Genomic DNA, 54,111 nt, shown 5'->3' on the forward strand with positions numbered 1-54,111 from the left:
CAAGTCACTTAACTTCTCTGTGCCTCAGTTCCCTCATCTGTAAAATGGGGATTAATTGTGATCTTCACTTGGGACAAGTGATTGCCCTGTACCTACCCCAGCGCTTAGAACAGTGCTCTGCACAAGGTAAGCGCTTAACAAATACCAACATTATTATTATTATTATTACCAACTCTGTTATATTGTACTCTCCCAAGTGCATAGCATAATGCTCAGTAAGTGCTCACTAAGTACCACTGATGGTTTGATTGACTGCCTGAAGGGTAGGATGTTCTAGACAGAGGGAGGAGGAGGGAGTTGAGAGAGCAGGCCCCCGAGGGGCAGGAGAGGAGATGAGAGTTATGTAGGATGTGACCCCTTTTTCCCCAAGCTTGTGGGAAGGGCGACTTCTCCCCAGCTTCTTGGTTTGGGCTGAATTCAACTGGAGTAAGCGCTCCATCGATATGACAGACTGGCCCACTGATTGGGCTCTCCCAGGCGCTCCAGGGCATGGGGAGGGTTTGGGGGGTCTTGAGTAGCTTGGGGGCATCTCCCATTGCCCCACAGGCTGTGTGGCCTGCCCCGCAGCCCCCTCCAAGGCCCCGGGGTTGGAGAGGGGGACCTGTGCGCTTGTGTTTCCGGGGGCACCTCACCATAGCCGGTGTCCAGCAAATCTCCCCAGAGGAGGTGGGGAAGGGGGTGCTGAGAAATGTCGGGGAGGAAAGACCCGGGCCTAGAGACCCCTCTCCCTATTCCAGAGATGCCCCTGTAGTGGTGATGGGGGAGGGGAAGGGGGGCAGGAGGGAGGCTTGGAATATCCAGCGTCAATCAATCAATCTTATTTATTGAGCACTTACTGTGTGCGGAGCGCTATACTAGGCGCTTGGGAAAATACAATACAGCAAGAAAGGGAGGCAATCCCTGCCCCCAGGGAGCTCACGGTCTAATAATGACAATTAATAATTACGGTATTTGTCAAGCCCTTACTATGTGCCAAACACTGTTCTAAGCATTGGGGTAGGTATAGGGTAATCAAGTTGTCCCATGTGGGGCTCACAGACTCCATCCCCATTTTACAGATGAGGTAACCGAGGCACAGAGAGGTTAAATGGCTTCCCCAAGGTCCCACAGCAGACACAGCAGTCTAGGGGCCGGGGGAGCCAGACATTAGTACAAGTAAACAGGCATCGATATAAATAAATGAAAATATAAATAAATGAAATGACGGCTTTATACAGATATATACGATATACAGATATATATTGTACTTCTCAAGATTGTGGGCCCCAGGTGGGACAGGGACTGTGTCCAACTCCATCTGCTTGCATCCACCGCAGCACATAGTACAGTGCATGGCAGATGGTAAGCACTAAACAAATACCATTATTATTTTGTTTCCACCCCAGCGCTTAGTACAGTGCATGACACATAGTAAGCACTGAACAAATACCATTATCATCATTATTCTCTCGTATCCACCCCAGCGCTTAATACAGTACGTGGCACACATAAGCGCTGAACAAATACCATAATTATGATTATCTTGCATTCACCCCAGAGCTTAGTACTGTGCGTGGCACATAGTAAGTGCTGAACAAATACCATTATTGTTATTATTATAAGTGGTATGGGGCGGGGAGAGGGGGGAAGAACAAAGGTGGTGTGGGGGTGGGGGGGGAGTGAGGTCCCCCTGCCTTCTGCAGAGTTTGTCCGGAACCTTTGGCACAAAGTTACATGTAGTTTTCCCTGGGGCATGACGGGTTCATGACAGAGAGCTCTCCATCCTCTTGCCCCCTCTTACCTCTCCTCCCTTCTCTCCTTCTCCAGACCAAACCGCACACTCCGCTCCTCTGATGCTATTAACATCCTCACTGGGCCTCATTCCCGCCTGTCCCGCTCGACCCTTGGCCCACATCCTACCACTGACCTGGAATGCCCTCCCTCCTCACATCCACCAGACTAGCTCTCTTCCCCTCTTCAAAGGCCTACTGAGAGCTCACTTCCTCCAGGAGGCCTTCCCAGACTGCACCCTCCCTTTCCCTCTGCCTCTCCTCCCCTCCCCGTCGTCCCCCCTTGCTCCCTCTGCTCTAAGCAGTGTGACTTAGTAGAAGGAGTCCGGGTTTGGGATTCAAAGGACCTGGGTCCTAATCCCGGCTCCGCTACTTGTCAGCTGTGTGACTTTGGGGAAGTCACTTCGTTTCTCTGTGCCTCAGTTATCTCATCTGTAAATTGGGATTAAGATTGTGAGCCCCACAGGGGACAACCTGATTACCTTGTACCTACCCCAGCGCTTAGAACAGCGCTTGGCACATAGTAAGCGCTTAACAAATACCATCATTATTATTATTACCCCCTCCTCCCACAGCACTGGTGTATATATCTACATATCTATAATTCTATTTATTTATAATGATGCTATTGATGCCTGTTTACTTGTTTTGACGTCTGTCTCCCCCCCTTCTAGACTGTGAGCCTGTGGTGGGCAAGGAATGTCTCTCTTCGTTGCTGAATTGTACTTCTCAAGCGCTTAGTACAGTGCTCTGCGCACAGAGAGCACTCAGTAAATATGATCGAGTGAGTGAATGAAGGCTAAGCGCTTAGTACAGCGCTCTGCACCCAGTAAGCACTCCATTCATTCATTCAATCGTATTTATTGAGCGCTTACTGCGTGCAGAGCACTATACTAAGCGCTTGGAAATAAATACGATCGAGTGAATGAATGCAGTCCAAGCGCTTAGTACAGCGTTCTGCACGCAGTAAGCGCTCAATAAATTCGATCGAATAAATGATGGCTAAGCGCATAGTACATTGCTCTGCACAGGAAGCGCTCAATAAGTACGATCGAGTGAATTAATTCATTCAATAGTATTTATTGAGCGCTTACTATGTGCCGAGCACTGTACTAAGGGCTTGGAATATACAATTCGGCAACAGATAGAGACAGCCCCTGCCCAATGATGGGCTCACAGGAATGAGGGCTAAGTGCGTAGTACAGTCTTCTGCACACAGTAGGCGCTCAATAAATAAGATCGAATGAATGAATGAGGGCTAAGCGCTTAGTACAGTCTTCTGCACACAGTAGGCGCTCAATAAATACGATCGAATGAATGAATGAGGGTTGGGCGCTTAGTACAGTCTTCTGCACACAGTAGGCGCTCAATAAATACGATCGAATGAATGAATGAGGGTTGGGCGCTTAGTACAGTCTTCTGCACACAGTAAGCGCTCAATAAATACGATCGAATGAATGAATGAGCGCTTGGTACAGCGCTCTGCCCAGAGTAAGCGCTCAGTAAATATGATGGAATGAATGAATGGGGGCTAAGCGCGTAGTACAGCGCTCTGCCCAGAGTAAGCGCTGAAAAAAGACGATCCAATGAATGAGGGCTAAGCGTTTAGTAGTGTCGGGCACAGAGTGAGCGCTCAGTAAATACGATGGAGTGAATGAATGGGGGCTAAGCGCGTCGCCCAGCGCTGTGCACAGAGTAAGCACTCGGTAAATACGATGGAGTGAATGAATGGGGGCTAAGCGCGCAGCACAGCGCTCTGCACGGAGTGAGCGCTCAATAAATACGATCGAGGGCTAATACGAATGAGGGCTAAGCGATTAGTAGTGCTGTGCACAGAGTGAGCGCTCAATAAATACGATGGAGTGAATGAACGGGGGCAAAGCGCGTCGCCCAGCGCTGTGCACAGAGTGAGCGCTCGGTAAAGACGATGGAGTGAATGAATGGGGGCTAAGCGCGTCGTCCGGTGCTGCGCACAGTGTAAGCGCTCAGTAAATACGATGGCAAGAAGGAAGGACTGGATGAATGCAGGTCTCCCCGGGGCTGGGTATTCCCCTCCCTCCCTTCCTCCCTCCCGGTCAGCTCCTGACATCAGCGGCCGGGGGGCGGGGGCTCCGGGCCTCAGGGAGGAGGAGGAGGAGGAGGAGGGCGAGGGGGAGGAGGAGGAGGAGGAGGAGGAGGAGGAGGAGGAGGAGGGAGTCCCGGCCCCAGAGCTTCAAAACAGTCCCGCGGCCTCTCCTGCCCGCCCGCCCGCCCTCCGGTCCTGCCCGTCCCGCCCGTGTCCGGCCCCTGTCCAGCCGCCGCCGTGAGTGTCGCCCCGGCATCGGGGCTGGGGGATCCTCCGGGGGGCGGGGGGCGGCCTGGGGAGGCCGCAGAGGGGCCGGGGGGGGGGTCGCTCCACGGCTCCCCCGGACCCCCCCCCCTTTGGCTCCGGCCTCCCCCTCACCGGACGGCCAGGGGCCCCGACTTGGGACGGTTGGCCCTGCAAGGAGCGGATGGGCCGGGGGGAGGGGGGGGGCCCGGGGATGATCCCCTCCCCGCCTGATGCTCGGACCCCTCCTCACAAAAAGTGCCCGCGTGACTCTCAGTGTGTGTGCGTGAGTGCATGAGGGGGGTGGGTGCATGGTGGAAGGGGCAGGGAGCTTCTGCAGAGACCCCCCTCTCTGGGTCCCTCGTCTGTGAAAAGGGGATGAAGACAGGGAGCCCCGTGTAGGACCTGGATCGAGTCCGACCCGATTAGTTTGTATCTATCCCAGCGCTCAGTACGGTGCCTGGAGCACCGTGAGCGCTTAACGGATCCCTTTTAAAAAACAACCACCACCCAGGGGAACCTCGGGGGTCTGCCCCGACACATCCACGGAAGGGCCCCGGGGAGGTCGCGGGGGGGCTCTGGTTGCCGGTCTGCCATGGTGTCTCGGTTTGGGGGAGCCGCCGGCAGCCGTGCGTGCTCCCGGATCTAGCTGAGGCCGAGACTCCACCCTGCCCTGCCTCCCTGCTGCTGGGAGTGGCGGAGGAGCGTGCAGTACTGAGCGCCCCGCAGCCGGGGGGAATTTGGGAAGTGAAGCCGAGGCACCCCCAGTACCTCCTATCCCGGCTTGGTGGAGCCGGAGTCGGCCGTGCGGCACGCAGGGGTCTGGACGTCCTCCTCTGCTGTACGGGAGCCAGATTAGTGCCCCGCTGGGCGAAGCCCCCTTCTAATAATAACAATAATAATAATGGTATCTGTTAAGCGCTCACTATGGGCCAGGCGCCGTACTAAGCACCGGGAAGGATAGAAGCGGATCAGGTTGGACGACGCGGTCCCTCCCCGCCTGGGCCTCGAAGTTTTTCATCCCCGTTTTACGGATGAAGGAACCGAGGCCCAGAGAAGTAAAGCGATTTGCCCAAGGTCACAGCAAACAGGTGGCGGAGCCGGGATCGGAACCCAGATCCTTCTGGGCTCCCAGGCCCGCGCTCCAGCCACTAGGCCACGCTTCTAGCCCCGCCGTACCCGGTTGTTGGACAACGGTGTCTGGGAGCAGGGGCCAGCAGTTGCCCGTGAACTGGAAATTCATTGGTTCGATAGTATTTATTGAGCACTTACTATGTGCAGAGCACTGTACTAAGCGCTTGGAATGTACAGATCGGTAACAGATAGAGACGGTCCCTGCCCTTTGACGGGCTTACGGTCCGATATCCTTGGAAGAGAACGGGACGCTCCGCCCGCTTCTGGGAGGGCAGTAAGGATTCAGCCGGCAAGGTCGGTCCTGGGGGCAAGGGGCAGAGAGTCGGATCAGAGGACTATGGGACTCTTACTCGGGGAGCTCTGGAGAGCTGTGGCGGCTGCCTCTTGGCTCCAGGGGCCGTGGAGCCCGGTTGGCGGGGCAGCGAGGGGGTTTGGGAGAAGCTGGTGGGGACGGGGTGGGGCACCGAGCCCAAGGGGACCTGGTTGGGGGGAGAGTGCGGGAGTCTCATTCCGGCAGGCCGGCCCGCCGCCCCACCCCGGTGAAGCGGTAGCAGTTCGAGGAGGGGGAGGGAAAGGGGGTGGCGGAAGGCCCAAACAAGCCGTCGGTGACTTCCAGGACTCGGTGTGGAGCTACCCCTCGGCGGGGACCTGGGGGAGGCTCTTGGGGACCCCGGCCTGCTCCCCGGGAGAACCGGCTCATCTTTGCAAACCCCCGAGACGGAGAGGGCCTCAGCGTGCCAGTGGCCCGGGTGTGGGGCGGGAGAGTCCGGAGCGGGAGGGAAGAGCCGAGAGGCGGAAATGAACACGTGAAGGCCGGGGCTGTGGGCAGATTGGGTTGTGGGCAGATGGGGCCGCAGCCGGACGGGGAGAACCGCTCCCCTGCCAGAACCCTTCCCCCTCAGCCCAGGAGAGAGATTGTCCCGCTTGATTTATTTATTCCCCTTTAAAACTCACCCTTTCCCGGCTAGGCCTCCGGGGCAGGCACGGATTAATGAGGCAGATCATCAAAGTGGCGCGGGGAAACTGAAAGAGATCCCTGGTGTGGGTTATGTGGGACTGCGTGGGCGCACGCACACACACACACACAGACACACACACTCACACACACACACACAGGTTCACGCCCTCCCACCCACATACATACACACACGTATACACGAGGCTATGCCCCGGTGAATCCACAGCCATGACGTGACTCATGGAGGCAAAAGTAGTACGCACGTACCCTTTCTGTCCGGGCCTTTCTTCCAGGAATTCAAAATGCTCCCTTGATATTTTCTTCTTTATCCTCTGAACTTACGTTTTGACTTTTAAAGGCACATAGGACCTTTATGATAGATTGTTTGAGAGGGGTGGGGTGGGGGGAGGAATGTGTGTGTGTGTGTGTGTGTGTGTGTGTACGTGAGCATACCTGGACTTGACTCGGGCTGCAGGAGGTGACCCCTCTAGTCTGTGAGCTCACTGTGGGCAGGGATTGTCACTGTTTATTGTACTTTCCCAAGCTGGGCTGAGGGATGGGGGGCAGGGAGAGCATCAGGGTAAACTTGGAGAGGTGGAGGCTGACGTCCTGGGGCGACATGGCCTAGACGCGACGGAGATGGTGCCCTGTCCCACAGCCCCCGCCTCTACCAAGGCGGCCGGTGACCCAGTGATGCTGGCTCCTGGAAACCGGGTGGGCCTGGGCTGGTTTCCTGAGGATCACGTGTCTGCCGGCCTGGGCTGGAGGCGGCCAGGACTTATCCAAACAGCCCCCGGAATCGCGGCCGGGAGATGCACCAATCAGGCCTTGGCGGGACTGTTGGGCTCGGTTTGGGGGGCAGCTGGCTCTCGTTAGGGGGAAGGAACAGGGAAAACCTGAAACACTTAAGGTTAAGCTACCTACCACCCAGGAGCTAGGTGGGGGGTGGGGGTAACCTGACACCTATGGGGCAGAGGGCGGGAACCTGCCCAACACATAGTGTTGTAGTTTCACATCTTTACACCTACCCAGCTCTTTGGGCTCCTTGGGCTCTAGTTCCTCCTGTCTTGGCTGACAGACTCTGAGGGCGGGCCCCCCAGACCCAAGCCGGAAGGTCTCCTGGAGTCCGGGGGGTTAGTAGTGTCCACCCTTAGGTTCGCGAGCCCTTAAGGGTGTTCTGCAGAATGAGGGATCCCAGGGCCATCAAGTTGCCAGCCCACTCTTCCTTCCCCAGGGACCACCAACTGTCCTTTGAGACAGATGCTCTTTTATAATTGTGGTACTTATATGCCAAGCGCTTTACTAAGCGCTGGGGTAGATACAAGATAACCAGGTCGCATATGGGGTTCACAGTCTAAGCAGGAGGGAGAATGGGCATTGAATTCCCATCTTGCAGATGAGAGAAGTGAGGAACAGCGAAGTAAAGTGATTTGCCCAAGGTCACACAGCAGGTATGTGGAGGAGCCAGGATTAGAACCCAGATCTTCTAACTCTCAGGCCCATGCTCTTTCCACTAGGCCCTGCTGCTTCTTTCCCCTCCATCCCCCAATTCCACCGCCTGTCTAACTCATAAAACTAGGGGCCTCATGCTTAATATTAATAGTAATAATAATAATGATAACTGGGGCATTAAGTGCTTACTATATGCCAGGCAATGTGCTAAATGCTATGGTCGGTACGGGACAATCAGATCGGTCCCTGTCCCACCTGGGTCTCACAGTGTAACGGGGAGGGAGAAGAGGTATTGAATCCCCATTTAGCAGATGGAGAAACTGATTTAAAGTGACTTGCCCAAGGTCACACAGGCGAGTGGCAGAGATGGGATTAGAACTCAGGTTTCCAGTCTCCCAGTCCTGTGCCCTCTCTGTTGGGTCAAACTGAGGTTTACTCTTTGGTCTCAAAGTGCGGTTTTCTCTGAAGCCCTAGAATGGGGAGGGAGCAAGAGAAGGGAATCGGAGAGAGAAATTGGGGGATGGAGAGGGAGAACGAGTGTAGATTCTCTCCGTGTGGCCCAGGCAAGTTTTGGCTGCCAGGAACCGTGGACCAGAGGAGGAAAGGACCTTCTGGAGTGTGAGTCCAGCCAGGCTTGGGGCATCAATCTCAGAGCGGGGCAGAGTCAATCATCTCGGTCTCCCCTCACCTTTCTCCCCGAGCTGGCTCTGCCAAGGGCCCTGCCTCTGCCCCATCCAGAGCGGGCAGCGTCAGGCCCGCGGGGATGTGGGGGCGGCGGTCGATGAGGAGATTACGCTAATGGCCCCGCACAGAGGCGGGCAAGACGTCAGCTCGCAGGCCCGCACTTCCGGGCGCTCCAGAACTGGGGGCCGCCCCTGCCCTCTAGGTACTCCTTGGCCGATGCTCACTTGGCTTTGAGTTGGCACCTCGACCCCCCCAAGGCAGGCCTGGACGCTGGGCATCTCGGGTCAGGACTCCCCTCAAAGTGGGGCTGGACTCGTGAGGGGTGGAGGGAGGCCACAGGCTGCCCTACCCCCGTATTGGTTCCTTTCCACTGGCCACCAGGGGAAGGGAATCAAGCCAGGGCTCTGGCCCAAAGGGCAGCCAGGCCCCGAGCCCCGGAGTGAGGGCACTCTCCTCTGAGTGACCCCTGAAACCTCTCTGTGGCTCCCCTCCATAGGTCCTCGCTCTCTTGGGGCAGGCTGGGCCTGAGAAAGATAAAAATAATAATAATAGGGAAGGAGCGTGGCGTAGTGGATAGAGCGCGGAGTCAGGAGGTCGTACGTTCGAATTCCGGCTCTACCACTTGTCTGCTAGGTGATCTGGGCAATGCACTTCACTTATCTTTGCCTCAGTTACTTTGTCTGTAAAATGGGGATTGAGACTGTGAGCCCCATGTGGGACAGGGACTGTGTCCAACCGGATTTAGTTTCTGACACATAGTAAGTGCTTAAAAATACCATAATAATAATAATGATAATGGCTATCATTATTAATAATAATATCTGTTAAGTACTTACTATATGCCCAGAATTGCACTAAGATCTAGGACTCCCTTTAACCTTCAAAGCCTTATTGAAGGCACACCTCCTCCAAGAGGCCTTCCCTAACTAAGCCCTCCTTTCCTCTTCTCCTGCTCCCTTCTTCATCACGCTGACTAGCTCCCTTTATTCATTCCCCTTCCCAACCCCCCAGGACTTATGTACATAGCTGTAATTTATTCATTTACATTAATATTTGTCTCCCCCTCTAGACTGTAAGTTCACTGTGGGCAGAGAACGTGTCTGTTATATTGTTATGTTGCACTCTCCGAAGCTTTTAGTACTATGCTCTGCACATAGTAAGCACTCAATAAATAAGATTGATGGAAGGCGATGAAGGGGCAGATGCACCGCTGGACACAGTGGAAAGCAAATTTCCTTTTGGACTCCTAGTGTTTAGTTCAATCAATTGTATTTATTGAGCACTTAGTGTGTGCAGAACATTGTACTAAGCTCTTGGGAGAGTAAAATATAACGGAACTAGTAGACATGTTTCCAGCCCGTAACGAGCTTACAACCTAGATGGGGAGATAGACATTAATATAAATCAATAAATAACGAATGCGGACATACGTGCTATAGGGTTGAAGGCGGGGTGAATAAAGGGTCAGAATCCAAGTGCAAGTTCAAATAGTGGAAGATGGACAGAAAAAGAAGAAATGGGCCTTAAACTTCAGGGTATTTAGGTTGGATGTATTTAGGTATTATATATTAGTAGTAGGTATTTAGGTTAGATGTAAGATAGAACCTGTCAACTTCCTTGACTCTGAAACTAGTGAGCAAGGGAGATAGCACCTCCCCTGAAGGAGAAGAGTTTCATCTGTTTGGGAAGGGCAGATTTGCTAGGAGCAGGGGGATGGATGAGATGACCTCTTTCTCCCTTCCAGGGTGAGGGTTTCGTGAGAAAGATTTACCAACCAGATTTACACACACTTATTCGGGCCTTTCCACCCAGTATCTGACCAAGTGCTTAGAAGGGTGGAGCCCAAGGAGGAATAGGAGAGTGGCTGGAATCTCCTCAGGCCCCCACCCCCGTCTGGCCCAGACCTCTGGAATCTGCCCCCTCTGAGTGCCGTGGGAAGGTCCAGTATGGGGTCGCCCATAACTCCGTCATCTGTAAAATAGGGATTAATTACCTGTTCTCCCTTCCCCTTAGACTGTGAGCCCGGGACTGTGTTGGACTGGATTATCTTGTCCCTCTCCCAGTGCTTTACCCTCTCAGGGTCGCACCTGGCGAGTTTCCAGTACTCTACCAGTCTCGACTCCAGGAGGGAAAGTCAAGCAGAGGCATATCCTTTCCATTCCTACCTTGGGCAGTGGCTAGTGAGTGGCAGGCAATCTGCTACAAGTCAAAACTCACCCGTGCTGGGCAGCAGCGGCATGGGAGAGAGTTGAGGGCAGATATTTATCACATGGAAGGAGGCAGTGGTAAACCAGTTCCGTATTATCACCGAGAAAACTCTTCAGATACGCTACCAGAAAGATTGCAAATGGAAGTGGGGCACTCTGGGAGAGATGCGTCCGTGGCGTCACTATGGGTCAGACACAACTCGACAACGACAACATCCCAGTGCTTAGAACAGTGCTTGGCACATAATATATTATGGCCCATGGCACATTATCTACTGAAGTTAGGGCAGCTGCTTCTGTGGGTCATCCCCATCGATGACTTATGACATACCCAGTCCCACTTAGGCCCTCGGCCAAGGACAGAGCTGTGAGGTGAGGGTTGGTCTCCCCCCGCTAGATGTGTAAGCTCATTGTGGGAAGGGAATGTAACTGTTTATTGTTCTATTGTACTCTCCCAACCGCTTAGTGCAGTGCTTTGCGCCCGGTAAACGCTCGATAAACACAATTGAATTAATGATGATCCTGGCCTTCAGGCGGTGAGCTGAGATGTGTTGGGCAAAAGGTAGCTTGAACCTCCCCCTGTGGGTGGTACTGAGGGTGGGAGGAGCTGCCCTGGAAGGAGGGGAAAGAGAAGAACTCAGGGCAGAGGTCTAGAATATCAAAGACAGCAACCATCCCCTCATCTAGAAGGTGGTTCCCCCCAAAATAAGAACTCTGGGTCACCAGGGTGACAATCCTCTCAATCTGGCCTTCCGGGACCTTGGTAGACTCCTTGACCCAACTGAGCAGTTGTTGTTTTTTTAATGGTATTTGTTTATGTGCTTATTATGTACCAGGCACTATTCTAAGAGCTGGGGTAGATTCATGCTAATCATGGTGGATGCCGTCCCTGACATTCATTTATTCATTTGTTCAATCATATTTATTGAGCACTTACTGTGTGCAGAGCACTGTAGTAGGGGCTTGGGAGAGTACAATACAAAAAATAGACAGATTCCCTGACTACAGTGAATTTACAGTCTTGGCGGGGAGTAGGGGGAGACAGACATTAATATAAATTAATAAATAAAATGACAGGCATGTACATAAGTGCTGTGGGGCTGGGAGGGGGCAAGAACAAAGAGATCGAGTCAGGGCAACGCAGAAGGGAGTGGGAGAAGAGGAAAGGGGGGCTCGGAGTCTTAATCCCCATTTTACGGTTGAGATGACTGAGGCCTAGAGAAGTGAAGTGTTGCCCAAGGTCACCCAGCAGATACGTGGCGGAGCCGAGACTATAACAGGTCCTTCTGACTCCCAGGCCCGTGCTGTAGCCTCTCCTCATCTAGACTGCAAGCTGGCTGTGGGAAGGGATTGTGTCTGTTATATTGTTCTATTGTACTCTCCCAAGCACTTAGTAAAGTGCTCCGCACACAGTAGGCGCTCGATAAGTATGATTGACTGTCTGACTCTAGGCCGTGCTGCTTCCGGCTGCTTCCAGATTCTGGCTGCAGCTGCGGCTAGAGGGTTGGGAGCCCCTCCCGGTGCTTCCCCACCAGGAAGGTTGGCTGAGTGGAAAGGAACCTGGAACACATGGGGAGGGAGGGGGAGGGACCCTTCCCTCCCTCCCCGGGTTTTGTGACGATGCCGGCAGAAGAGACGAAGAGAGAAATACCTGGGAAGAGGCCGGACTGTCCGATTTGGCAGCGGTCCACGGCCAGGGGCTCTGTCTTCGTGCCAGGGAGAGGCAGGAAGGAGGTGGAGCGTTGTAGTCAACTAGCGAGAGGCGGGTGTCGGACCAGCTGCCATCACCTCTGCCGCCCCAGAGAAAACTCGAATCAGGGTGGGATGGGCGGGGTCGGGAATTCGCAGCCAAGCCAAAGTCTTGTAGAGACATGGATCCCATTATTGCTCAGCCTTCCATATGGCCTCCGACTGCGGGCCGGGAGAAAAGAAGGGGAAATTCCCCTATTGCCCCGCCTTTTGGTTCCCGTGACTGAGAAGCAGCATGGCCTAGCAGAAAGAACTTGGGCCTGGGAGTCAGGCGATCTGGATTCTAATCCTGGCTCTGCCAAATGTCTGCTGTGTGACCTCAGACAAGTCACTTCACTTCTCTGAGCCTCAGTTACCTCATCTGTAAAATGAGGCTAGAGACTGTGAGCCCCCTGTGGGACAGGAACTGGGTCCAACCCGATTTCCTTGTATCCACCCCAGCGCTTAGAACAGTGCCTGGCACATAGTAAGCGCTTAACAAATACCATGATGATGATTATTATTAGAATGGTGTTTGACATGTAGTAAGCACTTAACAAATAAGGAGCTTTTTGGAGAAGCAGCTTGGCCTACTGGAAAGATCATGGGTCTTGGAGTTAGAGGATCTGGGTTCTAATCCCGGCTCTGCTACTTGTCTGCTGTGTGAGCTGGGGCAAGTCACTTCACTTTTCTGTGCCTTAGTTCCCTTATCGGCAAAATGGGGATTAAGACTGTGAGCTCTATTTGGGACAGGCACTGTGTCCAACCTCCATAACTTACCTCTACCCCAGTGCTTAGTACAGTGTGCGGCACCTGTTAAGTGTTAAGTGCTTAACAGATACTATTAAAAAAACATAAAACAAGTGCCATTTAAAAAAAATGGTTTGTGAGGTTGATGAGCTTCTGAAAGGATCTATAGGCTGGTAGATTCTTGGTCCTCATCTATAAGGGCGTTTGTTGTGGCTCCTAGAAGGGTAATGGAAACCAGGGTGTGGAGACAGATGCCTGAAGGGTTATTATCAAACAATCAATCAATTGCATTTATTGAGCTCTTACTCTGCAGAGAGCACTATATTAAATGCTTAGGTCAGGGCTGAGACCAGGAATTAGGTCAGGGGTGAGTACTTGTGTTTAGTTCAGTGCTCTGCACATAGTAAAAGCTCAATACATTGACTTAATGATTGCTAAAGACCTTGAGTCGAACTTTCGTTAAAATCACTAATGGTCCACTTTCCACTTTCTTTTCGGCTCACAGCCTGTGGTCTCGCGCTAGTCCACATGGCTGTTTTAAGTCATCACCGTTTAGCTTGTGTTCGCTCCACCCCCACTTCTGTTTTTTCACCTGCTTCCCACTTGTGGACCAGAGGCCAGGATGCAGCCTCTTTGGGTTGGGAGGGGAGTTTAAAAGATCCCTTCTAGGAGGGATAGGGTCTCTGTCCTCTGTCATCATCTGTCTGAGCTCAGCCAGCCCATTTCACACTTCAACTCATAGTAATGATAATAATGATAATGATAATAATGATAATGATAATAATGGTATTTTTAAGCACTTACTATGTGACAGAAGCCTTCTCTGACTAAGCCCTCCTCTCCTCTTCTCCGACTTCATTCATCCTCCTTCCCAGCCCCACAGCACATATGTATCCATCTAAAATTCATTTATTCATTCATTTGTTTTTTGTGCATGTAAATGTCTCTCTTCCCCTCTAGACCATGACCCTGATGCGGGCAGGGAATGGGTCTGTTTGTTGTTGTAGTGTACTCTCCCAGATGCTTAATACAGTGCTGTGCACCCAATGAGCTCTCAATAAATACTATGGATTGAATGAATGAATGAAAAACGCTATTCTAAGTGGTGGGGTCAAGAAGCAATGTTCCCAAGTGATTAGAGCATGGGCCTGGGAGTCAAAAAGACCAGGGTTCTCATCTTGATTCCACCACTTGTCTGCTGCGTGACCTTAAGTGCTTACTCTGTGCCAAGCACTGTACCAAGCTCTGGGGTGGTTACAAGCTCATCAGGTTGGATGCGGTCCATGTCCCATGTAGGGCTCACAATCTTAATCCCCTTCTTCCAGATGAGGGAACTGAAGCCCAGAGACGTGAAGTGATTTGCCCAAAGTCACACAGCAGAGAAGTGGAGGAGCAGGGATTAGAACCCAGGTCCTTCTGACTCCCAGCCCCAGGCTCTATCCACTAGGCCATGCTGCTTTCATTCATTCATTCAATCGTATTTATTGAGCGCTTACTGTGTGCAAAGTCCTTACGGTACTAAGCACTTGGGAGAGTACAGTTTAACAACCAACACATACACATTCCTGCCTACAACGAGCTCACAGTCTAGAAGGGGAGACAGATATGAATATAAATAAGTAAATTACAGATATATGCATATGTGCTTTGGGAATGGAAGGGAGGATGAATGAAGGACCAAGGAAAAGTGGTGCAGAAGGGAGCAGGAGGAGAGGAAGGCTTAGTCAGGGAAGGCTTCTTGGAGGAGATAGGCTTCTCATACTTGCACTTGCTTCGAGGACTATGATTCAGGGGGAGAAAAACATCTGGCTTAGGCGCTGCTAAGGATTCCAACAGAGGTGTATGTGTGTGTTTTTGGGAGTGAGTGCTTCAGTTCAGCCCTGCTTGGGGTGGAAAGACCCCCCCGGGAAGAGGTACATGAAGAGATACGTAAGATGAACGGTTCAAACGGGGGGCTTTGCCTGCTCAGCCCCTTCAGTGAGACCTCTTACACTTCTCACTTCCAGGCTGTCCACCTGCCACAGGCTCCCCTGTCAGGGAGGGGCACCCCTGGGTGAGGAAACAGGAAGCAGGACTTCAGCCTCAAGAACGGGTGATGGAGAAGCAGCGTGGCCGAATGGAAAGAGCCCAGGGCTGAGAGTCGGAGGACCCGGGTTCTAATCCCGGCTCTGCCCCCTGCCTGCTGTGTGATCAGGGGCAAGTCACTTTGCTTCTCTGTGCCACAGCCTTTTTATCTGTAAGATAGGGATTCCTGTTCTGCTATTCAGACTTGGAGCCCTGTGAGGGACAGGGACTGTGTCCGACCTGATTATCTTGTATCTATCCCAGGGCTTAGAACAGCACGTAGCACATAGTAAGCACTTTACAAATATCAAAGAAGAAACAAAAAATAACAGGACAGCTGGACAGAGGGGAGAGGAAGGGAGCATGGTGTGGTCAGCTCACATCAATAGTGGTCGTGGTCGTATAAGGTGCGGGGAGCAATCTGGGAGCCGTGAGCAAGTGAGGCGGAGAGGACGAACCGTCAGATCAGAGTGATGGGAAGATGGGGAAGGTCCGGCACATGGTGGGTGGCTCACCCATTGTGCTCACATCGTTTTCGATCTGCTGGCAGGGACGAGGGAAAGGAGAGTTCACTGGGTGATTGAATGTGAAATCCTCCGATAATAACTGCCTAGAGGAGTTGGTAGAGCCCGCAGCCAACTGTGGAAAATGGGAAGCCACCTCGATGGATCAGCTGTCCTCATTGACCACCCTGCTCCTTGGAAACCACGCCTACCCGGGCATCGCTGCCTTCTCTTGGCCCGAGGAGCCAGAAATACCAACGGGGAATCCGGACGGGCCGGGTATGGGCCAACTTCCTGTCCCACTGAACCAAGCACCTGGAAGTTTGGGATTTCTCGGAGACTCCGGGGGTAGAGAAGTCTCTGGCGAAGCAGGGAAAAGTGGGCACCGGATGTAATCCACTGGCTCTGTACCCCAAAAAGGAGACCTACTTTGCCCAAATGTACCTGGATTGGTTTCCCAGAGGCTGGGCTGGGAACCTGGACCTTGGCAATTGGTTTAGCTATAGATGGAGCGGTGTGGTATTTGCAGGGCTATGTTATGAAGTTTACATCACCCCCCCCCCCCGACACACGCTTCGCTCCTCTGTTGCTGACCTTCTCACTGTTCCTCGATCTTGTCTATCCCGCCGCCGACTCCTGGCCCACATCCTGCCTCTGCCCTGGAATGTCCTCCTTCCTCAAATCTGACAAATACTCTCCAGATTACTCTTCAAAGCCTTACTGAGGGCACATCTCCTCCAAGAGGCCTTCCCTGAGTAAGCCCCCCTTTCCTTTTCTCCCACTCCCTTCTGCATCGCCTTGACTTGCTCCCTTCATTCATCCCCCTTCCCAGCCCCATAGTACATATGTACATAACTGTAATTTATTTATCTCTATTAAAATTTGTCTCCCCCCATCTAGACTCTAAGATCATTGTGGGAATATGTCTGTTTATTGTTGTATTTTACTCTCCCAAGCGCTTAATACAGTGATCTGTACAAAGTAAGTGCTTAAAAAATATGCTTGATTGAATGAATGATATTGGAATCAATTGAGGAATCTCCAGCTCTCACATTTGTTAGAACTGGAAGGCTTCCAACAAGACATCTGTCCAGAAAACTGTTCCACTTGGCCTCGGTGTCCCCCAGAGGCAGGGCCGCCTCAGGGAAGAACCCAGAGGGTAATCATTCGATACTATTTATTGAGCACCTACTGCCTGCAGAGGACTGTATGTAGCACTTCAAAGAACACAGCTCAGAAGAATGGGTAGACATGATTCCTCTCCTCAGTTTTTTCAGCCTACAAACATCTTTCAAGTAGCTTCTTCCTTTCTCCCCACCATCCTTTCATTCCCCCGTTTTCTTGGTGAGATCAGCCGATACTCTGTTTTGGAGGGTAGAGCGAAGGTTTGGAGAGTCTGGGCGATCCACAGATGCAACCAGCGATCATCATTAGAAGCTCCTTGAGGGCAGGGGCCGTGTCTACTATCGTACTCCCCCAAGAACTTCGTACAGTGCTCTGCACTCAGGAAGGGCTCAGTAAAAACTGTTTATCGATTATCCTCTGGGTGGTTTTCTGAGCTGATCTTAGCAATGGGGAAATGCTGGAGTCTCCTGGGATAGTTCCGGTTCCAAAAAATGCCCATGCGGAGAAAGAGCACGGCCTAGTGGAAAGCACATGGGCCTGGGAGTCAGAGGACCTGGGCTAAGTGACTTACCTGCTCAGTGACCTTGAGTAAGTCACTTAACTTCTCTTCAGTTCCCTCATCTGCAAAATGGATATTCAGTACCTGCTCTCCCTCCCACTTTTTCTTTTAATGGTAGGTGTATGTCAATCATTTACTAAGTGCCAGACTCTGTACTAAGCACTTGGGTCCATACAAGCTAATCAGTTTGGACTAAGTCCGTGTCGCAGATGGAGCTCACAGTCTTCATCCCCATTTTACTTAGACTGGAAACCCCTTCGGGGACCCGATCATGAAGAGAAGCGGCATGGCATAGTGGATAGAGCACGGGCCTGGGAGTCAGAAGGTCATGGCTTCTAATCCCATCTCCGCTACTTGTCTGCTGTGTGACCTTGGCAAGTCACTTCACTTCTCTGTGCCTCAGATAACTCAACTATGAAATGGGGATTGAGATTGTGAGCCCCACGTGGGCCAAGGGTCTGTGTCCAACTCAGTTTTCTCATATCCACCCCAGTGCTTAGTACAGTGACTGACACAGAGTAAGCATTAACGAATGCCAAAATTATTATTATTATATTGTATTTACTCCAGCACTTAGTACAGTGCTTGACACATAGTAAGCACTTAACAAATACCACAGTTATTATTAAAATTATTCATCGTGAAGAGAGAGATGGAGAGGGGAAAGCTGGGCCTCTGGAAAAAAGCGCTACTGGCTGTGACAAAGAGGACTCCAGGCTGCAGAGACGCAGTTGACTTCTTGGAACTGGAATGAGCCAGACAGAATTGGGAGAAGGGGCCAGTTTGTTTGGGTGGGAAACTCCTCTGCCTCTGGACTCTCTTCCTGCAGGTGGACATTGAAGGTTTCTTGGGGACAGGTATTATGTTAGCCAATCACGTTTATTCAATAGTATTTATTGAGCGCTTACTATGTGCAGAACACTGTACTAAGCGCTGGGAATGAACAAGTCGGCAACAGATAGAGACAGTCCCTGCCGTTTGAAGGGCTTACGGTCTAATCGGGGGAGACGGACAGACGAGAACAGTGGCAATAAATAGAGTCAAGGGGAAGAACATCTCATAAAAACAATGGCAACTAAATAGAATCGAGGCGATGTACATTTCATTAACAAAATAAATAGGGTAATGAAAATATATACAGTCGAGCAGACGAGTACAGTGCCGAGGGGATGGGAAGGGAGAGGGGGAGGAGCAGAGGGACATGAGGGGAAAAGAGAGTTAAGCTGCGGAGAGGTGAAGGGGGGGTGGTAGAGGGAGTAGAGGGAGAGGAGGAGCTCAGTCTGGGAAGGCCTCTTGGAGGAGGTGAGTTTTAACTAGGGTTTTGAAGAGGGGAAGAGAATCAGTTTGGCGGAGGTGAGGAGGGAGGGCGTTCCGGGACCGCGGGAGGACGTGGCCCGAGGGTCGACGGCGGGATGGGTGAGTCCGAGGGACGGTGAGGAGGTGGGCGGCGGAGGAGCGGAGCGTGCGGGGTGGGCGGTAGAAAGAGAGAAGGGAGGAGAGGTAGGAATGGGCAAGGTGATGGACAGCCTCGAAGCCTAGAGTGAGGAGTTTTTGTTTGGAGCGGAGGTTGATAGACAACCACTGGAGTTGTTTAAGAAGGGGAGTGACATGCCCAGATCGTTTCTGCGGGAAGATGAGCCGGGCAGCGGAGTGAAGAATAGACCGGAGTGGGGCGAGAGAGGAGGAAGGGAGATCAGAGAGAAGGCTGACACAGTAGTCTAGCCGGGATATAACGAGAGCCCGTAGCAGTAAGGTAGCCGTTTGGGTGGAGCCGTTATTGAGCCCTCGCTGTGTGCAGAGCACTGTACTAAGTGCTTGCGAGACGACAATATAACAGACACATTCCCTGCCCACAACGAGCTTACAGTCCAGAGCGGGGGACAGACCCGTTTGCCTCATAATACTCTGACAATCACTTAATACAGAAAAGCAACATGGCCTAGTGGAGAGAGCATGGGCTGAGAGCTGGGAAAACTGAGTTCTAATCCCTGCTCTGCCACTTGCCGGCTGGGTGACCTCAGGCATCACAAAATAATAATAATAATAATTTTAAATGCTTACTATGTGCCAAGAACTGTTCTAAGCGCTGGGGTAGATAAAGGTAATCAGCTTGTCCCACATGGGGCTCACAGTCTTAATCCCCATTTTCCAGATGAGGTAACTAAGGCACAGAGAAGTTAAGTGATTTGCCCAAAGACACACAGCTGATAGGTGGCAGAGCTGGGATTAGAACCCACGACCTCTGACTCCCAAGACCGCGCTCTTTCAACTAACTTAACTTAGTGCCCCAGTTTCCTCATCTGGAAAATGGGGATTAAATGGCCTGTTCTCCCCCTAATTTAGATTGAGTCTTCTGTGGGACAGAGACAGTGTCCCACCTGATTATCTTGTGCTTGACGCATAGTAAGTGCAAACTAAATACCACAATTATTATTAGTATTACGGTTCTTCATTCATTCATTCAATAGTATTTATTGAGCGCTTACTATGTGCAGAGCACTGTACTAAGCGCTTGGGATGAACAAGTCGGCAACAGATAGAGACAGTCCCTGCCGTTTGACGGGCTTACAGTCTAATCGGGGGAGACGGACAGACAAGAACAATGGCACTAAACAGCGTCAAGGGGAAGAACATCTCGTAAAAACAATGGCAACTAAATAGAATCGAGGCGATGTACAATTCATTAACAAAATAAATAGGGTAACGAAAATATATACAGTTGAGCGGACGGGTACAGTGCTGTGGGGATGGGAAGGGAGAGGTGGAGGAGCAGAGGGAAAAGGGGAAAATGAGGCTTTAGCTGCGGAGAGGTAAAGGGGGGATGGCAGAGGGAGTAGAGGGGGAAGAGGAGCTCAGTCTGGGAAGGCCTCTTGGAGGAGGTGATTTTTAAGTAAGGTTTTGAAGAGGGAAAGAGAATCAGTTTGGCGGAGGTGAGGAGGGAGGGCGTTCCAGGACCGCGGGAGGACGTGACCCAGGGGTCGACGGCGGGATAGGCGAGACCGAGGGACGGCGAGGAGGTGGGCGGCAGAGGAGCGGAGCGTGCGGGGTGGGTGGTAGAAAGAGAGAAGGGAGGAGAGGTAGGAAGGGGCAAGGTGATGGAGAGCCTTGAAGCCTAGAGTGAGGAGTTTTTGTTTGGAGCGGAGGTCGATAGGCAACCACTGGAGTTGTTTAAGAAGGGGAGTGACATGCCCAGATCGTTTCTGCAGGAAGATGAGCCGGGCAGCGGAGTGAAGAATAGACCGGAGCGGGGCGAGAGAGGAGGAAGGGAGGTCATTGATGGATTGACTGAGGAAGGGGAGGGGTGTGGTACAAACAATGGTGACCTCTTGGCTCATTTCCAGCATGCCCCTTGTTGGCTGAATTCCCTGCTCTGTGAGGGTGGAGGCCCAAAGGGAGATAACTCAGAGTCAGTGGCTTTCAGGAAAGAAAAGCATTAGAGGCTGTAGGAGGTCCATCCGATGCATTCCCGTTGTGGGCAGGGATTGTCTCTATCTGTTGCCGAATTGTACTTTCCAAGCGCTTAGTACAGTGCTCTGCACACAGTAAGCGCTCACCAAATACGATCGAATGAATGTATTGAGTGTCGAACCCTGTACCAGGGTAATTGAGAAGCAGCGTGACGATTGAGAAGCAGCGTGGCTTTAGTTGATAGAGCACAACCCTGGGAGTCAGAAGGACCCGGTTTCTAATCCCGGCTCTGTCACATGTCTGCTGTGTCACCTTGGGCAAGTCATTTCACTTCTCTGGGCCTCAGTTACCTCATCTGTAAAATGGGGATTAAGAGCTTGAGCCCCATGTGGGACAGGAACTGTGTCCAGACTAACTTGTATCTACCCCAGCGCTTAGAATAGTGCTTGGCACATAGTAAGCCCTTAACAAGTTCCATTATTATTATTATTATTGTTAGAAGGAGACGCTTCAGAGTCTCTCTGACCCAATGCGACTGATACGTAACAAACACTAAAGAAGAAAGAAGATCTGACCACTAATAATAAACCTACTGCTTTGCTTGAAGCCTGCAGATAATGTGTAAATTGTGAGCTCTTTGCGTTCTAGATTGAGCCTTTCCACTTCACAGCTATCAGAACTGAGCCTCATTTGGATTTCTGACAGGACAAATAGAGAGTTAGGAGAAAGCGAACAAAATGGGCTTGGGAGTCATAGGATGTGCTTCTAATCCCGCCTCAGTCACTTGTCTGCTGAGTGGCCTTGGACAAGCCACTTAACTTCTCTATGCCTCAGTTACTCATCTGTAAAATGGGAATTAAGTGTGAGCCCCACGTGGGACAACGTGATTACCTTGTAATGATAATAATAATGTTGGTATTTGTTAAGCGCTTACTATGTGCGGAGCACTGCTCTAAGCGCTGGGGAAGATACAGGGTCAGCAGGTTGTCCCACGTGAGGCTCACAGTCTTAATCCCCATTTTGCAGATGAGGTAACTGAGTCACAGAGAAGTGAAGTGACTTGCCCACAGTCACACAGCTGACAAGTGGCAGTATCTACCCCAGTGCTCAGAACAGTGCTTGGCACATAGTAAACACTTAACAAATACCGTCATCATTATTATTATTAAAATGAGTCCCTGGCTGACCAGAGAACAGTTGCATCCGATGGTGTTCGCTTTTCTGGATCTAGGATCTATCAAAACAGACGTCAGGCCCGGAACATCAGTCAATCAACCAATCGGTTGTATTGCCGAGAAAAGTACTAGCATCTTGGAAGGGTAGAACGCAACAATCTAACAGACACATTCCCTGCCCACAATGAGTTTACAGTCCAGAGGACAGCTGGGTAATAGTCTTTCAGTTATTCATTCAATTGTATATTGAGTGCTTACTGGGTGCAGAGCACTGTACTAAGTGCTTGGGACATTCTGTTGAATCTCTCCCAGCTGTGGGGACACATGGGCATCGAGTAAACGCAGTAAGTGACCGAGCTGTGACCTCTGAGGAGGTCAGCCTGCTGCCCATTTCCTGTGGTGAAGCTGGACGTCGGGAAAGGAAGAGCAACAGATGAAAGGATCTAATTCAGACATCAGAAAGGGCCCCTCCTCCGCCCCAGCGCCACCCCGCCTCCTCAATCTGCCGCCTGAAGTCTTTTGGAGGCAGAACATCTGCTGGATGTTCCTGGTCCCTTCTGGGGCTGCCCCTGGGGAAAAGCTCATTCCCAATGATGCCAGGAACTAGACCTCTGCTTTGAGTTCAAAGTGTAAGACTGCCACATTCCACAGTTTGGCTCCCTGTAATTGTCTTTGGGGCCGACGCTTGACTGGTGAGGAGGAGGAGAGGGAAAAAGAGGAGGAGGAAGAGGCAGCATTGGGTTCCTGGTCCCAGAGAGACCTCTCTGTCTACGTGACTGGTGCTGGACTTCCTGGTCTGATGCTCAGGGTCCCTGGCCAACCTCCAGACATCCAGCCAGTAGCCTGCCCCGACGCCTCCGTCCTCTAGACCGTAAGCTCGTTGTGAGTGGGAAACAGCAGCTGAGTGAGGAGCAGTGTTAGAGCCCGGGCCTGAGAGTCAGAAGGAGCTGGTTTCTAATCCCCATTCTGCCACTTGTCTTCTGGGTGACCTTGGACAAGTCACTCCATTTCTCTGGGCCTCACTTACGTCATCTGTAAAATGGGGATGAAGACTGTGAGGCCCATCTGGGGCATGGACTGTGTCCAACCTGATTAGTTTGTATCTACCCCAGTGCTTAGTACAGTAAGTGCTTAACAAATGCTACTTAAACTAAAAAACTCTCTTACATTGTACTCTCCCAAGTGCTTAGAACAGTGCTTTGCACTCAGTAAGTATGATTGATTCATTTCTGAGCAGGGAGACAGGAGTCTCTTTGCTGCACTAGGGAAGCGGCCCTGGCCTACTGAATAGAGCCCGGGCCTAGGAATCAGAAGGAGCTGGGTTCTAATCCTGGCTCCGCCACTTGTCTGCTGTGTGACCTTAGGCAAGGCACTTCACTTCTCTGGACTTCAGTTACATCATCTGTAAAATGGGGATTAAGACTGTGAGCCCCATGTGGGACAGGGATTGTATCCAACCTGATTAACTTGTACCTACCCCAGCGCTTAGTACATTGCTTGGCACATAGTAAGCACTTACCCAGTACCATAATGATGAGGGGGCTTTGGAACCGGAGGAGTGGACTCCACTGCCCTGGACGTTCAGTCAGAAGAGAAGCAGCATGGCATAGTAGATAGAGCATGGGCCTGGGAGTCAGAAGGGCATGCGTTCTAATCCTAGCTCTGCCACTTGTCTGCTGTGTGGCCTTGGGCAAGTCACTTCACTTCTCTGTGCATCAGCTACCTCATCTGTAAAATGGAGATTGAGATTATAAACCTCACGTGGACAGTAGTCACTAACCCAGTTTTGCTTGTATCTGATTTACTCGTATCCACTCCAGTGCTTAGTACAGTGCCTGGCACATAGTAAGTGCTTAACAAATACCATAATAATAATAATTATTCTTATTCTTATTATTAAGTAGAGGGCAGGGAGCAGGGACCCCCTAGGCCCCTCAGTGTGACTCGTCACAGTAAGCGCTCAATAAATATGATTGAATGAATGAATGAATGAATGAAAGGTTTGAGCCTCTCCCTTGTGAGGTTCCTTCCCTCTCTGACCAGGTCTAGGGTCCGTAGAAATTTAAATCAAGTCTTCTCCTGGACTCTTAGGTGGAGAAATACCCCACTTGGAAGATTTTATGTTCATTTCTGTCATGGTATTTATGATCAGATTGCCCTTCTCGACCTGGCTGTAATTAGCCTGACTCAATGAAAGGAAGAGTAGGGTCACTACAAGAGTTTGCTAGGGTCAACTTGCATATACAGCTTGGATTCCTCTGGCAAGGAAGAAGTGTGGCCTAGAGGATAGAGCTCAGACAGGGGAGCGAGAAGGATCTGGGTTCTAATTCTGGCTCTGCCAACTGTTGCTTTGTGGCCTTGGGTAAGTCACTTCACTTCTCTGCACCTTGGTTTCCTCAACTGTAAAATGGGGATACCTGTTCTCCCTCCTACTTAGAATGTCCATGCAGGACAGGGACTGTGTTTGCCCTAATTAACTTGTACCTACACCAATCTTTGATACACAGAAAATGTTTAACAAATAACATAAAAACAAAAAACAAAACAAAAATGAAGCGTCCAATTCCCGGCTCCTTTTCTTGCGGTAAACACACTTGGGACAAGCTGTAGGGGAGGGAGCAATGTGATGTCAACGTGTGGTTGCTTTGCTTTCTGGATTGGAACCACAGTGAATTGCTGGAAATTTCAAGAGTAAAAGTGTCAGAGCAAGGACCCTTCCTCCTTTCCCTAGTAACAGTGGAAAGGGCAATATTGGGGGTTGGAAGACCTGCCTTCCCCTTGCTGGAGAATGATGGACCTGTAATTTAGCTTCTCTGGGCTTCAGTTTCCTCACCTGTAAAATGGGGATGATGATTATCCCTGCCCCTCCCTGTCTCACAGAGATGGAGGGAGGATAAAATGAGATCACCCAAGTGAAAGTCCTTTGGAAATAATTGATGTGAAAGTGCTTTGGGTAAAGAAGAGTGTCGTTCAAATCAAGATATCATTATTATTTCATTCACAAGGAAGAGTCCTGAAACGTAAATTGCTTAACGAAAGATCGTATCATTCACTGGGTTTCTAAAGAGTTTCCCGGAGACACCTGACTGACTGCTCCTGGTGCTAGGATTTGGATCAGGCCTGGCAACGTTCAGTCTGTCCCCAAATCCCGTCGATTCTACCTTCACAACCTCTCGAGAATCCACCCCTTCCTCTCCAGCTCGTTATGGGCAGGGAACGTCTGCTTATTCCGTTGTATTGTACTCTCCCAAGTGCTTAGACAGTGCTCTGCACATAGTAAGCGCTCAATAAATACGATCGATTGATTCATCCAGACTGTTACTACGCTGGTCCAAGCATTTGTATCCCACTTTGACTTCTGTATCAGCCTCCTCGCTGAACTCCTTGCCTCCTGTCACCCCCCACTCCAGTCCATGCCTCACTCTTCTCCCTGAATCATTTTTCAGAAAATCTGTTAGGCCCATGTCTCCCCATTCCTCAAAAACCTCCATTGGTTGCCCAGCCACCTCTATATCATGCAGAAACTCCTTGTCATCGGCTTTAAAGCACTCAGTCGCCTTGCCCCCTCCTAACTTACCTCCCTGATTTCAATCAAGCGATCAATCAGTCGTATTAAGAGCGCTGTATGAAGTGCTTGGGAGCGTACAGTATAACAGAATTGGTAGACATGGTCCCTGCCAACAGAGATATCGCCTACCGCAATCCGGTCTGTACTCTTTGCTCCTCTAATGCCAACTTACTATATCTCAATCTCGAATATCTGCTCCCCACCCCTTGCCCTCATCCTTCCTCTGGCCTGGAACTCCCTCCTGCTTCAAATCCGATAGACCACCACTCTCCCCACCTTCAAAGCCATCCTAAAACCATATCTCCTCCGAAAGGCCTTCCCTAAGTCCTCATTTCCCCTATCCACCTGGATTTGCCCCCCTAAAGTACTTGCTATTCACCTCACCCCCAGCCCTACAGTACTTTGGCACATATTCATTTCTCCTAACTCTAATTTACTTTATATCTGTCTCCCACTTTACACCATGGGCAACCTCCACGTTTAATTAGTGTTAGGAGCGGGCAAGGCGACTGAGTGCTTTAAAGACGATGATAAGGAGTTTCTGCATGATATGGAGGTGGCTGGGAAACCACTGGACGTTGCCCAGGTGTAAAGTGGGAGACAGATATTATAAAGTAAATTAGAGTTAGGGGAAATTAATAGGCACCAAAGTGCTGTGAGGCGAATATTGGAGCGCAGCGATCGTGTCCACCAACTCTACTATATTGGACTTCCCCAAGCACCAAATACAATGCTAGGCACACAGTAAGCGCTCAGTGAATCACTACTGATTGGATGATTGATGTTGAAAGTGGCCAGATTCTCCCCCTGAGATACCAGCAGGAGCCTTCTCCCTCCTCCTTGGTTACGGCGCCTTCAAAGGAACCATCTGAGTTCATCCGTAATGACGCCAACGCCATAACAATGAATACAGGAGCAAAGTCTGGAGAATAGTGACTCAAATTCCATTCTCCCCACAAAATTTACCATGGCTCAGCCCACATTTTACCAGTGTCCCAAACTTAATATGCTCCACCCCTCCCTTCTGCTCTGGTGAAGACCCGACAAAGAGGAAATTAAGGGAGAGGCCGAGGTGCCAGCTAGTTAAACCCGCTGCCTGATTTCCTTCAGGAAAACCTTGTTTTCTTTTAGACCGGGAGCCAGGGCTCCCTTTCAGAGTTGGAACCACTAAAGAGAGATCTCCCTGCGTAGCAAGTTTATCTCCCACACATTGTGGGTTTATGCCTCTGGAGCTCTGGGCTGTGGCTGCATTTAGGAAAAAGCAATCGGGGCAGAGGGCTAATGGTGTCAGCAGAGTGTCGTCCTGGATGTTCTTTCTGTTGGCTCCCCAGTCCGGCCCCCGCTGCTGAATCTGCACGAGGGGATGGGGCAGAGGCCAAGCCGGGGAGAAGGGAGCAGCTGGGGGAGGGAGAGAGGGTGGGACCAAGAATGTCTCTAAGGAGGCCTTACAACAGGGAAGCAGCGTGGCCTAGTGGATAGAGCACGGGCCTGGGAGTCAGAAGGGCCTGTGTTCTAAAACCGGCTTCGTCTGCTGTGTGACCTCGGGCAAGTCGCTTCACTTCTCTGGGCCTCAGTTACCTCATCTGTAAAATGGACATTTAGACTGTGAGCCTCATGTGGAACTTGACTTGCCAACCCGATTAGCTTGCATCTACCTCAGTGCGTAGTAATAATAATAATAATAATGGTATTTGTTAAGCCCTTACTATGTGCCAAGCACTGTTCTAAGCATAGCACATAGTAAGTAAATAGAGTAAACAGATACCATAAAAAAATAGAACTTCAGAAACAGCATGGCCTAATGGATAGAGCACAGGCCTGGGAGTCAGAAGGGCCGGTGTTCTAATCCCGGCTTCGTCCGCTGTGTGACCTCAAGCAGGTCGCTTCACTTCTCTGGGCCTCAGTTACCTCATCTGTAAAATGGACATTTAGACTGTGAGCCTCATGTGGAACTTGACTTGCCAACCCGATTAGCTTGCATCTATCCCAGTGCGTAGTAATAATAATAATGGTATTTGTTAAGCGCTTACTGTGTGCCAAGCACTGTTCTAAGCATAGCACATAGTAAGTAAACAGATACCATAAAAAAATAGAACTTCAGAAACAGCATGGCTTAGAGGATAGAGCATGGGCCTGGGAGTCAGAAGGTCATGAGTTCTAATCCAGAATCCTCCACTTATCTGCTGTGTGACCTTGGGCAAGTCATTTTGCTTCTCTGGGCCTCAGTTCCCTCATCTGTAAAATGGGGATTGAAACTGTGAGCCCCGCATGGGATAGGGACTGTGTCCCACCCGATTTGCCTGTATCCACTCCAGCACTAAGTACAGTGCCTGGAACGTAGTAAGTACTTAACAAATACCATAATAATTATTATTATTATTATTATCTGTGGCAGCCTTGTGAGTGCTACTGACTGAGTCAGGAAGAAAAAATTTGTCTACCGGAAGCAAAGAGGGCTGGTTCGGGATTCCAGTTGAGGGAACACCATCGGGTGACCCTGTGACTGGGGAGACCCGCAAAACCAGTTCGTGTCTAGGTCCCTTTCTCTGGGCGGTGGCCTGAACTGGTAGTTAGTGGTGCAGGCTGGTGAGGCAGCCAGGCAATCTGGGTAACAATTTCCAGCTGCCAAAACTGAGAGCAGTTTTGTGAGGGGTCGGAGGGAGGAAGGGGAAAGGGAGAGACTTGCAGGGCTCACTCAGTTTCCAGGTGCAAGGTCAGAGCGTCATCAGAGGACACAGTCAGGAGGGGGCTTTACTGAGAAACGGCGGGGCCTAGTGGAAAAAACATGGGCCCGGGATTCAGATGACCTGGGTTCTGGTCCCGGCTCCACCACTTGTCTGTTGTGTCACATGGGCAAGTCACTTCACTTCTCTGGGCCTGTTACCTCTTCACGGAAGCAGTGCACAGCTTGACTTAGTGGAAAAAGCCCCCGGGCTTGGGAGTCAGAAGACGTGGGTTCTAATCCTGGCTCCGCCACTTGTCTGCCATGTGACCTTCGGCAAGCCACTTAACTTCTCAGTGCCTCAATTACCTCATCTGTAAAATGGGGATTAAGACTGAGCCCCACATGGGACAACCTGATGACCTCGTATCTACCCCAGGGCTTAGAACACTGCTTGGCACCTAGTAAGCGCTTAACAAATACCATAATTATTATTATTATTATAAATTGGGGGTTAAGACTGTGAGCCCTCTGTGGGACAGGGACTGTGTCCAACCTGATTACGTTGTACGTACTCCAGTGCTTAGAAGAGTGCTTGGCACACAGTAAGTGCTTAACAAATACCATAATAATTATTATTATTATAAAATGGAGATTAAGATTGTGTGCCCTGCGTGGGACAGGGTCAGCGTCCAACCTGATTATCTTGTATCCACCCCAGGGTTTAGTACAGTGCCTGGCACATAGTATGCGATTAGCAAATATCATTTAAAAAACAAAAAAGTGGGGGTGGGATGGACTGAGGAAAGCTGTTCTGCAGAGACTGGTCCAGGTTTCCTCGGAGACCAGCCCACCTCAAAAAAGGAAATTCTAGTGGAGCAGCACAATGTTCAGAGAGTCGAGGACACAGTGGATCTCGAAAACACAGTTTATGAAACTTTTAGTAATTAAAAGGGGGTTGAAAGGACAGCAAGGGGCAAGACTAATCATGACACAAAAAACTATCAGGTATTAGGAAGGCAAAAACAATAGAAATGCTTTCAAATGACAATAATACAATGTGCAGTACAAAGCTTTTATCTTAAATTGCCTTGATGTTCTATTCCACAGACAAGGGCAATCACACAAATTTTCTAGAGTTAAAATCTCACAAAGCGACTCTCTGGAATCTGGCCAAGTCTCAGCTCTGGTTCAGAAGAATGGAATGAGATTGTGGTTTTCTCCTTGAAAAGATTTCTCTCTCTCCCTCTCCCTCTTTTTCTCTGTCTGTTTCTCAGTGCTGGTGAAGGGTCTTTTCCAAAAACAAGATAAAACAGCTATAAGCCTATTCTCATATCTTAAAATTTATTGAGCTCCTCATATAATAAATCAGGGAAAGTTAGGTCTTGTCAGTCATGGTTTACCATAACATAGCAAGGTCTCTTTCTGGCCTGACACATTCGATAGAGTGGTTTTCATGGATTAATGGCTCGTTCTCAATATTTAGGTTCTCCGGAAGGGTGAACCCAGGGATTGTCTCTATCTGTTATCAAATTGTACATTCCAAGTGCTTAGTACAGTGCTCTGCACATAGTAAGCGCTCAATAAATACTATTGAATTTTTTAGTTTCCTGATAGTCGGTTTGAGTACTCACTTTGTACTTGAACTATAACTTTTTTCTGGTCTGAAGGATGATAGGTAATTGTCCCTCAATTTTTTTTTGGCTAATTTCCAAATTACTTGCCTAGAAAGTGATCTAAGGACATCAAAGATAGAATATGATCCTTTTCCTACACACTTGCTCTCTAATTTCTTTCTCTAGTAGCAGTGGTAGAATGGATTGACTACCCACTAGGTGTAATGCATGGAAAGCCCAAAACACGCAAGTGACATATTCCCTGTCTATAAGGGGCTTCCCTTCTGATGGGGGAGACAGACATCAAAATGTTTACAGAGTAATCAAGATAAACACGGACTGTGCAATTGAATCATTGAATCTGCATAAGTTTTGAGAATGAATTAAGGTGAGCAGTTACCTAAGTGATAGATGTGGCTGATGTGACTTGGGGTATCAAATATAATGATAATAATAATAATAACAAAAATGGTGTTTTAGTCAGGTCTTCCCACCCAGTTCTGTGCCAAGTAGAAATCATGCTGTTTTGTAGGAGAGGAGACAAATATTCAAGAACCCTCCCTGGGCCCAAAATCCAGCTTGGAGCTCACTGTTTGGGGAAAGGAGAAACAATGTGAGAGAAAGAGACAGAGGGATAGAGGGAGAAAAAGAGAGAGAAAGAGAGGAGAGAGAAGAGAATTCCTTCTTAATAAATTCTTTCCAGCCACTGGTCCTCTCAACTATTCGCCAAACCCCTGAGGAATACGACAGCAGGTACAGCTCTGCAAGTGGATTGTAATGGTTATTATTATAATTATAATAGTTAAGTGCTTATTATGTATCAAGCACTATGCTAAGCACTTTGGTAGATAAACAGTAATTAATCAGGTTGGACAAAGTCCCTGTCCCATATGGGGCTCATAGCCCAAGATGGAGGGACAACAGGCATGAATCTGCATTTTACAGATGAGGAAACTGAGGCACAGAGAAGCTAAGTGACTTGTCCATGGTCATACAGCAAACAAGTGTCAGAGGCAGGATTCGAACCTAGGTCCTCTGACTCTCAGGCCTGTTCTACTTCCACTAGATTATGCTGCTTGAGTATGAGAGTTCTCATTAGGGGTAGCCATTCCAAGCACTGTAATACTTTCATTCAGACGTATTTATTGCACGCTTACTGTGTGCAGAGCACTGTACTAAGTGCTTGGAATGTACAATTCGGCAACAGATAGAGACAGTCCCTGCCCAACAACAGGCTCATAGTCTAAAAGGGGGAGACAGACAACAAAACAAAACAAGTAGTCAGGCATCAATACCATCAAAATAGATAAATGGAATCATAGATATATACACATCATTAATAAAATAGAGTAATAAATAATATATACAAATGTACACAAGTGCTGTGGGGCGGGGAAGGGAAGGGGGTAGAGCAGAGGGAGAGAGGGCAGAGGGAAAGGGAGGGTTCAGTCTGAGAAGGCCTCCTGGAGGAGGTGAGCTCTCAGTAGGGCTTTGAAGAGGCGAAGAGAGCTAGTTTGGTGGATGTGAGGAGGGAGGGCATTCCAGGCCAGAGGTAGGACGGGGGCCAGGGGTCAATGACGGGACAGGCGAGAACGAGGCACAGTGAGGAGGTGAGCGGCAGAGGAGCAGAGGGTACAGGGTGGGCTGTAGAAGGAGAGAAGGGAGGTGAGGTAGGAGGGGGCCAGGTGATGGAGAGCTTTGAAGCCAAGAGGGAGGAGTTTTTGTTTCATGCGAAGGTTGATAGGCAACCACTGGAGGTTTTTGAGGAGGGGAATGACATGCCCAGAGCCTTTCTGTAGAAAGATAATCCGGGCAGTGGAGTGAAGTATAGCCTGAAGCAGGGAGAGACAGAAGGATGGGAGATCAGAGAGGAGACTGATGCAATAATCCAGTCAGGATATTAGGATATCCTTCTTTTTTCCTTCCCTTGCCCACTGGGGAGCTGGAAATAAACACCCAACATTCAGTTTCTGGGTTTTTTCATGGTATTTGTTAATAATAATAATGCTGGTATTTGTTAAGCGCTTACTGTGTGCCAAGCACTGTTCTAAGCGCTGGGGTAGATTCAGGATAATCAAGTTGTCCCACATGGGGTTCACAGTCTTAATCCCCATTTTACAGATGAGGGAACGAAGGCACAGAGAAGTTAAGTGGTTTGCCCAAAGTCACACAGCTGACAAGTAGCGGAGTAGGGTTTAGAACCTTCAACCTCTGACTCCCAAGCCCGTGCTCTTTCCGCTAAGCCATGCTGCTTCTCCTACAACGGTGACGGGAAATGAAGTGACTTCCCCAAGGTCACACAAGTGGCAGAGCCGGAACTAGTAAAGAGCTCACTATGTGCCAGGCACTGTTCTAAGCGCAGGACTAGATACAAAGTAATCAAGTTGGACAAAGGCCCTGTCCCACGTGGGGTTTACAGTCTTAAACTCCATTTTACAGATGAGGTAATTGAGGTACAGAGAAGTAATGACAATGGTATTTGTTAAGCACTTACTATGTGCCAAACACTGTTCTAAACTCTGGGGTAGATATAAGGGAATCAGGTTGTCCCACGTGGGACTCACAGTCTTAATCCCCATTTTACAGATGAGGTCACTGAGGCACCAAGAAGTTAAGCGCCTTGCCCAAAGTCACACAGCTGATAGACGGCGGAGCCGGGATTAGAACCCATGAACTCTGACTCTGAAGCCCGTGCTCTTTCCACTAAGCCACGCTGCTTCTCCTGCAGCGGTGACGGGAAATGAAGTGACTTCCCCAAGGTCATACAGATGAAAGTGGCAGAGCCGGAACTAGAACCCAGGTCCTCTGACTTCTAGGCTCGTGCTCTATCCACTAGGCCCCGCTGCTTTGGGACAAGGCCAGGGTGAAGTGGGGAAGCCTGAGCTAGGAAGGATGGAGAGCAGTGACTTCACCATCGGTAAAATAGAAACCTGGAACTTCAGTCATTTCAAGGAGTGATGCTGCAGAGAAGCAGCATGGCCTAGTAGTTAGAGCACGGGCCTGGGAATCAAAAGGACCTGGGTTCTAATCCCGGCTCTGCCACCTGTCTGCTATATGAGTTTGAGCAAGCCACATCACCTCTTGGTACCTCAGTGACCTCATCTGTAGAATGGGGATGAAAATTGTGAGCCCCACGTGGGACAGGGACCGTATCCAACCCGATTAGCTTATATCTCCCAGTGCTTAGTACAGTGCCTGGCACACAGTAAGCACATAACAGATACTATGTAAAAAAAGCGATTTCCACTTTTGGAACCTGAAACAAATTATGGATCAAGTCATGGGTAAACACACCATAACGGGCTACAAGAGGGAAAGTTAGAGATGTTAGATGGTATCTCTGGAACCAAGAAGATGGATATCACAAAGGCCAACCTCAAACAGTAACTGTCCTACCTACTCCACACACCATGCTGAGCTCAGAGGTGTTGGAGAGATGTGTGAAGTGGAAGAAGGCAGAAATGACTCTAGTAGTAATAGCAGTAGAATTGCGGTAAGTGAACTCCTCATATGCCTCAGCCTACCCCGAGTCCCCAAAGATTTGATACACCATTCTTTGCACTTGGGAAAGTTAATTAATTCATTCTGATACTTCTTAGGTGGTAATAATGTTGGTATTTGTTAAGCGCTTACTATGTGCAGAGCACTGTTCTAAGCGCTGGGGGAGATACAGGGTCATCAGGTTGTCCCAGGTGAGGCTCACAGTTAGTCCCCATTTTACAGATGAGGTAACTGAGGCACAGAGAAGTGAAGTGACTTGCCCACAGTCACACAGCTGACAAGTGGCAGAGCCGGGATTCGAACTCATGACCTCTGACTCCCAAGCCCAGGCTCTTTCCACTAAGCCACGCTGCTTCTCTATACTTACTATATGCCAGGCACTGTTCTACACACTGGGGTGGATACAAGCAAATCGGGTGGGACATAGTCCGTGCCCCATGTGGGGCTCAGTCTCAAACCCCATTTATACAGATGAGGTAACTGAGACCCAGAGAAGTGAAGTGACTTGCCCGAGGTCACACAACAGGCAAGTATGGGAGCCGAGATTAGAACCCATGAGCTTCTGACTCCCAGGCCCGTGCTCTATCCACTACGCCGTGGTGCTTCTTCAGTTGGCTGTGTATCATCATCATGATCAAGGAGTCAGAGATCATGGGTTCAAATCCCGGCTCTGCCACTTGTCAGCTGTGTGACCGTGGGCAAGTCACTTCACTTCTCTGGGCCTCAGTTACCTCATCTGTAAAATGGGGATTAAGACTGTGAGCCTCACGTGGGGCAACCTGATTATCCTGCATCTGCCCCAGCGCTTAGAACAGTGCTCTGCACATAGTAAGCGCTTAACAAATACCAACATTATTATTATCAAGGGCATTTATTGAGCACTTGGTATGTGCAGAGCACTGCACCAAGCGCTTGGGAGAGTACTACGGAGTTGGCCGACACATTCCCTGCCCACGAGTTTACAGTCTAGAGGGGGAGGCAGGCATTATTACAAGTAAATAATTTATAATATACAATTTAAAGCTATAAAGATGTAACATGCGTTTGCGCTGGGGGTGTGTGCCTACGGGCGTACGTGCATCAACAGATTCGGTTCCACATAAAGTCCATGGTGTCATGACAGCCTTCCCACTCTGCAGAGGGGAAGAATAAAGTTGGCTTTAGCTCTCTGCAAAGTGGGTAGTAACACAGGAGCCCCACGTGGGACAGGGACAGTGTCCAACCTGATTATTTTGTGTCTATCCCAGCGCGTAATACAGTGGTTGGCACAGAGAAAGCGCTTAAAAAATGCCATCATCATCATGCTTGTTTCTCCTTTGCTCAAAACAGACTCTTCTCAGCGTTGAAGTGACCTTCCACCGCAAGGATGCTGGTGCTCTTGGCTTTCATCATTGTGTTTCACATCACCTCCGCTGCGCTGCTCTTCATCTCTACCATTGACAATGTAAGTTCTTCAGCTCCCCCCGGCCCCACAAGCCCTCCCAACCTCCTCTCCCAACACATTCCACGCATTCCGGTTCCAGAGCCCAGCCTGCTCATCTCGGGCTGTTTTGACTTTCAGGTGAGTTCCCTTCTTGGCAGATGGAAAAACATGCCAAAGGGAGCTGCATCTCGTCACCTCTCCGAGGCCATTATGAGGAATTTTCCTCTTAGCTCCTGACTTGTATTACTAGACCACTAGTCATCGTTCGGGTTAATTTATTTTGTACATCAGGAATTTCCAAGTCTTCTTGGAAATCTTTGTTCGTCTTACTGAAAACATGGGCTGTGTCAGTTACAAGTGAGTCATCCTGTGGTGTTTTTATCATGCGAGGATTAACTAAGTTGACTGTTCTGGGTGACAAATGAAGGTCACGGGTGTAGTAAACGGTGTGCGTCGTGAAATGAAAACAACTTCTCCGCTCTGAGTTATCCACTCAAGTTCCTGAGAATCACAGCGCACGGTTCTTGAAAGAAGAAATCACAATCATTTGGAGCATAAACAATCACTGGTATCAGTGACAGGTGACGCTTGTTGAGAGTCCTCTATGGATACAGGATCCCAAGTCAAGCTCTCCCAGGGTTGAGTCCAGGGGCAACCTGCCCTTGGCTAACGGCTTTTCGTGAAACTGTATTCACATCCCCGTGACTTCTTCACTGCTAAAAATTGTTCTAGGCCAAGCAAAGCATAGCCGTGAAAGGAGCCGGACTCCATCGCTGACCCGATGTCCGTCTGGGCCGTGGGGAGGTTGGGAACTTGAACAGATCCGCCAAAGTCAAGTCTGGATGAGCTTTAACCACAACTTCCTCTTTCCTTCCGACTTCTTGGTTTTGTCGGTGTGGAAGCAGGCCGGCCGTTCCCTTTCATCCTGAAGCATTTCGGAGGATGATTAGGGGTAGACATGCCAGGTTCACGGTCGGGGAAAGGTGCCGGTTTCCCTCTCCCCCTCAAATACGGGCAGGCACCCCCTAACTGCTCTGTCCCCCGCTTCAGTAGCTTTCTGGGGAGGGGGCCCAAAGATGAAGGTGGGGACGGGGCGGGGACTTACGTGCTTACACCACTGAGTAGGCTAATGCCCCCTGACAGTGGAGCAGCATGGAGGGCTGTGGAAAGTGAGAACCAAAGTCAGAGAATAAAGGAGGGCACAAAAGCTGGGGACCCTCCATCCATCAGAATCCTACAGCATCTCCTAAACCCATCGGTTGTATTTATGGAGCACTTGCTATTTACAGAGCAACATCAGCAACTATGGTATTTGTTAAGCGCTTACTATTTGCCAGGCACTGTACTAAGCACTGGGGTAGATCATCAAGAAGCAGCGTGGCCTAGTAGATAGAGCACAGGCCTGGAAGTCAGAAGGACGAGGGTTCTAATTCTGCTTCCACCTCTTGTCTGTTGTGTGACCTTAAGCTCTTATTCTGTGCCAGGCACTGTACTAAGCACTGGGGTAGATACAAGGCTAATCGGTTTGGACGCAGTCCGTGTCCCACATGGGGCTCATAGTCTTAATCCCCATTTTACAGATGAGGGAATTAAGGCGCAAAGTGTCTTGCCCAAGGGCTTACAGGAGACAAGAGGCAGAGCCAGGATGAGATACCAAGTCCTTCTGACTTCCAGGCCTGTGCTCTATCCACTCACTAGGCCACGTAAGCAGCGTGGCTTAGTGGAAAGAGCCTGGGCTTGGGAGTCAGAGGTCATGAGTTCGAATCCCAGCTCTGCCACTTGTCAGCTGTGTGACTGTGGGCAAGTCACTTCACTTCTCTGGGCCTCAGTTACCTCATCTGTAAAATGGGGATTACCTGTGAGCCTCACGTGGGACAACCTGATGACCCTGTATCTCCCCCAGCGCTTAGAACAGTGCTCTGCACATAGTAAGCGCTTAACAAATCCCACCATTATTAGTAAGCTCTTGGGAGGGTCCAGTGTGTAACAAGGACAGAGTTGGTGGATGTGTTCCCGGCCAACAGCGAGTTTACAGTCTAGAGAAAAATGCTTCTGGGCTCAAGAATCCTGAGCCATCTAAACCCAGATGGCTATGGCATTCGCAGCCCACTGACCATGGGCCACCCTCGAGAGGCCGGCTCTTTAACCTGGGCTTCGTTGGGACAGGGCGTTTTGGGAGCTGCTTTAAAACACATGTCTACAATGCAATTTTACCAAATATTTCAAATTAGGCTTTTCTGCCTTCAACTGGGGCGTGCGATTTCACAACCCCCAAGATGGTGACTAAAAATGTTATTTTTTGAACACAGTTTCAAACGCCTGAAAGGAGGGATTCATTTCCTAACCCAACTTGGGTGCGGCTTAACTTCGGTTGAAACTCACACAGACTAGGGCAGCTGTTTTAAAACTACAACCTCTTTACCATAGGTGTTAAAGCACTCAATCACTTTGCCCCCACCTACCTCTCCTTTCTTGTTTTTTTACAAAACCCAGCCCACAGATTTTCTCCTCTAATGCCAACCTGCTCTCTGTACCTTGATCTCATCTACTTTGCCCCCAACCTCTGGCTCACATCCTGCCTCTGGCCTGGAACGCCCTCCCTCTTCATATCCGACTGATGATCTCTCTCTCCACTTTCAAGGCCTTTCTAAAAGCACATCTCCTTAAAGGCCTTCCCCGACTATGCCCTCATTCCAATTCTCTCACTCCCTCCTGAGTTGCTCTTGACCTTGGATCTGCATCCTTTATTCAACCCTCCCTCAGTCCCACAGCCCTACGTACAGATCCATAATTTTATTTATATTAATGTCTGTCTCCCCCTCTAGCCTCTAAGCTCATTGTGGGCAGGGAACGTGTCTACCAACTCTGTCCTGTGGTACTCTCCCAAGCGCTTAGTACTGTGCTCTGCACACACTAAGCACTCAACAAATACAATCGATCTGTTGAATGATAACCAGGACCTTGGTGTAGCTGAGGGTTAAAGTTCAAGTTATCCTGCTCATTTCCCAAGAAGTCATCCAGACAGGGCTTGTCCTGGCCTGAACCTTTCCTGTTTCCTTTGCCTTTTACAGGCCTGGTGGGTAGGAGAGGGATTTTACGCAGACCTCTGGAGACTGTGTCAAAACTCCACTAACTGTACAGAAATCAGTGACAGTTACAAAGGTGAGTATTAAAGCGTGGCGGGTCTCATAGAATCTAATCAAAAAGGGACTTTCTCTAGGAAGACTGTAGAGGTTTCTCTCAGTTTAACCAGCCCCTCTCCCGCACCTCAAAAACAAAATTGCTCGAAGGCTCTTTCACCTTTAGAAATATGAACTGGGGCCAGTAGAGGCTGCAGAGCTGCAGGAAATCAGAATTGGCAGCAGACTTTACAGTTCCCTCCAATACAGTCTGGGGAAGAGGGGGCAACCTGCCTCCATACAAGTTTTCCATCCTTTGTTTTTTTAAACTGATAAAAAATGTTGGCTATCTGGAATTCCAGGGAATGTGAGACACTCACTTGGCACAAATGCCAGTTAACTGCTTTGGGGCTCACATTGTCATAGGGCACCTATCTGCTAGACTGTAAGCTTCTCGAGGGTAGGGATCGCCCTACTTAAGCCGTTACGCTCTCCCAAAAGCTTAGTACAAAGCTGTGTTCAGAGTACTCTCTGATCGGCTCCACCACGGGTCAGCTGCGTGACCTTGGGCAAGTCACAACTTTTCCGTTGCCTCAGTTCCCTCATCTTTAAAACGGGGATTTAAGACTGTGAGCCCCATGGGGACACGGACTATCTTATATCTACCCAGCGCTTAGTACGTTGCCTGACATACAGTAAGTGCTTAACAAAAACCATTTAAAAAAAAAATTACTCGACAAATAGCAGTGATTGCTAGAGCGCTAGTGAGAGCCACATAATTAGAAATAAAGTCCCCACTGGAGCCAGTCGACCCGAGGAAAGATTGTGGGTATGAGAGAGTGTTAGTGGGGAGTGGGAGTTCATTGATTAACAGAATCTTTACATGTTGAAGATCGGGAATTTGGTGGAATTGCAGTCTTTGGAAAATCTGCTCCCGCAATGAGTGTGAGCTGTTGATAAAACTACTCCTACTTTACTGCTACAACTGCGAATAATAATCATATTTGTCAAGTTTTTCTATGGGCCAAGAACTATATTAAGCAATGGGGAAAATATACGATAGTAAAGATGGGACACATTCCCTGTCCCACATGGAGATCACAGTTGAAAAGGGAGGAGGAACAAATATTGAATCTCTACGGGCCCGGAGAAGTTAAGTAGCCTGCCCAAGGTCATGCAACAGGCAAGCCAGGCAGAGCCAGGATTAGAACCCAGGTCCTCTGAGTCCCAGATCCATGCTCTTTCCACTGGACCATGCTGTTTCTCTTCTCTGGTGTTAGGGGCAAAATTGTCTGCTAGTCAGATTAGCGGGACACCTTGCTTTTAAGCTACCCTCACCATCCAAGGCAGAACTCGGGCCAAGCAGAAGCAGGATGGGAAACAGCATGGTGTACAGGCCTGGGAGTCAGAAGGCCATGGGTTCTAATATCCGCTCTGCTACTTGTCTGCTGTGTGGCCTTGGGCCACTTCTCTGTGCCTCAGTTACCTCATCTGTGAAAGGGGGATTAAGAATGTGAGCCCTATGCGTCACAGAGACTGTGTCCAACCCAATTTACTTATATTCATTCATTCAATCATATTTATTGAGTACTTACTGTTGGCAGAGCACTGTACTAAGTGCTTGGCACTGTACTAAGTGCTTATCCAGTGCTTAATACATTGGCTGGCACGTAGTAAGCGCTTAACAAATACCATAATTATTATTATAACCACCCTAGCTTGCATGCACATGTGGGTCCATCTGCTACTATATCTCATCTCCCTTGGGTTGTAAGCCTCTCGAGGGCAGGGGCCACCCCTAACAGTGAATGCTATATACACCCAGGGGTCATTTTCTAATCGTTTTGCAGGTTATCAGACTCTCCAGGCCGTTCAAGCCACGATGATCCTGTCTACCATCCTGTGCTGTATCGCTCTGTTGGTCTTCGTTCTCCAACTCTTCCGCCTGAAGCAAGGAGAGAGATTTGTTTTAACATCCATCATCCAGCTGCTGTCATGTGAGTCGAGTAGTGCCGGGCCCGAGGAAACTCCAGGGTCCTAGTAAAGAGGGGCAGGGCCCCTGAAGGGAGGGAAGTGAAATCCACCTTCGGTGTCTCTGGGAAGATGCCACCTGGTCTTCAACCAAAGTTGATCCATTTCAGCAAGTGGCAGACATCAATCAATGGTATTGATGAGTGCTCACTAGGTGCAGAGCACTGTACTGAACGCTTGGGAGAGTACAACAGAGGGATGATGATAATAGTGTTTATTAAGCACTTACTATGTGTCAAGTACTGTTCTAAGCTCTGGGGTAGATACAAGGTAATCATGTTGGAGACAGCCCCCTGCCCCTCATGGGGCGCTCGGTCTTAATCCCCATTTTCCAGATGAGGTAACTGAGGCCCAGAGAAGTGAGCGGCTTGCCCGAGATCACACAGTGGGCAAGTGGCAGAGCCGGCATTAGAACCCAGCTCCTTCTGCGTCCCGGGCCCGGGCTCCATCCTCTAGGCCACGAATTAGCAGAAACCTTCCTTGCCCATAACAAGCTTAGAGTCTAGAGGAAATCCCAGATCTCCCAGCCCTGGCAGATGGGCTGTGACCTAAATGTTCCTTCAACATCTCATCCACACAGAGATGCAGTGGACCCTCATGCAATGGGAGATTTGACCGTAAGCTCCTTGTGGGAAGGGAATGTGTCTATTTATTGTTCTGTGGTATTTCCCAAGTCCTTAGTAGAGTGCTCTGCACACAGTAAGCGCTCAGAAAATACGATCGACTAACTGGCCAAAGCAGTGCCCTCTCCTCTCTGGTGAGGCCTCCCAAAACTTTACATGTCCCTTGGTAAATCGCCTCTTTTCTACCGACAGACATTTGATTCTTCCAGAGGAGTGGTTCAAGTTCAAATACACACGAGCCTTCAGCCCAGCGCTCTCCCACTTAAAGAGCGAAACATAACCCTGCCCCCTTGTGGGTAATTTAGTAACACCAATCCCCCAATTAGGTTCTCGCATTCAGAGCATCACCTCAGTCAATCAGCCAGTCCAATTTATTGAGCGCACAGCACTGTCCTAAACGCTTGGGAGAGGACATTCTGACAATCAACAGACACATTATGAGAAACAGCATGGCTCAGTGGGAAGAGTCCGGGCTTGGGAGTCATTGGTCATGGGTTCGACTCCCAGCTCTGCCACTTGGCAGTTGTGTGACTGTGGGCAAGTCATTTAACTTTTCTGTGCCTCAGTTACCACATCTGTAAAATGGGGGTTAACTGTGAGCCTCACTTGGGACAACCTGATTACCCTGTATCTACCCCAGCACTTAGAACAGTGCTCTGCACATAGTAAGCGCTTAACAAATAACAACATTATTATTATTATTATTCCCTGCCCATAGCGAGCTTACAGTCTAGAGGGGGAGAGACAATCCTTCCATTCATTCATTCAATCATATTCATTGAGCACTTACTATGTGCAGACCACCGTACTAAGTGCCTTGGGAGAGTACATTCTAACGATAGACACATCCCCCGCCCAAAGGAGCTTACAGTCTAGAGGGGGAGAGACAGTGCTTCCATTCATTTATTCATATTTATTGAGCACTTACTGTGTGCAGAGCACTGTATTAAGCACTTGGGAGAATAGAGCAAACAGACACATTCCCTGCCCAAAACGAGCTTCACCCTGAACACCTATCCCACTCACGACATCCCTCACTGAACCCAGGGGAACCCCTCTTTGGACATAACTGGACGGACTGATGTGAGTCCTGACTGGATAAGACCCCAGAGGTTCTCAGACTTCTTTAGTTCCACTGCCTCTCGTGGCCTAGTGGATCAAGCACAGGCCTGGGAATCAGAAGGACCTGCGTTCAAATCCCGGCTCTGCCACTTGTCTGTTGTGTGACCTGAGGCAAGTCACTTAACTTCTCTGTAACTCAGTTTATGCCTCAGTAAAATTGGGATTAAGACTGTGAGCTCCATATGGGACAGGGACTGTGTCTCCAACCCGATTTGCTTGTATCCACCTCAGTGCTTAGTAAAGTGCCTGGCACATAGTAAGCGCTTAACAAATACCACTATTATTATCATTCCCTGAACCATCGGAAGGCAGCCCCCAGGAAAGAACTGTCGGAGCCAAGCTCATGGAGAGGGGGGCTGTGGAATGAAGCTGTATATGACACTTACTGAAGCATCTGAAGCTTACTTACCTCCACTCTGTTCTCCCTGCTAGGTCTGTGTGTCATGATCGCAGCAGCTATTTATACGGACCGACACGAAGAACTGCACAAGAAAAACATGGATTTTTATAAGGAGATGGATGGAGGGAAATACGGCTATTCCTTCATCCTAGCCTGGATTGCCTTTGCATTTACCTTCATCAGCGGGATCATGTATCTCGTATTGAGGAAGCGCAAATAAACATCGGGGTTTAGCTATCTCTACGGTCACCGCACAGCACCAAAATTCCAATAACCGTTTTGTATATAATCATTTTTTGTGAATCTGTAGCAGAGGTATTGTTTTTCCTTTTTTTTGTTTTGTTTTTGTTTTTAAAGTGCTGTGTTTTTGACATCCGATCTAAAGACTATGAAGAGCAGTGCAGGGGTACTGGAATAATTATAGCCGGCCAATAGCCTGACCAAGCCAAAGGCAAAATCCAATTTCCTCAGTGTGGCGTTCTGTAACTTGACGTAGCTATCGTTTGACTAGACACTAACAAACCCAGGTAACGGCTGGACCCTTCCTTCTGCTAGGCTCACACGATCACACACGTTTCCGTGCGGTTACTAAACCAGCTACGGACCGGCGTACACCTACGACAGCTAGAAGATGGGAAGCGTGGTTACTTTTCCTTTCTAATAGAGCCAAGGTGGGAATTCCCTGAGCCCAATATGTTTGCGTGAGTCTCTGTTTGTGTGTGCCGGCAGACAGACCGTTTTGTCCTAGGGAATGGGGCGTGGGAGATTATTGGAAACGCCATTGATGTCATTTCCAAGTGCTTAGTACAGTGCTCTGCACACAGTAAGCACTCAATAAATATGATTGAATGAATGAATGTACCCACTGCTGGCCTGGGAAAAAGTAGAAACTTTGACTTTTCTTTTTTTTTTTTGTACTCTTGAGTGTGGTTTCTGTTGTTCTCATGCTAGGTGTGCAGAACTACCTCAAGAAGTTACAGATTCTCTTCAGTGGGAGGATTTTCCTCAAGTAGGTACTAATCACGGGCACCTTGGCAAAAATACACGATGCCCACAATATTAAGTCCCCCGCTGGGCAGTGGAAGCACTTATTATCTTTGGGACTGATTTGGTTTTATCCTGAGATTTTTTTTTTCCCCCCTACCAAATTTCAGGGGGTATCCTTACTTTCCCAAAGAAAAAAGGAGGCATGTAGGGGGGAGAGGGAGTAAATGACCATTAGCATTTAATGTGAAGGTGAAGGGATGGGATGTTAGCCCCTGTGCTGGCCATCTGTGCATATGGCAAGTGGTGCTTTCAGGGCTGCCTTGGGGACAGGGCAAGACTTGGGTGCAGTCAACTGTCATTATCTGTGGTCAGAGGGGGGTGGGGATGGTGCGTGAGGGATGAGAGAACCCACAAAACAGATCCATGACGAGTCGCAAACTCATTTTATCCAATGGTTTCTTCATCATCATCTGCTCCATCTTCTACTGGTGTGGCTAACCAATAGCAAAAAGAAAAAAAATGCATGGAATAGAATTTCACCTTCTCTTCTTACGCCTCCTACTCTTCCTTTTGGGGGTGGTGCTGGGGCGATGAAATCCAAAGGCAGCAACAGGAGGAAAGAGGAGAAGCAAGCAGTCTGGATAATCCACAGGACTCCCAGATGATCGAGCACTGGCTGCACTCCAGTACCCTCTTTGGATAAATATACATATTTAGATGAGCCTACATATGTCTACTCAACTCAGTATGATGGCATTTATTAAGCTGTATACTGTACCTGATAAACGTATAATACATGTTTTGTAATCTTCCATTGAAGATGTACTGTTCTTTAAATCAAACGAATAGGTTAGTGGAATTTTTGGGGTATTTATATATGAATAATGTTAGATTCGTGGCACGATAGAAACACGAGAACCCAAAAAGGCCCTTTTGCCTGTCCAGCATGTATGGCTTCTTCCAACTATAGCTGGAGGAGAGCAAAAACCCTCCAAATTCTCTCCCTAACTCTGCCTTTCACATGTGGTGTCCCACCTTCTATGTTATTTAAACTGAGCTTTTCCTCATTCCCATTTTACTAAATGTATTGTTCACTCACCACTCTGTCAGTCCGGGGAGAGACAGAAAACGCCGTCTTCTTTTCAGAAGGCTCTGATACCCCTTTGGTTAATTAGTCTCATGGGTAAAAGGGTGTTCCTCTTCTTGAATACTGCAGTGCATGCTTGAGTAATATTTGGTGTCTGAAATTTGGGAAGAGCACAGCGCCCAGCTCCGTATGCAGCTTCGACTCCCTTAAAAGCTGAAAATCACATTAGCGTTAGTTGGTGGATCTGGCAATACCACTGTAGTTGGAGGAAGAAAATTAGACATAAACACACCATTTCTCCATTGTGCTTCCTGGCCTGGCCTTTTTTATTTCAGCTGTTTGAAAAAAACAACCAAACCTAAATTATTCACCAGGATAGGTGTTCCCATTTGTATACATGCATGCTCTTTTTTTTTTTATGTGGTAGTTAAGTGCTTACTATGTGTCAAGCACTGTTTGAGGCGCTGGGAAAAGATACAGGTTAATCAGGCTGGATACAGTCTCTATCCCACCCCTGTAGACTGGGTTTCACAGTCTAAGTAGGAGGGATAAGAGATATTGAATCCCCATTTGCAGTCAAGGAAACTGAGGCATAGAAAAGTGAAGTAATTTGCCCAAGATCACACAGCAAACAAGTGGTGGAGCCAGAATTAGAACCCAGGTCCTCTGGCTCCCAGGGTCGTGCTTTATCCGTTAGGCCACACTGCTTCAACAGGGGTATATGTGGAGTGCTCCAGTATGTTTACTGCAACACCATGGGACTGGTCAGCAGTCTACAGGAGTCATCCTTTGTTGTGTCATACACAAGTGTTGCGGATGGGTTCCACTTGCCCAGCTGTGATTATGGCACACCCGAGGCTCTCCAATAGAGCAGAAGGCATATTATCCGAATTAATTAGGTGTGAGGCTCAGTTCCTATGATCAAAAGTTCTGATAATATGATGATGATGGCATTTGTTAAGCGCTTACTATGTACCCACCACTAAACAAAGCACTGGATTAGACAAAATATTCACATGGGACACAATCCCCATCCCACATCGGGATTGCAGTCTAAGGGGGAAGGAGAATATAACATTTGTACATCCTCAGCTCCAAACTTACCTAATTTTCTTTAGCAATCCACTTGTCTTCCTTTAGCCACTCCCAATCCCTATTATTCAGAGTAGCCTCTGTCTGGATAACCAAAGTTGTCTACCTAAAGTTTTGGCAACCAGTTTTTTTTGAGATCTGAAGTAGCTCTTTCCCAAGTTTCCTCTACAGATTGGTCTGGAAGGACAACGGTGTCATAGGCAAAGAGGTTTGTTGTTTTATAAAAAGACCAAAAGGTCAAATTGAACTCTCCCTTTCACTACCCCCCTACCCATATGGGGCCTTAATGGAGCACTATGAAATGAACATTAGGACCAAAAAAAAGGTTTTTTTCTTCCTCTATGGTAATAATTAAAGTTGATGCATTTTTATAACACTTTTATAAAGTACTGTAATTCTGTCATTCAGGGAATTCTTGATGAACAGACATCTTATTTTTGATATTTGTGTTAAAAAAAAATCACAAGGGGCCTTTTTTTTTTTAGCTGTTTGAAAAATTCCCTAAATTATCAACCAATATAGGTGTTCCTGTTCGACTATACGCATGCTCTCAAATATGTGTGTATGCAGAATGCTGCAGTGTGTAGTCACATAAGTGAAAGCACACCAGATCAGCCAACTCAGAAGCTTGCTCAGTGTTAATGAAGAGACAGACACTCAACACACACACACACACAAAAACCCCAGGGTGCTTATGTGCTTCTACCACAAGCACTAGTCCAAATTTTTTTAAGATGTATTATGGTTGAAATTTGCCTGGAAGGGGATTACTAAACTAACTAACACTTTAAAGGTTACTTAAAAAGTACAAGTTGTAAAATGTTGTATATTGGGGAAAATGCCAAGAAACGGGCATAGTGATTGACTTAGAATCTTAGTGTCCGAGGACAATCGTGATTTTAGAATAGTGAGATTCTTTCTACTTTAATGTGCCTTTAAATATTTCATTTTCTATGTTTTATATAATCTGAAAGTATACATGGAAATAAAGTTAAAACAAAATGGTCTAGCACAGCAGACTTGCATATCTTTATCAACTGTAGCAATGCAGTGTAAATGAAGATGTACCGATCCCAATTTATCTGCTTTGAGGAATGTCACTCAGACCGTAGTCCTTTACAAATAATGTGTTGCCTCGTCCTGGTAAGAACAAACAATCTTAAAAGATCCAGATGCACCTCCCCACAACACCCTGACATGTCAAGTTAGCTCCACCTCCCCCATTTTCAAGTGTGTTACTTCATATTATCTGCACTTCTGCCTCTTCCAACGGCATAGAAAATCTAGAATTGATTGGATCAGTCGAGGCCACTGCATAAGGTGGTTTTTCTCTACCTATGTTGGTGGTATTTTGGGGAAAACAAAAAATCCAACAACTTGTGTGAATAATAATACTGCCGGTGATTGTAATTTTTAAGCGCTTACAATGTGCCAAGCACTGTCCTAAGCACGGGGGTAGATGCAAGTTAATCGGGTTGGACACAGTCCCTGTCTCATATGGGGTTCACACTTTTAAATCCCCATTTTACCAATGAGGTAACAGACCTAGAGAAGTTAAATGACTTGTCCAAGGTCACACAGAAGACACGAGGCAGAGCCGGGATAGCCCTAAACTCCATCAAGATCCTCACCGCGGGGTTGGGATGAGGATTCACAAGGCATGCTTGGAAAGATCAGTCCAGGTTAATAACGAAGGACCCCAAAAACGGTCATGGCTGCTCCAGCCAGTTTCGAATCACTCAGATGCATCTCAGACATAGGAATTTAGTTTTAATCCTGAATGACATCTAGAGTAGGGGAAAGACAAATTCCAAATTCCTATATTTACTATTGATACCAGCTCCTCTAATGACCCAATCTTCAACAAATTTATAAGCTTTCTTGGGCCTAAGCACTTGTGCCTGAAGCCTGTTCTCCTGTGGGCCAAGCAATCAAATTATTTTACTGAGCACCTGGATGTAGAACTAAGGACTACTCCTTACTACTCTACTAAGGACTTAGGTTGTAATAACAGAAGAGAAATACAAAATAAACAGAAATAAATGACATGGTGTCTGCCCTCATAGAGTTACACCCTAATGGGAGGAACTATTATTTATGCCAATTTATAAATAGTAAGAGGAAAACGAAGAAGGATGCACCTGATGGCAAAAGGGGTATAGAAGATGAAATGGATGAATAAATAAGGCAAGTAGATTGCCCTATTCCACTAATCTATCGATACATTAGTAAGTGCAGATGGGCTGACACAGACAGTCTTTCTGCAGGATGTGAGCTGTTGGAAGGGCTTTCAAGGAGGGGGGTTGGAGGGAGGAGGGAGATCCAGGAAGGGGGAATGGAATGAGCATTGAATCAGACACGGCCAAGTCAAGAGCGAGGGATAGTTGGAAAGGTGGACCTGGGAGGAATAGAGAGTGTAAACTGGGGTGTAGGGAGTGAAAGGAGCTGGTATTGAAGCTAAAGCAAGCTGGTAGACAGCCTCAAAGCCAATGGCAAGGAGTTTCCGCCTAACGCAGAGGGAAATGAGCAGCTTTCTGAGGTTTTTAAGGAGTGGAAAAATGTGCTCTGAATGATATTTTAGGAAGATGAGCTAAGTAGTAGTGCAGACCAAAAGGGGAGAGGCTGGAGACAGGCGAGACAAATACGTTCATCTATTTAGGAAATGATGAGAACTTGGATCCGGGCGGAGGTCATTCGGAGATCATTTATTTGGGTGGACAGGAAGGGGTGGCCCCAGGAGACGTCAGAAGAACTGGCAGCGGTTACAGAAAGACGGCAAGGACTTAAAGATGACACCAAGATTGTGGATTTCTGGGATAGGAAGGATGGTGGCTTTGTCAACAGAGATAGGAAAGTTAGGAGGAGAGATGAGTTTAATTTTAGAAATGCTAAGCTTGGAGCACCGGTGGCACCAGGTGAGGGGCGGAGCAAGGATTAGAAACCAGGCCTTCGGACTCCAAGTCCTGTGCTAATTCATGCTTCTTCCCAGAAACCCCTGGGAAGAGACCTGGCTAATAGGAGTCTTTGCCAAGCTTAGTCAATCACCAAGGCAAGCAGAGCTTAAACCTAAGCATGATGTCACCTTGGTACAGCTCTGCGTGGGACAAGGACTTTAGTACTTAGCATAGCATATGGTCAGAACTTAATATTTATGATGACATTTATCACTAATCATGGATTCTTGGAAGGGTTATTCCCAGGAAAGAGAGGCTTATTTTGAAGAATAAACTTCCTACTTCTCCTTCAGTCTAGACCGTAACTTCGTCTCTAGAAACCGTAAGCTCATTGTGGGAATGTATCTACCAATTGTTATATTGCACTCTCCCAAGCACTTAGTACAGTGCTCTGCACACAGCAAGCACTCAAATATGATTGATTCACTCCTCAGTAGGGACCTAAATATTTACACAACCCAGTTCTGCTAACATAATCCTTTGTTTTGACTATAGAGCCAAACACTAGACACTAAGCTAAAAACAAGAAACAACTTGTATCCCTGAGAAGGCAGAAGGGATTACCCAATGAAAGAATAGATTTCCAAATACGCCCCCAACTTTGAATTGAAAATTTACTCCGTTCCATTACTAACAAGGATAAATGGGAGCCAGAGGAATTTGGAAGAAATTGCTGCACAATACGTAGAGGGGAAAATCTGTGTAATACACAGAATGGATTTTCACTTTGCTTGTTCCTAAGCAGGGTTCTAACACCATTGTGTTTTCCAGCAGAGGTTTGGATTTTTTAGTTACGATTTTCTTCAAGTCCAGAGACTGCTTAATTTAGGTTTCACTAGCAGAAATGTTAGTATCACTGTGGGTACATACGTAATTGTTCTTCCTTTCCAAAGAAAAGGAAACTTTTGGGCTCCTGCTCTGTGTGCACAACAGAAGTCAGTCAATTGTTTTTGAGTCTTTACTGAATGCAGAACGCTGTAATAACCATTTGGGAAAATACACTATAACAATAAACAGACATATTCCCTGCCCAGAATGAGCTTACAGTCTAGAGGGAGGGATGGACATTAATATATATATAATGAAGTGCTGTGGGGAGTGAGACCTGAAATTGTTTCCTTGCTGGGTGAGTGTATACACAGTCCAGGCCTTCCCCAGAGTAGCCAGGCTATTTCCTACCCTAAGCTACAATTTACCACTGGAACTTGCTCCCAGGAAAGAGCCACAGTTATAATAATGATAATAATAATAATTGTAGTATTTGTTAAGTACTAAGCACTGCGGTGGACACAAGCAAATCAGGTTGGATGGAGTCTGTCCCAAGTGGGGCTCACAGTCTCAATCCCCATTTTAAAGATGAGGGAACTGAGGCCCAGAGAAGTGAAGTGATTTGCCCAAGGCCACAGAGCAGACAAGTGGAGGAGTCGGGATTAGAACCCTTGACCTTCTGACTCCCGGGCCTGTGCTCTATTATGCCATGCTGTAGGCGCTTAATAATGGAGCCGAGCAGAGGGAAAGGCCCCAGAAAGCTTTTCCTGCTGTCAACTAGGATCCAGAGCACAAACTGATGTTCAGCTCCACCAAGTTCTGGGGGCCTAATGGTGGAAGCATCTGCGCTCGAAAACTTACAGCATCTCCGTCAAGGGGCGAGCCTGCCTGCCCACCTGCCTCAGCAATCCCTGCCCACCCCTGCCTCGAGACCAGTGGGGCAGCTTCTGTGGCAGGCTCAGGGCCTGTCGGAGTCAGCCCCGTGGCTTCCACCTCCTAAATCTTGATCCACGCTTCCCCACCAGGCTTCCCAAGATGGCAAGTGGCCCAGGGGCTGAAACCAATGTCCACCCTGGGTTAGCCACATCTGGGGTGGCTACAGCAGAGGTGAGCCGATTCATCAAGAGCCGTGGGCTTCGGTTACTCAGCTCACTGCTGACTGACCGGGAGGTTAGGATTGTGCTTTGTGTATTCTAAAATGTTGTCACACCCCTTCAACTCATCGCTGAGGCATAGAAGTAGCATGGCCTAGTGGCAAGAGCACAGGCATGGGAGTCAGAGGACGTGGGTTCTAATCCCAGCTTTACCACTTGTCTGTGGCGTGATCTTGGGCAAGTCACTTCACTTCTCTGTGCCTCAGTTCCCTCATCTGTAAAATGGGGATAAAGACTGTAAGCCCCAGGAGGGCCAGGGACCTGTTCAACCTCATTATCTTGTATCTACCCCAGTGCTTAGACCAGGGTTTGGCATATAATAAGTGCTTAAATACCATAATTATTATTACTTAGAAGTAGAGACCTAAGAACACAGAGGTGCTTAAAACACCCAGTGTATTCTGTTAATAGACGGTATCATCGTACTCAAGGATCCTGGTTTCCTAGCTACCTATGGCTAATTAGTCCCCGAGAGGTAAGAAGCTCAAGCCATTTATTGCTTCCTACTTCTCTTGTACCTTCCATGTCCAAGGGTCATTTAATGATCAATCAAGGGTATTTGAGTAAAAATAGTGGCATTTATTAAACACTACGTGCCAAGCATTGTTCTGAGCACGAGGGAAGGTACAAGATAATCGAGTCAGACACAGTCGCTGTTCCATGGGAGGGTCACAATCAAAGTAGGAGGGAGAACTGGTATTGAGACCCCATTTTACAGATGAGAGAACTGAGGTGTGGGGAAGTTTAATGGCTTGCCCAAGGTCACAAAGAAGGCTCAGAGAAGCAGCATGGCATAGTGGCTAGAGCCCCGGCCTGGGAGTCAGAAGGTCATGGGTTCTAATCCCAGCTCTGCCACTTGCCTGCTGTGTGACTTCAGGCAAGTCACTTCACTTCTCTGGGCCTCAGTTGTCTCCTCTGGAAAATGGGGATTGAGATTGGGAGCCCCACCTGGGACAGGGACTGTGTCTAACCAGATTTGCTTGGTTCTACCCCAGCGTTCAGTGTAGTGCCTGGTTCAGAGTAAGCACTTAACAAATGCCCTAATTGTTATTATTATTATTATGTGGTGGAGTATTTACCGTGTGCAGAACACTGGACTGCTCATGTTCCACCCCATTCTTCTCCCATCTTTCCCTCATCCTTCTGAGGCTCACCTTGTCTCACTGTAAGTGATGGGAGCAGCTTTGGAATGAAGAAGAGGCTGAAATGATCAGGATTCTTTCTTCTGGAAAGTCAAAGCCTGAGAAAGGACATGACTAGAGTCTATAAAATCATAAGGGGGATGATAGGGTGAACACTGACTTTGTTCATTAAATCCCACAGCACCCGTGCTTCCAATTTCTGAAGCTGGAAACCAGAAGATTCAGGATGAACAAAAGGAAACAATTATTTGCCTAGTGGGTAGTAAGCATATGGGCTTTGTTATCACAGGAATGTGTGTAGGCTGAAAATATCAATAGGTTCAAGAAGGTTTCGAATAAATTCTTGGATGATGAGTTTCCAGGATGGAAAGTCAGAGACATTCAGAAGCTTGAGAAGATTGGTGACCTCTCAAAGGTCACCAATCATCTTCTTCTTGCCAAATCGAGCAGTTTCTACTCCATCCTAATCCTTCTTAACCTCTCAGCTGCCTTCAAAATTGCTGACCATGCCCTTCTCCTGGAAACATTATCCAACCTTGGTTTCACTGACGCTGTCCTCTCCTGGTTCTCCTCTTCTCTCTCTGGCCACTCATTTTCAGTCTCCTTTGCGTGATCCTCCTCTGTCTCTCACCTGCTATCTGTGATCCTCTGGGACCCCTTCTATTCTCCATCTACACTCACTCCCTTAGAGAACTCATTCGCTCCCGTAGCTTCAACTACCACCACTATGTGGATGATACCCAAATCTACATCTCCAGTCCTGATCTCTCTCCCTTTCTCTAGTCTCACATTTCCTCTTGCCTTCCAGACATCTGCCCCAGAAGATGGGGAGAGTGCAGATGTGTTAGAGGGGAATTCCAAACCCGAGAGACGACGAGGGGTCAGTGGCTAAGTAGACAAGATCACGGTACAGTGAGTAGGGTGGCATTAAAGCAAAGTGTGCAGGCTTAGAGCAGGATCTAAAGTGAAGGCATAGCCCTCAACCTAACTTATCTAGAGCTTCATTTGGAAGAAAGTGTCTTTTTTTAAGCCAAAAAACCTAATAGTTCAATAGAAAACTCAGGGATCAGAGGATGAGCTCCTCCTGGTGGATGATCAGGGCTTGGATAAAACAATGTGAAGTTACTTAACGGTATTGAGTGCTTTCTATGTGGAAAGCACTGTACTAAGCACTTGGCAAAGTACAATATAACACGAGTCAGAAGACATGTTCGTTGCTCACAATGAGCTTAACCAATAAAACAACTATTTGTGAGAAATCAAGAAGCTGTACAGCTACTCTTCACAGATCCCAATAAAGAACATTTCTCATTAATGAGGATGGTGCTTACACTGGTTGCAGAAGACAGACTTTCTGAAACCAAACTACTTTCTTCTTTTTGCCATCTAAATACTTGTGAATTGCCTATTTATTTTTCCGAGTCAACAGTTTAGATCAACCCCTCAATCCATCAGCCACTCTCTAAAGTTTCGCTGGGTATTTTCAACTTTGAACCATTCCTCCTACTAGCCATCAAGGGGAACTAATCCTCAAATGAGAAATAACAGCCGAGGAAGTGAAGAACATGTTAAAAAAATCGCAAATAGCTTTCATAGATGAAATCGTATCAAGGTAGGGATATCACATTTCTTGGCAAACACTGACTTTGAGTTAATCACACACACAAAATAAATTTTTTTAAAAATGGTAAGATGGGAAGTTTGGCAACACAATATAGCTCTGGCACCGAAGCCCGTGAACTGAAGATCTGCAAATCAAAGGCATAAGGCTAATGGCTACAGCACAAAATAAATGGTTTCACCTAGAACAGTGAGCGGGCATTTCAAGGTGGAGTGGGAGAGGGTGATTAGGGTTCTCTGGGTAGCGAGCAAGAGATAAATGGACTAGTAGCTGGAGGTGGGTAACGTGCCCCTCTCCAGCCTGGCTCCATACGGGCGAGGGTGTCACCGATGCCAAAAGGGCTGGAGCAGCATCACAAAGCAGTTGCCACCTTTACTATGACATAGTAAATAATAAAGCACACATTACCTCGTTTCTCTCCTCAAGCCATGAAGAAAGTGGCACATGGCATATTGTAATTCATTCATATGTCTGTTTCCCCCTCTAGACTGTAAGCTTGTTGTGGGCAGGGAATGTCTTTTATATTGTACTCTCCCAAGTACTTAGTACAGTGCTTTGCACACAATAAGAGCTCAATAAATACAACAATGAATGGCTCGCAAGACATATTTTGGCCAACCTGAAATATACTCCAACTATCATTATTGTTACTACTTCACTATTATCAATAATAGTAGCAGCATTGAGCGCCCACTTAGTACAGAGCGTTGTGCTAGGTCCTTGAAAATTACAAGTACAACTGGGTGATCAATTTAATTAAAATTTTTTAAAAAACACCAAAAACACAAAACAACTCCTCTCCCCCCACCCTCAAATAAATTATCTGGAATTTCCTGACCCAACCAGAAGTTTATGGTGAGGCCAACTTGCTTATTCAGTGTTGACACTGTAAAGTTTTTCAACCAACTTTTTGGGGTGTTGGCTCCTAAAATTCTCCAATAGCTGCCAAGAGGAGAGATGAAAAGCAGTTAATTCTGCCAACTTCAGAGATTTAAACCCCCCTTAGCCCCCCACCGATTTACTTACCCCAAAACTTACAGGCATTCTCTAATTGATGAAACAGTGTGTCCTAGTGGAATGTGCGTAGGCATGGGAGTCAGAGGACCTGGGTTCTAATCCATCTCTGCCACTAGCCCATTGTGTGACCTTGGGCAGTCACTTGCCCCTTGGAGCCATTGCTCCACTCAGTTTTGTCATCAGTAAAATGGGGGTTAAATCCTACTCTCTCCTACAATCCCTGTCTGACCTCACTTGTATACACCCAGCACTAGGTGTTTGGCATATAGTAAGTACTTTATACCACTATTCTTATTAATACCCATACACTCTTTTAGACATATACACACATCTAGATATTCAAGAAATAAGGGAAGAAAAAACGAGAAGAATAAAAATGAGAAAAGTCTATTGAGTGAAG

General features: G+C 48.3%; 1 protein-coding gene and 1 non-coding gene across 2 annotated transcripts; both read left to right on the forward strand.

Moving 5' to 3' along the window:
* The first annotated feature begins 4,029 nt into the window (after window positions 1–4,029).
* EMP2 (epithelial membrane protein 2) lies at window positions 4,030–43,690 on the forward strand. The gene is made up of 5 exons (XM_029058164.2): window positions 4,030–4,071; window positions 34,501–34,615; window positions 37,666–37,756; window positions 39,564–39,710; window positions 41,922–43,690. Exons 2-5 carry the CDS (start codon window positions 34,538–34,540, stop codon window positions 42,107–42,109), a joined length of 504 nt encoding a protein of 167 aa, XP_028913997.1. The 5' UTR covers window positions 4,030–4,071; window positions 34,501–34,537; the 3' UTR covers window positions 42,110–43,690.
* Window positions 10,375–10,512, forward strand: LOC114809873. Its single transcript, XR_003757645.1, has one exon. It is a non-coding gene; the product is annotated as a small nucleolar RNA SNORA7 (small nucleolar RNA).
* Window positions 43,691–54,111: the final 10,421 nt, after the last annotated feature.

The sequence above is a fragment of the Ornithorhynchus anatinus genome, chromosome 2 (assembly GCF_004115215.2).
Source record: "Ornithorhynchus anatinus isolate Pmale09 chromosome 2, mOrnAna1.pri.v4, whole genome shotgun sequence".
NCBI classification, from domain to species: domain Eukaryota; kingdom Metazoa; phylum Chordata; class Mammalia; order Monotremata; family Ornithorhynchidae; genus Ornithorhynchus; species Ornithorhynchus anatinus.

Excerpts from the sequence above, each read along its gene's own strand:
- EMP2 (XM_029058164.2), top strand. The coding sequence starts at position 34,538 with ATGCTGGTGCTCTTGGCTTTCATCATTGTGTTTCACATCACCTCCGCT. Across the intron at positions 34,616-37,665 it reads TCATCTCTACCATTGACAAT|GCCTGGTGGGTAGGAGAGGG; the intron begins GTAAGTTCTTCA and ends TGCCTTTTACAG. Across the intron at positions 39,711-41,921 it reads CATCATCCAGCTGCTGTCAT|GTCTGTGTGTCATGATCGCA; the intron begins GTGAGTCGAGTA and ends TCTCCCTGCTAG.